The sequence below is a fragment of the Panicum virgatum genome, chromosome 3K (assembly GCF_016808335.1).
Source record: "Panicum virgatum strain AP13 chromosome 3K, P.virgatum_v5, whole genome shotgun sequence".
NCBI classification, from domain to species: Eukaryota; Viridiplantae; Streptophyta; class Magnoliopsida; order Poales; family Poaceae; genus Panicum; species Panicum virgatum.
The window spans coordinates 26,325,118-26,395,045 of record NC_053138.1 but is presented as its reverse complement, the minus strand read 5'-3'; the positions used below and the strand labels follow the sequence as shown (position 1 = coordinate 26,395,045).

General features: G+C 47.5%; 5 protein-coding genes and 1 pseudogene across 7 annotated transcripts; 3 read left to right on the top strand and 3 right to left on the bottom strand.

Annotated features, from left to right (window-relative positions):
* Positions 1 to 18,456: 18,456 nt before the first annotated feature.
* Positions 18,457 to 20,844, top strand: LOC120700769 (annotated as a pseudogene).
* A 1,435-nt stretch (positions 20,845 to 22,279) lies between these two features.
* Positions 22,280 to 32,968, bottom strand: LOC120698695 (uncharacterized protein Cbei_0202-like). Of its 2 annotated transcripts, XM_039982410.1 has the most exons (13): positions 32,538 to 32,968; positions 31,798 to 31,860; positions 30,835 to 31,263; positions 26,541 to 26,612; positions 25,946 to 26,071; positions 25,650 to 25,862; positions 24,868 to 24,915; positions 24,208 to 24,366; positions 23,944 to 24,105; positions 22,980 to 23,073; positions 22,777 to 22,895; positions 22,656 to 22,700; positions 22,280 to 22,572 (listed from the first exon to the last, which is right to left on the bottom strand). In XM_039982410.1, exons 1-13 carry the CDS (start codon positions 32,946 to 32,948, stop codon positions 22,336 to 22,338), a joined length of 2,178 nt encoding a protein of 725 aa, XP_039838344.1. In that variant the 5' UTR covers positions 32,949 to 32,968; the 3' UTR covers positions 22,280 to 22,335. The 2 variants fall into 2 exon arrangements, 1 of the variants encoding a protein (XP_039838344.1); XR_005684987.1 differs by lacking the exons at positions 22,280 to 22,572; positions 22,656 to 22,700 and having other exon boundaries at positions 22,980 to 23,123.
* A 789-nt stretch (positions 32,969 to 33,757) lies between these two features.
* Positions 33,758 to 37,087, bottom strand: LOC120698694 (bZIP transcription factor 39-like). The gene is made up of 2 exons (XM_039982408.1): positions 35,480 to 37,087; positions 33,758 to 34,599 (listed from the first exon to the last, which is right to left on the bottom strand). The coding sequence occupies exons 1-2, from the start codon at positions 36,951 to 36,953 to the stop codon at positions 34,127 to 34,129; spliced, it is 1,947 nt and encodes a 648-aa protein (XP_039838342.1). The 5' UTR covers positions 36,954 to 37,087; the 3' UTR covers positions 33,758 to 34,126.
* A 1,844-nt stretch (positions 37,088 to 38,931) lies between these two features.
* Positions 38,932 to 40,384, bottom strand: LOC120700768. The gene is made up of 5 exons (XM_039984998.1): positions 40,309 to 40,384; positions 40,066 to 40,190; positions 39,321 to 39,375; positions 39,195 to 39,225; positions 38,932 to 39,028 (listed from the first exon to the last, which is right to left on the bottom strand). Exons 1-5 carry the CDS (start codon positions 40,382 to 40,384, stop codon positions 38,992 to 38,994), a joined length of 324 nt encoding a protein of 107 aa, XP_039840932.1. The 3' UTR covers positions 38,932 to 38,991.
* A 5,201-nt stretch (positions 40,385 to 45,585) lies between these two features.
* Positions 45,586 to 49,071, top strand: LOC120698693. 2 transcript variants are annotated; one of them, XR_005684986.1, is made up of 5 exons: positions 45,586 to 45,994; positions 47,380 to 47,980; positions 48,061 to 48,313; positions 48,672 to 48,846; positions 48,878 to 49,071. XR_005684986.1 is itself a non-coding variant. In XM_039982407.1 (4 exons), the coding sequence occupies exons 1-4, from the start codon at positions 45,832 to 45,834 to the stop codon at positions 48,702 to 48,704; spliced, it is 1,050 nt and encodes a 349-aa protein (XP_039838341.1). In that variant the 5' UTR covers positions 45,586 to 45,831; the 3' UTR covers positions 48,705 to 49,071. The 2 variants fall into 2 exon arrangements, 1 of the variants encoding a protein (XP_039838341.1); XM_039982407.1 differs by having other exon boundaries at positions 48,672 to 49,071.
* Positions 49,072 to 57,728: 8,657 nt separating this feature from the next.
* On the top strand, positions 57,729 to 60,434 carry LOC120698692 (transcription factor MYBC1-like). Its single transcript, XM_039982406.1, has one exon. The coding sequence runs from the start codon at positions 58,474 to 58,476 to the stop codon at positions 59,401 to 59,403; it is 930 nt and encodes a 309-aa protein (XP_039838340.1). The 5' UTR covers positions 57,729 to 58,473; the 3' UTR covers positions 59,404 to 60,434.
* Positions 60,435 to 69,928: the final 9,494 nt, after the last annotated feature.

The following is a 69,928-nucleotide window of genomic DNA, read 5'->3' as shown; positions in this document are numbered from 1 at the left end:
CATTGTTCTTGCTTCTATCTTGGTATTACTCGTGCTGAAGCATTTTTTATGGCGAGTAATGCTAGTTATCCTGATGTTTCGCAGCATGTTTTAATAGATTCATTATGTGTTTACTTGTTTATCATCTGTGAACATCATGATATCTCTATACAATCATGTTCTAATCTTATGCTAATTCTCGTTACCTAGAGTTAGGCGTGCGGAGATAATACCTTGCTTTGTTTCGTTTAGTAGATCCGATCTGTTACGGTTTGTTCTTGTTCCATGAGAATTGGCTCAATATCTACTAGATTAGGCCTTACAAACGGATTGGATGTTCTGGTGGTATGTCAGATGCTTTGTTTTGGCCTTAATGGGGATTTGTTCCGGGAATCGGCTCTTCCTAGTTCTTAAGCCTCCATTCTGGTTAGGGTTTAGCCATCTATCATGTTCATTAGGCCCAATTACGTGTAGGATGATCCAATCTAGTAGTGAAGCTTTAACCGTCATGGATTGGATCAACTAGATTTAATTAAAGCAAGTTTTACTGTTATCTGTTTTAACTGTCAATATCCGGATATATATATATATATATATATATATATATATATATATATATATATATATATATATATATATATATATATATATATATATATATATATATGATCTGACAACGGGACTCGATCGGCTCTTTAAAAGACGATGCAAGAGTCGTCCTGGTGAGCCGACCACGACTCGGACTAATATTTACACGTGTCTATGCATGCAGGCAAATCGTCGAAAGCACGTTCGCACCTTCCTGATCGGGTATAGATCAGGTGGCACGCCCTGCATCTCCGAAAGCATCGGCATGTGCCAGGATCTGGGCTGTTGACCGAGGGACCGGTGCCAGCCAGCGCCCCGGCAGCCTCCCGGCTCTTCGTGTTGCCTGTCGCTACTCGCCGGTGGGTTTTGACCGACAACACATTTTGGCACGCCCAGTGGGACATTCATCAGCAACAACGTCCACCGTCGGGATGACTGGACCTCAGAACCAAGCGCCGGTTCCGCCGACCACCAACCCTGTCCCGTATGAAGAGCTGACCCCCCGAACACCAGCAAAAGTATGATGAGGTCAAAGCTCAGTTCGAAGCCGATCTCATCGGCTCTTTCGAGAGGACCCGCAACCACGACATCAGGTGGAAAGGGTTCTCACCCGAAGGCGCTCTTGACAACGTCGACCTGTCCGTTCCGTCAGAGGAGCGCACCAGAGCCCTGCGCCAGGAGATGAACTACATGGTGGCCCACTCTCTTCATCGGCACTCAAAAAGCCTAGTGAACGAGCTCGAGCGTGTGGCACATCGCGTCGTCCAGGAGGTGATCAAGAACCAGTACTTGTTGACGGCCCAAGTTTTTAAATATCCAATTCAGGGTAATTAGCACCAAATCATGCATCATTAAATAGGAAACCTTGAAATAATGCATGTGTATGCATGAATGTTTATGTGTATGTGTGTTTATGTGTATATGAAATTTTGCACATAAAATGACAGGTCAAATGAACCATAGTATTCGAGGTTTTAAACAATTTTTCAAATTTTAAACAAATATGCTTTGAAAATAATTTCTAAAATATAGCTCAAATGAATTTTTGTCCAAACCCAAAGTTGTAGGTTTTCAAAAGACGAACAACTTTTGTGTTCAAAGTTTTTCTAGTCGCCACACAAAAATGGGAGAAAAATTTGAATTTCGAAGCGTATAGGACATTTTCAAATGCACTCAACTTTCACATTTTATCTTTCAAACGAAGTCTCAAATGAAAAAGTGCCTAAAACGAAAGTTGTAGATCTCAAAATTTTAAGCATGTTTGGTATTCAAAAGTTTTTCAGTTAAGGCCGTGAAGAAGAAGAAAAACTGAGTTTACGAACTGGGCTTTGGAACTTCGAGTTATTTACAGGAATGCCATCACCTCCATCCCCTCCTCTGCTCACGCCGTTCGTCGCCGTCTCGTCGCTGCTTAACCATCCAACGAAGCCAAGTTCGTTTTCTCCTCTCTGTTTCGCCTTTTCCAGAGCCGAGGCCCTCCTCCCCTTGCCCAGGCTCGTCGCCGCCGTCGCCATGGCCGCCGCCTCCGCCAAGCACGTCGCGGAGCTCCCCCTTCTGGCCTTCCTCGACCATGATTAACCCCGGGAACGGGTTCCCCTTGACCCCGCGAACCTCTTAAGCCGCCCTCCCCATCCTCAGCCACGCCGGTGTGCCGCCACCGCGGAGCAGAGTTGCCGCCGCCACCATGCTCCTGCGGAACCCCCTCCTCCGCCTTTCCCCGTCCTCAATCGACCCCACCAACAGCTCCCTCATGTCGCGGTGAAGCTCCCCAACTACTCCACGCCGCCTCCCCCTCGCCGGAGTGGCGCAGCCGCGGCACAGGGCCGCCGCCGGCGCCCGGGGGCAGGCCGCCACAGGCCACCCCAGCCCCCACCGAGACCATCTACAGGTGCGGCTCGAACTCCTCTCTATTTCCTCCAACTTTCCCCTTGCCTCCAGGTCCGGACTTTGCCGGAAACGGCGCCTCCCATCCCTCCCCTATGCTGAAACCCGACCAGGGACCTCCTATGAGAAGAAACGAAACTTCGGGGTCTAATCTGTAAAAACACCCTCAAGACAGCAAACTTGTAAATTCCATATAAAATCTTATAAAAATCATAAAAATACAAACTAAATTGTTCTGTAATCCTTAGAACAATAACTACAAGTTTTGTTACATTCACATGTTCAGATTCAGATTCTATTTTTATCCATAAATAAAGTTAGTTTAAATAAGACATAAATGTTCAAGAAGTTCTACTCAGTATCTGTTGATGATTTTTGGCTGGTAAATACTTTGTGCTATCTCTAGTTTGGTGTAAAATTTTGAGCTCCAGTTAACATATGTATCTAGATGAAAACCTAGCCTTTGCTAGATCTAGGATAAATCTTTGTATTTTTTTTCTGATTGTTACACTACAAATATATGGATGAAACTTTTTCTGTGTTCTTATCATACTATTTGAACATAACTATACAGATTTGAACATTTTTATATATGTGTAACTAGCTCTGTGATTTAATCCTTAGAAATGCCACTATATCATGATAAATATTTGTTTCATCTGGAAAAATCTGAAAATTTTACCATTGGTTAGTTTTGAGGAGACAAACTTACCTGCAAACTTTTAGAGCCAAAAACCTTGTAGAACCAGGGATATTAATTGCTCATGATATCATCTTGTCTAGATTGATTATTTTGCACTGGTCTTTATACTACATGTTTTTTGGTGAAAGTAGTACGGAATCATCTCCTAGTTGTGTAGATGCTCCAAAAAAAGTTTAGGGTTCATTACTTAACAGAATCTTAGTAGAATGGTCTGCATAAATTAATCTTGATCTGTGCCACTATAACTTGCTTTATTTTTCATTCCCTGAGTAGTGCTCCTTTAAATTTGAAAAGTGTACAGTAGGCTCATCATCGGGTCATCAACACTCAGTTAAAATTTCATTACCATTACTTGCATGTTTTGATCTATACAATTTATTCTTGTTTGTCTATTGTTTGTTGAAATACTTGTGTTGCATGACTTAGCAAAATTTTGAAAACCACCCTGTTCCTTTCACGAACTAAATCATGTTAAATTACTGCTCTATAAATGACTGCCCAAGAAATGTTAATTAAGAAGTTTCACATCCAACTCGCTTTATGTTGGACTACAACTTTATCGTGAAGGAAAAATAATAACATCTACATTGTTGGGCAACTCGAAACTTTGCATTCATATATATGCATTGTTGCATTTCATTTAGGTACGATAGATGTACCACGTGAAGGATGTGATGTTGGAACCGAGCCAGAAGACGGTGAATGGTGGACACGTCTAGAAGATGGACGGATGGATCCCGATGTGCACGATCGAAGGAAGATGCTCGCCGAGCACTTATCCTCTAACTAACACTAACCTAGTGTTATTCCCAGGCAAGCCCTGGAGCATGTCCTATCTATTTTAAATTTATGCAACTTATTATTGTTTCTATCTACTTGCACATTTAAGTTTACAGGAGTTGCTTGGAACCTTAGCTGCATAATCCTAGGTACCTATACTTGAACACTAGTATGTGTAGGTCGCTAGATGGCTAGGATAATGGTTCGGTAGAATTCGAGTGATTTCCGGTCACTCGCGAGAATTATAGGAGTTGAATGTCTACTACATATTGCAACTATAAGGCTCACGGGCGGGGCTGTGGTACTTGTGATGCCCCGTCTGTTTAGTGAAAATGGATAAGGCCGCAGTGTGTGGTAATGGTGGTTAAGCTTTTGAACGTACTAACCACATGCCGAGAAATATGGTAATCGGTAAGCTTAAGTACCTAATCGGCCCGGCGAGTGGACTTTACTTTCACCCTCTTTGAACGTTGTTCTCATGCGGCCACATGCGGGTGCAAGAAGGCTCACGACCCGACGTACTGTGGCGTGGATTCTTGTAGTCGAGGTGGGTGACCCTGATCCACAACCCGGAAAGAAAGGGGAAAAGTCGTGTGGGTGACTTGGTTCCCATACGTGTGTGTTAGGTCTGCCTGGCTAGGTTAACAAATTCGATTTGAATCGTCCGCTTCTCACGGTTTGGGACTGCTTAATCCTTTTGCCACATAGAGTAAGAAGTGAAAGATGATGATGATGATGAATATGGTTGGTTGGAGGATGAAAGATAATTGTTTCCCACCATGTATGCCATTGGATAGATGCTCACCTAGAATGGTTAATTGAACTAGAACCTGGGAGCTAAAATATGAAATTAAGGATCTACTCTTTACTGCTTTTCGGCAAACAAACCCCTCAAGCCAAAAGCCTTGCATGACTAGATAAAGGGCTAAGTATACCCTTAGTCGGGTAAGCCTTGCTGAGTATTAGTATACTCAGCCTTGCTTGTGGCTTTGTTTTTCAGGTGGTACATTTGAGGATGTGGCTGACGTCATGTACGGGCTTCATCATGATGTATGGTTTCGACGCTAGACTATCGTTCGTTTCTTTGTCAAACTTGAACTCTGTTGTACTTTTATAAATTCAAACTTGTTTGCAATAATAATTCCATTTCATACTCTATATAATAAAATTTGCGGAATGTTGTATTCTCTGAACTGCTTTGTCGATCCTATTTCAAGTGGTTTAATCGGGATTTTACCCGACAGCACTGCCGGATTACTCTGTTTTAAGTGCGTGTTAACCCTAGTTAATGTTTCAGTGATGGTTAGCGCACTTAAGCCGGATTAATTTAGCTGGGGCCGCCACAGTACTCCCCATCGGGACCAATCCTGGGGAGTCATAGGGGAGAGGGCCCCACTTCAGTCTAGGCCACCATTGCCATACTCGCTCACAACTCCAGGGCCACAGAGTTCGCTGATCTACGTTGTCTACAGGATCGGCGGTGATCCCGAGGAGGGCCAGTTCCTGAGCGAGCCGCCTAAGGAGATCCCACACGGCTACACGTGCGTGTACATACCTGACAACATCAACCCAACATGCGCGGGACAGCTGGTGAGTATAGGAGCTTCAAGGATAGATGCGGAGAAACAAGCATGGCTAGTGAAGTACGCCACCGGGCCGAGTTCTGAGCCCTCGGCCCCAGGAGTTCTTAGTGTAGAGCAGATCAGCGCAATACTAAGGGACCAGTTCGGCATTCTACCCAAGAAAAAGGCGATCGGCTATTCCAAGCCGTGCCCAAGCGACTACGACTTGATCCCGTTGCCACCCAAGTATCGGCTCCCGGAGTTCGCCAAGTTCAGCGGGTCAGAACAGGCCAGCTCCATCGAGCATGTGAGCCGATACCTAATGCAGCTCGGGATGATTTCAGTATTGGATCCTCTGAGGGTTCGGTTCTTCTACCAGTCTCTCACGGGCTCGGCCTTTGGATGGTACACATCGTTGGCCCCAGATTCGATCCGCACTTGGAGGCAGCTGGAAGATCAGTTCCACACCCAGTATCACTCAGAGGCTGCTGAAGCCGGAATTGCCGACCTTGCCCAAGTCAAGCAGAAGCGAGGGGAAAGTGTGTCGGAGTACGTGCAGCACTTCAGAGAGGTTAAGAATCGATGCTACTCATCGCGCATCACAGAAAAGGAGGCAGTCGATTTGACAGTTCTGGGGCACGCTAAGCTGATCAAGGATCTGGCTTTTCAGTTGGAATTCACCTCTCTGGCGCACATGGTACAGAAGATCACGACGTATGAACACTATCACCCTGATCTGTACCAGGAAAAATTCAAGCGCCATGTGAACATGGCCCAAGCAAATGATTCTGATGATTCTAGCGGGGAACAAGAAGTGGCTGTGGCAGAATGGACCCGGGGGGCAAACCCCGTCCCGTGCAAGTGGGTCAAACAAAAGGGTCTTGTGAAGGGCTTCGACTTTGATGTGGCCAAGGCGGAGCAGATATTTGATCTACTGCTCAAGGAAAAGCAGTTGAAGCTCCCAGAGAATCACAAGCTGCCAACGACGCAAGAGCTGCAGGGGAGGCCGTACTGCAAGTGGCACCACTCGTTCACCCATCCGACGAATGACTGCAAGGAGCTGCGTCGGCAGATCCAATCGGCTATTGAGCAAGGCCGATTAATTCTGGCCCAACACACGATGAAGGTTGACAGTCAACCGTTCCCACAGGCTAACGTGGTGGAGCTGTCGGATCTTAGACCTAAGGGCCAGAATTTTGCGTTTCAGATTAACATGGCGGGACCCATACGCCACCGTGATGAGCAGAGGTTTAGAGAGGCCGATTCTGGCAAACAGCCCCAGGATGAAGACGAGTCGGAGCAGCAACATATTACTGAAGAACAAGTGCGTCCCATCCGCAATCAACTCCCAGCTTCCAATCGGCTTCTTGAAAAATAAGAGTATCAGTACAAGCTGCATCGCCGGTATGAATTGGAAGAAGAGAAGTACGGGCACCGCTGTAGTGAAAATGGCCTCTCATGCCATATTTCAATATAATGTTTTGGTGATTGATATAGACAACATAACACTTGGACTAATATGATTGTTAAGATGACCATTCTCAGGCTTTTAGGTTCAAGTGATGACAAAGAGAAGATAGGCGTAGCTAGGCCCGAAGGGTCGCACCTACAGTGGTTCCGCACCTCTTCGGTCCAAAGGACAAGAATTGAAGAGACCGTGAAGAAATCCAAGTCGAAAAGATCAAAACGAAGACAATTTGCTATCACCGGTTAAACCGATGATGCGAGCTAGGGTTTGGCACCGGATTAACCGGTGTTGGGTGTTTTACACTCACCGGTGTAATGGACTTGGAGGCCGAAGAAGCAGCAGGAGCTTTACAGGCACCGGTTAAACCGGCGATCAAGGCAAAGTGAACGTCAGTGTAGTTGTCCAGAGAGTTGGTTTTCGGGAACTCTGGAACAGTTACATGCACCGGTTAAACCGGCGATGAAGATACATTCACCGGTTGATTACGTCGGTTGATTAAGGTAGCCGTTGAAGTATAACGGCTAGTTGGAAAAAGGTGCTCACCGGTTAAACCGGTGATGACACAAAGTGGATCATCAGTTTAACCGGTGATAGCGCTTTTTGTCAGCCACTTTTCCAACAGCTCTTTTGGGGTGTGTGGGCTATATATATCCCCCAAGGCCGGTTGCTGCATAATGTTGGACGCCAGAAAAGTTGAAGGAAGTGTTTCCCAAGCAAACTAACATCTCTAACCATCCTAGCAAAGCTTAGTGTCATATCTAGCTTGTGAGAAGGTTTGAGAGAGTGCTTTGTGCACTTGTATAGGGATTAGTTCTTGCGAGAGCTCTCTTGAGCAAAGTCTTGCTGCGGCAAGCAACCATGTACTTGTCGTGTGACCCTCCGACTTGGTGTGGAGCGGCAACGACACTTTGTGCGGGGAAGGAGACCCCTCTTGGTGAGAAGCTCCAATAGTGAAGACGGTACCGTTGGTGACGCTTTGAGAGAGACGGTGGCGGTGGCCTTGTCTTGGTGACTTGGCACCACTTAGCCTTTGCTTGCCGGAAGCCTTGGTGGCGAACGCAAGATGGTGATCAAGCGAAGAGACTCGGCATCACACTTGTTTGTGTTGGACAAGTGGCCGTGGACGTAGGGAGGGACTTGGTGTCCTAACCGAACCACGTTAAATCGTGTGTCTTGGTGTCTTCACGGGAGTTTGCATATTATATCCCTTACCTCTTTACTTACCATATTACGTTTCTGCATTTGCTCTATCTTGCGTGCCTTTACTTTCCTAGTTAGTTTGATTAGGATTGGCTATAGGTTGCAAGTCTTTTAGGGGTAAGTAGAGAGTAGCATAGATAAACCTTAGTCATAACTAGCATGTGTAGGACGTGTTAGGTTTATCTTATGCAAATAGATTGAGCCTAGGATAGAAAGCGATTAGCGACCCAATTCACCCCCTCCCCCTCTAGGGTCGGACACAGCGGTGATCCTTACAACCGCGCGGGGAGAACGCTAGGGAGGCGCCAAGCTGTGCGCGACCACTGGCGTTGCCCGTTCTTCAGGTACTGTTGGAATTCCGGCATCAGCCGATTGCCTACTATCGATGATTGCCTGGAGTGCAGGCCTCGGGGATGCCAGTCAGGCGAGACGTCGGTGTTCCGGCGCTTGGGGCCCAAAGCGCGTCACGACGACCATGTTGAGTGACCATCCAGGGATGATCTTGAGTTCGAAGGAGAGGATAAGTATCATCATCCACGATGGTGTCCTGACGGACTCAGTCGCTCGCAGAAGCGCAAAGTGCAGCGTTACGCAATCTCAAAGAGGCGGAAGCAAGGTACCTCGACGTGCTAAGGAAGGCACGTCCGGATCTCGCGGAGCAAGTCAGGCACCCGCGAAGGGTGGAAAGGCGCCCTCCGAGGAGGGAGTGGCGCCCCATGCAGCCAAAAGCCGATGAGAAGCCATCGGCTGATGTGAATATGGTGTTCGTGCTCCCATCAGAGTTTCGGGTGCCCCAACCGGAGGAGTTGGCCGTCGCACAGCTCGATCTTGGCCCCCAGCCGATCATCTTCGAGAAGCCCAAGGAAAAAAGCTACAAAAACCTGAAGGGGTTATATCTCAAGGGCCTCATTGACGGCAAGCCTGTGAACAGGATGTTGGTCGACACTGGCGCCACAGTTAATTTGATGCCGTATTCAGTGCTGCGCCGATTGGGTCGTTCTGCTGCTGACCTTATCAAGACCAACGAAATGCTCAATGATTTCAACGGGCAGCCATCGGAGGCAAAGGGCGTCCTCAATGTGGAGTTGACAGTTGGCCGCAAGACCGTCCCAACTTCGTTCTTCATCGTCAACAGTAAGAGTACGTACACAGTGCTGCTTGGGAGGGATTGGATTCACGCCAATTGTTTTGTTCCTTCCACAATGCACCAGTGTTTGGTTCAATGGGATGGCGACGAAGTGGAGGTGGCCCGTGCAGATGACTCCAGCAAGGTTTCGCTCGCAGACATGAACGCCTGGGACGCGGAAGGACAAGAGCCGATCTCAGGGATTGTTCTAGAAGACTGTGATCGGATCGAAGCGACAAAAAAAGGATTGAGACTGGTCTTATCCACTGGCCTCACAGAATAAACACATCCTGGCACGCTACGGAATTCAGCAGGTTTAGAGAGGCCGGTCCCAGCGACCGGCCCCAAAAAGTAGATAATTCTCATTTAGAGTTGAAACTGTTACATTATGAACAAACAATAGCCTACTCTGGCAGTAGGTTAGTTGATGAGCATTCAGTTTCGAATGGTAATACAGAAACGGCCAGCCCGTGCGGTCGGCCGAAAATTTTCTTTTGTTATCTCTCCGTATTTGCTGTCGACGTGGCAGGTGACGACGAGTTGCCTGCGTCCCCAGTTGATTTTACAGGCGACGGCAAGTTGGGGTATGGGTTTACATCAGCTGACGAATTGGAGGAAGTTGATATCGGTCCTGGGGATAAGCCGCGACCAACATTTATCAGCAAAAAGTTAGACCCGAGCCTGCGTGAGCCGATGATAGCACTGTTGAGAGAAAACCGGGACTATTTCGCGTGGGATTATACTGAAATGCCCGGTCTCGATAGAAGCATCGTCGAACATCGGCTCCCGCTTAATAAAGGATTTCGGCCTTTTCAACAACGAGCATGACAGATGAAGGCCGAAATCCTAGAGGAGGTTAAGAAAGAGGTGCAAAAGATGTTGGATGCAGGGTTCATCAGGCCATGTCGGTATGCAGAATGGATTTCCAGCGTGGTCCCTGTATAAAAGAAGGATGGCAGATGGCGAGTCTGCGTGGATTTCAGAGACCTCAACAAAGCAACGCCAAAGGATGAATATCCGATGCCCGTCGCGGAAACGTTGATCAACGCAGCTGCCGGTCACAAAATACTGAGCTTTATGGATACTAATGCCAGCTACAACCAGATCTTCATGGCCCAAAGGATATAAGCAAGACCACGTTTAGAGTACCAGGCACGGTCGGCTTGTTCGAGTACTTGGTTATGACCTTTGGATTGAAAAATGCCGGTGCGACGTATCAAGGCGCCATGAATTACATTTTTCATGATCTCATCGGCAAACTGGTAGAAATCTATATTGATGATGTCGTGGTCAAATCCACATCGGCTGGGGGACATCTGGAAGATTTGCGTAAGGTATTGGAGCGGACTCGGAGGTTTGGGCTCAGAATGAACCCGAAGAAATGTGCCTTTTGGTGTATCGGCCGGTCAGTTCTTAGGATTTCTGGTCCATGAGCGAGGGATCGAAATCGGCCTAAAAATTCAAGAAGCTGTAAGGACGATGAGGCCGCCTACTATGAAGAAGGAGTTGCAGAAGCTCATCGACAAAATCAACTTTGTCAGACGATTCATCTCCAATCTGTCTGGACGTGTCGAGCCATTCATGGGTCTCGTGAAAATCAAGTCCGATGATGAATTTCACTGGGGGGTAGAGCAGCAGCAAGATTTCGACGAAATCAAAGAATACTTATCGAAGCCTCCAGTTTTGGTTCCTCCACAGCAAGCCAGGCCCTTCTACGTATATTTATCCATAGGCGACACCTCCATCGCCCAGGTGCTGGTTCAGAAGCATGACGGGCAGGAAAGGGTTGTGTTCTACCTTGGCAGGCGCATGTTGGACGCCGAGACCAGGTACCCTGAGATTGAAAAGCTTTGTCTCTGTTTATTCTTTGCATGTACAAAGCTTCGTCATATTTTTCTCTCGGCGGAAACAATCGTTATATGCAAATCGGATGTCATAAAGCATATGTTGTTGGCTCCTGTTCTGAAAGGCCGACTCGGAAAGTGGATGTTCGCGCTGTCAGAGTTCGATATCCGATATCAACCGGCAAAGGCGGTCAAGGGACAGGCACTAGCGGATCTCATTGCAGACAGGATCAGCACTGATGTGGCTGCACTTTTCATACGTCCATGGGCCAGGTTTTTTGACGGATCCGCGTGTGATGATGGGTGCGGTGTAGGAATTCTTTTGGTATCGCCTCGAGGGGTGACTTACTCCTTTTCCATCAGGGTGACTAATCCATGCACCAATAATTTAGTAGAGTATGAGGCCGTTCGTAAAGGGATGGAATTACTCCTAGAAGCTGGTGCAGAAGCGGTGGAAATATTTGGGGATTCAAAGCTGGTGATTTCTCAGCTCACGGAAGAATATAGATGTGAGAGCGAGGCTCTTTTTCCGATATGGATGCAGTACCGTGAGTTGATGTCACGATTCAGGTACATTAATTTCCACTAGATACGCAGGACTTTGAACAATGAAGCCAATGACTTGACACAAATGGCTTCCGGATACAAGGAAACAGCCGATGGAGTCGATGTAGAGGTTCAGTTTCTAGAACCTGGAGATTGGAGAGCCGATATCTTCATTTATTTGAAGGATTCGGCTCGGGGGGCATCCAGAAGGATAAGATTCAAAGCTATGAAGTATGTTCTGATAGGGGACGATATGTTCTACAGGACTTTGGAAGGACTGCTGCTTAAATGTCTGGGGCCTTCGGTGTTGAATCGGCTCTTGCATGAGGTTCATGAGGGAGCCTGTGGTACTCATCAATCGGCTCATAAGATGAAGTGGCTGATTAGGCGATCGCGATATTACTGGCCTACCATGCTTGAGGACTGCTTTAAATATTATAAGGGGTGTCAGGCATGTCAGAGATTTGGCAAGATTCAGATGGTGCCGACATCAGTAATGAATCCTATCATTAAGCTATGGCCGTTCAGGGGTTGGGCCATGGATATGATTGGTCAGATCAACCCGCCATCCAATAAAGGTCACCAATGGGTGTTGGCTATCATGGATTATTTCATGAAGTGGGTGGAGGCGGTACCCATGAGGTCGGTGGCATCGAAAGATGTGATCAGTTTCGTTAAAGAGCACATCATTCATAGGTTCGGGATTCCCCAGACCATTACGACCGATGAAGGATCGGTCTTTATATCGGAGGAATTTAGGAAGTTCGACGATGACACGGGGTTCAAGCTGATCAAATCATCCCCATATTATGCCCAGGCTAATGGACAGGCTGAAGCATCCAACCAGAGCCTTATCAAGCTGATCAAAAGGAAGATCGATGAATATCCTAGGCGGTGGCACGAGGTGTTTCAGAGGCTTTGTGGGCATATCGTATTTTGTGTCACAGATCCATCAAGACGTCACCATACCATCTGGTCTACGGTCAAGACGCTGTGTTGCCATGGGAGATCACGGCCGGATCGAGGCGTGTTGAGTTCCAGAATGATCTGTCGGCTGAGGAGTATGCAGCCTTGATGAGCGACAATGTGGAGGATCTCACAGAGCTAAGACTTTGGTCACTTGAGAAGATCAAGGAAAACAAGGCTAAAGTCGCTCGTGCATACAACAAAAAGGTCAAGCCAAAAGATTTCCAGGGCGGAGACCTGGTTTGGGAGGCAGTGCTACCATTGGGAACTAAAGAAATGAAGTATGGTAAGTGGTCTCCAACTTGGCGTGGACCGTACAAGGTTGACCAAGTCTTGCCTGGAAATGCGTACATGCTTGAAGAATTGGACGGTGTCAAGTTTCCTGTAGCCGTCAATGGCCAACACCTCAAGAAATATTTCCCGAGCATGTGGGAAGGCGAATAACGAGAGCCGATGAAATCCATCTGGCTGTATTATAAAAGGCCAACACGTTGAGTTGGCCAGTAAAAAAAAAGAGTGAGAGAGGCCAACACGTTGAGTTGGCCAGTAAAAAATAATAATAATAAAGGTGAGAGAGGCCAACACGTTGAGTTAGCCAGTAAAAAAAGAGTGAGAGAGGTCAACACATTGAGTTGACCAGTATATATATATATATATATATATATATATATATATATATATATATATATATATATATATATATATATATATATATATATATATGAGAAGCAAGGCAGCCGATGTATAACCATCGACTTAAGATGTTTTTAATAGGTACGAGTTTCAGATTTAACAAACAATATTAAATGTTCTCTGAATTGTTCTACTAGTTCAGGAACCCTTCTATGGCATGGATGGCTTCTGCGCGTATGGCGTCGGCTCTTGCTATGATCGCTTCGTCGTCCTTGTCATCGCCTGATACTATCTGTTGACTCAAGGTGCTTATCTCTGCGAACTCTGCCCGTATTTGCTCGGTTATTTCTTGGGTTTCTTGCTTGGAGTTTGCAATCGAGGCTTTCTCCTCGTGGATTAGTCTCTGGGTGGTGCGGACCTTTTCTTCGAGTTCCACCAGTTCTTTCTCCAGGAGATTGAGTCGCCTTGTACTCGTGGAGATATCGGCTTTGGCGTCTAGAGTTGCTTTCTTCTGGTTGAGCATCTTGCACTTTTGAGCGATGTCAGCTTTCAGAGGAATTTGAGAATGACGTAGTTTTATTCTCTGTTGTGCTGCTTTCACCTCTGCCCGAAAGAAGGGAAGATGGCCGGCTGGCCAGAGCTTGACCTGAAGTGACTCTAGGATTTGGGATTCTATCTACTCGAGGATCCTCTTTATTTCACTGGAATCATCAACCAGGGTAATGATTGGAGCAGATAGCAGATTTTTGATGTGTTGAAGCTGATCTGCAAGGTCTATCGACTGCTGTGATGGTGGTACTTTCACTCCAGGAGCGATCAGACCCATTGATGCTGGGTCAAAAGAGAGCAAATCTGAAATATTGAAGCTCTGTGGAGATATTAGAGTTAGTTTTGGAACAAGGTGCATCAATGAAGTTATCGGCTGATTTAGAATCGGCTCATGTAGTGTTACCTGTTCTGAGGAAGAAGCAATGGTCGGTCCAGGTGTGATCGGCTCAGTTGGGTTTGAGGCAGCAACAGGGGCATTGGCTATGTCAGCCTGTTCGTCACGCACCTCCATCGGAGCATCGGGAGTCCCGAGTTGAACCTCCATCGGTACATCAGCTGTTGCAGTTCCTTCGCTGCGAATTTCTGCTGAAACGATGATTGATTCTTGTTGTTCTTGGACTTCAGTTGTTCTAGTGTCGGCTTCATGAACGGTGGTTCCCTGTTGTGATGGGCTTCCAGTACTGAAGGTGTCTTCAGCTGCGTCCTGAAAGTAGGATTACAGTCAGCCAGAATATATATGCGTAAGGAAGAAGTTTCGGAGGAATGAATTACCTAGTTGGTGTTTGATTCTGATTTATTCGGGTAAGGTTGTGATGTTTTCTTGATGACTCGTCTTGCGATGGTCTTCCTTTTCTTAGTTGGGACTCGGGGGAGCACTTCCAGAGGTCTGTCTCCGCTTAGAAGCCGACTGGGGTGAGTCTGGCTGAACAGTCATTATTACTTTCTTCATTGGTGGTGATTCCTTGTAAAAACGAACATCAGTTGGAAGGAAGTAGAATGGCTCCCCGTTGCTGGTCATGGGTTCTGGATCATCTTGTTGCTGTAGGCAAGGTGAGCAGGGTTAGCCAAGTAAAGTGGTGGAGGACTTAGAATAAGTGCACGGATTCAGTACCTCTTCCTCGGGGATTGCATATTCAGGATCAATTTGCTGCTGTATAGGGCCTAAAGCTCTTCTGAATACATGAGTTTTCCACATTCCCCACCATGTGTTAAAACCGATTGATGAGGGAGTAAAGGACAGGTCGGCTGGTATTGAAATGTGGAGGTTGTCAAACATGTTGTAGCATCTTGAACGGGTAAGACCATCGGGAAATCGGCTCTACTCTCCACCAAGTGGTGAATATGAAAGTGGGGAGGGACTTGTCCTAAGCCAAATTGCTGAGCTGCTACGACTGGTTGATAGGTTTCATAACCTGGTTTGATGATTCTGTTGGAAGTACTTATGCCAATAGGGAGGAAACCAGGTCGGATCATCAGGGAATATAGATGCCGAGTGCTGTCGTCATCGGCAAAACTGTCCAGCCTGAAGGTAGTTGGGTTCTCAAAGGCTTCAGATTCAATGAATGTAAAGTAGAGGGGATTGTCTAGATATTTGTAGAAGACTCTAAACCAGTTTGCTACATCTGTCGAGTTCAGTTTGCTACCAGGGAGGCTGAATAGGGCTTGGCCATAGCTGGTGCATCTAATTTGTTTGCCATTCTCGCCGGGGAAGGAATTCTTGGCTAGGCTTTAAAAGTTTGGAATTTGATGCTGGAATTAGAGTTGTGCCCATAACTAAATGAACCACCAAGGGCCTCCATTTGATGCGGCAAAAGGATGTTTGACACCTGGAGTTCAGAAATTCAGAAATTTATATATGGTGTCATATTTTAGAGTTTAATTCATTCGGAGGATTAATGAGCTGAGGAGAGTTGAAAGGACGGGTTGAATATTAACTTCAGGCCGAGGATTGCTGTATCTACGATTGGAGATCTCGCTGTTTGAGCTTCAGAGTCCGCCATGGTTCAGATCTGCTAACTTAGGGTTTGGTTGTTTTGCGGGCTCTGGTTCAAGTTTTGGATAATGTGAGTTTTCGCTCGAACTTATGGAGCGGGATTCTCGAATTGCGCTCGGATTTGGAATATCTATTTCGAGTCGGATTCAGAGTGGGCGTGATGTTTTGTTCTTATGCAGGTTACTTCCAGTTTTGAATTTCGTCGGCTCTTGAATATTGGTAAATCCCGATGCGGTGCCATCGGCTTTTGGAGGGTTGTCCGAGCAAGCAATTAAGTGATAAGGAACTTTATTCATTAAAGATAAATTTTTACAAGAGGAAGACGAGTTTGTGGTGAAAGGAGTCGATTCAGGGTGAGATTAAATAGAGAAAAAAATGGAAGATGAATCGGCACTTTCACATTCTACGAGGAGCCGGCTGCAGAGACGTTGCGTCTTCCGTGGTGGTTGTAGTGCGTTTTAATGAGCATCAACAAGAAGATGGGGCAACGAGATGGTTTTGGAATTATCATTGCCAAAACCAGGGGGCATGTGTTATCGCCATAAATTAACAGGGTTAATTAATGGGCTGCAAGTGAGTTGGGCTTAATGCAGAAGTTAAAGGAGGCTTACGAATTGGCTCCTGCGTGGGCGTTCGGGCCACCTGGGCCATGTACCTTTAGGTTTAAGTTCAGTTTTAGTTAGAGATAGAGTCCAATATGGACACGTTAGTTTAGATTGTTTTCCAAGTCTCCGGACTATAAATATATAGCCTATGACATTTGTAAAAGAGGAAAGTCATCACGTTTTGCAACAATACCTCGGTGCACCGCCGCCCCTAATTCTAGAGTTTCATCCAAGTAAGTGTCATGCTGCCCTGATTGCCCCTCGCGATCAGGGCGCCATTGTTCTTGCTTCTATCTTGGTATTACTCGTGCTGAAGTATTTTTTATGGCGAGTAATGCTTGTTATCCTGATGTTTCGCAGCATGTTTTAATAGATTCATTATGCGCTTACTTGTTTATCATCTGTGAACATCATGATATCTCTGTACAATCATGTTCTAATCTTATGCTAATTCTCGTTACCTAGAGTTAGGCGTGCGGAGATAATACCTTGCTTTGTTTCGTTTAGTAGATCCGATCTGTTACGGTTTGTTCTTGTTCCATGAGAATTGGCTCAATATCTACTAGATTAGGCCTTACAAACGGATTGGATGTTTCGGTGGTATGTCAGATGCTTTGTTTTGGCCTTAATGGGGATTTGTTCCGGGAATCGGCTCTTGCTAGTTCTTAGGCCTCCGTTCTGGTTAGGGTTTAGCCATCTATCATGCTCATTAGGCCCAATTACGTGTAGGATGATCCGATCTAGTAGTGAAGCTTTAACCGTCGTGGATTGGATCAACTAGATTTAATTAAAGCAAGTTTTACTGTTATCTGTTTTAACTGTCAATATCCGGATATATATATATATATATATATATATATATATATATATATATCTGATCTGACAACGGGACTCGATCGGCTCTTTAAAAGCTGATGCAAGAGTCGTCCCGGGGAGCCGACCACGACTCGGACTAATATTTACACGTGTCTATGCATGCAGGCAAATCGTCGAAAGCACGTTCGCACCTTTCTGATCGGGTATAGGTCAGGTGGCACGTCCTGCATCTCCGGAAGCACCGGCGTGTGCCAGGATCTGGGCCGTTGACCGAGGGACCGGTGCCAGCCAGCGCCCCGGCAGCCTCCCGGCTCTTCGTGTTGCCTGTCGCTACTCGCCGGTGGGTTTTGACCGACAACACACCTCGCTAGCAGGGATACGAAAATGAGCCAGTTGGTTTTAAAACATATCCAAGGCATATGTTGTTCTGGCAACCAGCAGCAGTATTTTTTTCTCACACCAAATTAGTATTAGCCACCAGCCACCAGTCAGCCAGCAGTATTTTTCTCTCACGACAAATCAGTACCACCAAACAGCCACAGCCAGCCCAATGGAGTTTTCCTTTCCCTTTTTAATCAGTCGGCGAACCTTTGTCGTTGGATCCGGTGGAGAGCTTTGCTCAGGGAGGAGAGGCAAGGGGAGAGCCGTGCATCATGCCGGTTCGGCGCGCACTCATCATCTTGCACAGCGACACTTCTCCGAGTACTAAACAGTCACGCTGGTCGCTTTTTTGTACAGCCCCGGAGAAGATACTCTGACTCTCTTGAGTGCCAAATAAAGTGACACGAACAATACTAGAATTGGCATGGATGTTCAACCCTGCAGGTCTCCGCTTGGTTGTGCAACCGGATGAATGGGCCATCGGCGGGCCATGGATTTTTTTTTTTTTTAGAGGAAGGCGGGCCATGGATGGTGCAACAGAGTGAGAGGCAACTAGAAAGTGCAAGCGTGCACAGGCCGCATCTACCTCACGTAGACACCGCCACCAGTAACGATCACCGGCATGGCCTTGCCATGCCAGGGTCATATTTTACTTGCTGGAAGTACCAGCAGCAGGCAGGCAGGCTGCCACCCGTGGCACGAGATTGGTGTCGGCATTACGCCATTACGCGGCCCTTATTAGCAGCACGAGCATAGGAACTAGAAGACTATACCTGCTTTTTGGGTCAATGCAATACCCAAACCCCAAAACAAGCTAGTTGGGTTGTCTGGGTCAGTGATCGGGTCGACCCAGAACGACCCACCTGCATCCTGAGTGACACCCGATTATGATACTGATTTCTCCAACACTTGGAGTAGGTTGGATCAGCTTAATTTTCCCTAAAAATCAATCGAAGCGATTAAGAAAAACGTATAAGCAGTAATCGAGGACCAAGAAGCGAGCACATGGTGCCCAGAGCTGAAGCAGGGGAGGCGTTAACTGAACTCTGAGACGTCAAAGTTCAACTTCCTCCTGTTCTTCTCTCCCCAATCCGTCTCCGAGTGACCTCTGGATCTCCTGGCTCGCAGCTTCCAGCAATGGCGGAGGAAGACTCGAGCAGTAGGCGATGGCACGGGGAAGGCGACCCGCACGAGCAGAGGAAGCAGCAGGGTGGCTTCAAGACCATGCCCTTCATCCTAGGTGAAGTGTCCATCCTATCCACACCCTACGCACCACCGGTTGTCTAGGTTCTTGCCGATCACATGCTCGGAGCTGAGCTTGACATGTGCGCGCTGCAGCCAACGATTTCTGCGACCGGTTCGCGACGGTCGGGTTCAACGCCAACCTCATCACGTACCTGACGCAGCAGCTGCGCCTGCCGCTCGTCGAGGCCTCCAACACGCTCACCAACTTCCACGTCCTCTCCAACCTTACCCCGCTCGCCGGCGGCCTCATCGCCGACTCCTTCACCGGCCGCTTCTGGACCATCGCGGCGGGGTCGGCCATCTACCAGCTCGGCATGCTCGGCCTGACCGTCTCCGCGCTGCTCCAGTCGCTCCGCCCGCCGCCGCCCTGCGCCGCGGCGGCCGGCGCCGAGGCGGACCGGGCCTGCGCCCGCGCGTCCGCCTGGGCGCTGCTCGTCCTCCGCCTGTCGCTGCTCTGCACGTCCCTCGGCACGGGCGGCACGCGGCCGTGCGTCATGGCGTTCGGCGCCGACCAGTTCGAGCTCGAGCTCGACAGGCCTCGCCGCGGCGAGGCCGGCGCGAGGCGGCCGAGGTGGAGCTTCTTCAACCTCTACTTCTTCGGCGTCGAGCTCGCCAAGCTGATCGCCGTCACCCTGGTGGTGTACGTTCAGGAGAACGTGGGGTGGGGGTGGGGGCTCGGCGTCCCGACCATCGCCATGCTCGCCGCGGTCACCGCGTTCGTGTCGGGATACCCTCTGTACGTCAAGATGGCTCCAGGGGGCAGCCCGCTCGCGCGGCTGGCCCAGGTCGCCGTCGCCGCGTTCCGGAAAAGAAATGTGGCCGTGCCGAGCGACCCCGGACACCTTTACCAAGACAAGGAGCTCGACGCCGGCATCTCCACCGCCGGCCGCCTGCTGCACACGAACCAACTCACGTAAGCCTCCCTAATAATTTGTTTCTACACTAACAATAGATTACTGATTCTATCTTATGTCGTGCGAACGTAAGCTAAAATATAATGCCTCCATGTGTGCCTCTTCCTTTAGCTTTTTTGACCGTGCCGCGACCGTGATGCACGGCGACTTCACCAGCGGCGGCGCCCCGCGGCCATGGCGGCTGTCGACGGTGCACCGGGTGGAGGAGCTCAAGTCGATCGTCCGCATGCTGCCCATCTGGGGCGCCGGGATCCTCCTGGTCACCTCAGCGTCCCACAACCACAGCTTCGCCATCCAGCAAGCGCGCATCATGAACCGGCGCGTCGCGCCGCGCCTCGAGATCCCACCAGCCTCCATGCTCATCTTCTCCAACCTCACGATGCTGGGCACCCTCGCGCTCTACGACCGGGTGCTGGTGCCCGGGCTGCGGCGCCTCACGGGGCGGCCCGCGGGCATCACGCACCTCCAGCGCACGGGCATCGGCCTCGCCATCAGCACGCTGAGCAACGCCGTGGCGGTGGTCGTGGAGGCGAGGAGGAAGCGGGCGGCGGCGAGGCACGGGCGCACGGCCTCCTGGACAGCCCCGGTGCCACGGTGCCGATGAGCGTGCTCTGGATGGCGCCGCAGTACGCCATCCACGGCGTGGCCGACGCGTTCATGGACGTAGGGCGCATGGAGTTCCTGTACCACCAGGCGCCCGAGAGCATGAGGAGCTCCGCCGCGGCGCTCTACTGGCTGACCATGTCGGCCGGGAGCTACATGGGCACGTTGCTCGTGACGACGGTGCACGAGATGACCAAGGGAGGAGGAGAATGGCTTCAGGACAACCTCAACAGAGGGAAGCTGGATCGGTACTACTGGCTGGTGGTGACCCTGCAGGTGGTAAATTTGGTGTATTTCGTCATCTGTGCAAAGCTGTACACCTACAAGAAGTTGGAAATAGTAGACCAGGAGAGCACAGATGACACAGAGGAGAAGCATTTGGAGCTTCAACCGCTGAACGAAAGCGATGAAAAAGACGTCGAGCTTCGGCCTCTGCTGTCTTTCTTCAGTCTTCACTGAATGACATCTTTTATAGAAGATTCAATGAAGGGCTAATGACATAGCGAAATGAGGGGAACTTTGATTCCTTTTATACAGAAAATGTTTTATAACAAAAGGTAAGATGAGTTTAGTTTTTTGTCAGATTATTAGAAGAATTTAAGAGAGGATTAACTCGTAGAGTTGCACGGATGAGAGAGAAAAAAAAGGAGGCACGCCGAAGAATTAAGCATCAAAATTTGAGCCCGTGAGCTAGTCTTGATTGAAGTAGTTCTAAAATCCCAAATTATGGCTCATATTTTCACAAGCATCTTTGATAGGTTATTTCTGCAGACGACTCTACAAGGCAGATAAGTTATACAAGCACCCCGAACGAATCAGTGAATCAAGGCAACTTATTTAGGGCACAAGGGAGACCAGGTGGCCTAAAAGACACTTCCCCATGAATTGTCTACCATGCCTAACCATAACTACCAGTGGATGTAATAATCAGATAGCTACTAGCACCTCCGTTCTCCACTAGTCAATTCCTTTTAAAAAAATTCCACTTGTCAATTCCATCATCGGCATATCCCCAACAATCAGTCAACCTTATTATATGATAGCAATAATTATCAAAAGTATTATAGCATGAAAGTATTTGATGGAAAATCTATTAATATAATTTTTGCATGGTACATCTAAAAAAGACGTGTATATTGGTCAATGGTCAAAATTTAAATCCAAAACTTTCAACATGAATGTTTTAATAATCTGCTATTAGGAAGTGAGAGAGCATCGAACACCATAACTATGGAAACCTGCCTCGAATATGAACAGTCCAGGTATGCCCAAGACCAGGTTGACACCTACCTCGGATAAAACCACAAACCCTGTTGTCACGTCAGCATTATACTACAGGTCTGAACCATTCCCAACGACACAAATAGTATGCTTCAGATTCCATTACTTGCATATTTTACACTCGTATTTCATCAATGGACACAAACATCATATTATATTGGTAAATAAGAACTCCAGATAAAAAAGGGCTCGGATATTTCTATTTATGATCTATACTTAACCAAGAAAACATGATCTGGATGACCAAAGAAGCAATTGGGGCAAGCCCAACCTTCTGAAAGTGTTATAGCACTTGAGCAGAGTGAACAAATAAAACTGAGAAATGTATTGTGGAGGTAAAGATCTATGGCGCCAGTTTCTTTCAAACACAAGCCCTTGAGCAACTTCAATGAAAAGCACTGAATCACGCTAGGTGAATAGTCTCCACAAGATTAAGGTGGCACCTAATTACCCCGCTAGGGAGTTGTATTTGTTACATTGCTTATCTATTCCAGAACATTCACCTGGCTATAATTGCTCTCCTCTTCTACATCAACAGGGCCAAAATTATTTGATGAGTTCACCTATCAAAGCTGTTCCACGTGGCAAAAGTTTCCTCCTTAATACATTAGCATAGTGAGATTTTCTGTTTCTGAAATGTTGTGCCTAAAAAAAACTAGACACCAACATTCAATATTTTACAAAACCTGTTTGGTTTTGTGCTTTGCCAAGGAAAGACTCTATATCACCATGGAATAGAGAAAGCTGTTTGGCTAAAGCAAAACCACAATACATACCATCCACAGCAGCACTTAAGATACCCCCAGCATAGCCAGCACCTTCGCCGATTGGATATAATCCTCGCAATGATGTGCTTTCATATGTCTCTCCATGTCGTGAAATTTGCAAGGGAGAGCTCGTCCTAGTCTGCATGGTAGCAAATAAGCATGAGGTATGGGTTAATGATTAAAAAGTGAGAATTACATAAAAGAGCACAACAACTTGCATACCTCCACACCATGAAGTAGGGCTTCACTAGAAACGAAGCCTGGCATCTGAAAACATAGCATTGCGAATGAATCAAGGCACGTGGAGCTTAAAATCATTAGAAATAAAACCCAAATTTCATACCTCTCTGTCAATCATAATTATTGACTGTTGTAGAGCTTCAGTTATGTAAGGAGTGAATAGCTCATGAAGTTTGGATGGACGAACTCCTAACCTGTAGCTTGATGGTGGGAGAGTTGTAACTGTTAACAGATAACCAAGTTAGTGAAAGAAGAAAACTGATTACTTACTAGTTTCTACATCAGAAATATTAGCAACGCCAGTACCTGACAATCTGTTGCTGATAAAATCTGTGACACGCTGTGCTGGGACAACAAAATTCCCTCCACCCATCACAGCTGCTCTTCTTTCGAATTCTCTCTGTTTTCAATGTGTAAAATTTTTTTTTGTGAGCTTGGGAGAATTTTCCACTGTAATGCAGTAACAATGAAGGAAATAAGTTGTGCAAAAAGTAAGACAGGCAATGCCACATTTACGAGTACCTGCATTATATTCTAGTTCATAGGTGCACGCCCATGGTAAGTTTTAAGATACATGGCAGCGATTGAAGCTTAAATTATTTTGCATTAATTACAGTTGAGCTGAATGCACAAACCAGTCCATCTAATTGCTTAAGATGATGACAGGATTATTTTGCATTATTTGTATAAAATTTTTTGTTGAATAATTGAGTCTATATTTTAAACAATATATGGAAACAGCCCCCTGGATATAATTCCAGAACAGAAAATTAACTAATCTAACAGATAGAACTGCATGCCCGATAGGGATAGATTATAATCGTGCCATTCATTCATTCCTACCCCAATTGGATATGAAACTGCTACAAGCCCAACACTATTCAGTGACCAGGAAGATTGCCTGCACCATGCATATCTAGTTGCGGACGTTTCCTTTATATCTTAAGGTCAAATTCTACTGATATGTTTCCATGTTGAAAAACAGAAATAACTGATTAAAACATGAGTACATAGCAAAATAGAAAAAGGCCATTGTTGTAGGGTAAGTTAAGCTTGGAGATTATATGGTATTAAAAAAACAAAAAAGAAAGAAAACTCTTGTGACATACTCGCATTCCTGTCATAGTTGAAACACACAACCCTCCAAACCTCTTTGACTGATTTAGCATGTTTACTTACGGGGCATGCAGGATTTGAAAACTTAGACATTACGCAAGTTAATTATTTGAGTGGTTCTGTTTTTATCACAGAGAATTCCTGCAACAAGTACCTGGAATTCAACGCCTGCAAGAGGACCATGGGATTGAAATGGTTTGAAATCATGAGATGATACAGTAACAACAAGAGCTGAGTTTGCCCACTTTGATGCACGCCGTGAGAATGACATGCCATTGATGCACAATTCTGATGGATCCGTGCTGGTTAGAACAACCTGCGTGCATGTTTCAAATTGTATAAGGCAATAGAATTCTAATACACAATATGTCACGCGGGAGGTGGGGGTGCATTGATTAAAAGAAGAGGTGTGACTTACCTGTCCACCGGGGCACATGCAAAACGAGTAACAACTGCGACTCTGTTCGGCAATGTCAAGCTCCTCTGCACCTTTTTCGCCAACAGATTTCACAATTTTGTAATCTGCCACAGGTATCCGCCCACGTCCTTTCTGTACTTCAGCAGCCAGTTCAGAGTACTGTGATTTGTGACAGTAGCAATATCATGCAACATATCAGCAGTTGTCAGCAATTCATGGAAATGTATTAAGATACTGCAGCTTTCAATCCACACATGCCATACCAACCAGATAAATAATTGACAATTTAAATCATGACTTAATAAATCCACAATGTGTTGTCTAATTATTGCAAATGATGAATTCATTCCTTAAGTACACCACATGGTCCTTAGTCTGTAGTAGTATAGGGGAAAAGGAATGAGTCCAAGCTGCTATCTGTATTGCATAAATGGGTGGAAGACCTTGGAACAAGAGACAGTTTCTCTATTGTTTCACTGATTACAAACAGACTGCTCAGATGCATGCCACGCATAATCAGCTTTACTCTTTCCCTTTTGTAAATAGCCGTCTATGAGTTCATGGATTGGTGCAACACTAAAGAAAATCAAATATAATTAACTTTCCCCAGACTGGTATCATCTGGAAAGAAGATGATCAGAATAAAGAAATAAGTCTTACTTGGATACTGTTTATCAGTTCCTGGGGATGCTCAATTCTTAAGCCGACCTGTAAGGAGAGAACCATTGATTTTTAGTTACATGAACTAAATCGGAAAGTCGGAAAGTAATTATAATTTAGTAGTTGCAAAGATACAGTGAGCAACAGTTAGACATAATATCTCAAGGGGAACTATGCTAAACCACCTATGTCCCAGAGTTTGGTCAAATAAAATGAAATATAGGCATTTCCAAGGAAGCTGCAAAAAACTGTATTATTATTATCCTTGCCCTTGAAGTCATATTGAGGTATGCTGGAGAGTAAAATAGGGTAGCAGGATACTGTTAAAATAGAAAAGATTCATAAACTATGGTGAAAGGTTCAAGGGCTCGTTAGTTTGTATCCACAGCACCAACAGGATGTCTATCTAAGTCATATGGTTCATTTGATTTGATTGACCAAGTAAACAAAACTGGTATAATATTAATATTTCTATTCCGTCCAAAGAGTAAACAGACCTCCAATATCGAACCAAAGCTTGGGAATCTGTGCACTTCCTTCACAACAAGGACAGGTTATGAATTTGATGTGTGCTACACAATTTTCAATTTGACTGTTCGCAATATCCACATCCCAGGGCACAATGTATGGTCTGGATATGGATGCAAGTACCATCCAGGCAAGTTTTGCATTTGAAAAACATGGTTTCATATTTTTCATTATAATTGGCTGCATGTGACTAGACACAACCAATATAGGCAATATCAACCTGGAACATGCTTTTAATAGCATAGAGAACTTACAGAAAAACTTTTGGGGCTCATGTCTACGTTATGCTGTTGAAGCATATTATATGTGTCACGAGCTGAGTGACCAACTGCCAATACAACTGCATCAAATGATAGTTTCTGGCTGCCAGAACCTGGCCGTAGTTCTGCATCAGAGACCATGATTCCTTTTACCTGCCCATCTTCCACCATAAGATCATCTACTCTAGCATTAAATCTTATGGTAACCTGTAGGCAAATGGAACATGATACATCAATACATGACATCTTGCAGAATTAAAAAAAAAAGAAGCTTAACAAAGACAACTTACACCCAATTGTCTTAAGTGGTGCCTGAAGTTTCGCAGAAGAGGAACAAGTTTATCAGTACCCAAGTGAGGTTTCCCATCAACTAAAATGTTTGGAGGGGCTCCAAACTGAACAAATGTTTTCATAACCTGCAATCCAAGACCCATGGTTACTATATTAAACACACAAAATAGACACCTTTGAACAAGGATATTGCTTAAAAGAACTCTTATAATTTAGATGGCAATGTCTACAAACAGTACAAAATGCCTGATAAATCAGTTCCAAGGGACATGAAATAGAATTCGAAACTTAAATTCTCAGCTCTAATTCCTTCAGTCAAGACTCAAGAGCCGCATCTCTGAAGAAAATAAATTGCAGTGTTCACATTATAAAAGGTATTATAGATGTGTCAGTAATTAAAAAAAAATCCGGTTTGATAATTTTCTGTTGCTATACAGTCATGAGCTCTTGAACAACTGGAACATGACAGTGAACTTTTACATCAAACAATATCTGAGGTTAAGGTAGAACAGGAAGATTCATGCCTGGACACAATGAAAACACAATGTGCTAATGAGAAAATGGATACGATAGATAAAGCAGGAAGATTCTCACAGCCTGAACACCATCAGTGTTTCTTCCTATCCTGGTCACGAGCTTCCCATCACTCCATGTACCTGCACCACCCTGCTATGATTAAGAACAGCAGATCAAGAATCGATGGCCTTAAGTTTTGAAGGAACATGAGCACAGGATTGATTAATTGATCATTCCTTCCAGTTGCCAAAGGGGTAACTGGCACTCCAAAACCATTCTTTGGAGCTGTCTGATGCAATAAATTCTTAACTGTAATGATCATTAGACTAAGAAGCCTATTAAAAATTCAGATAATGCATTCTTAATGAAACACTGCTAAAAAATGCAGAAAATGCATAAAAAGGAAGATCTCGATTAATCATGAAAAGTTCACAATCTGCTCATATTTTTCAGTATGTGTAAGCTTTTAACTGTATTTAAATAATTTTGTGATATAATATGTGTATGAAAATGGAACCACAAAATGGAAAGGTTATTACAGATTATTTTCTTCATAATTCATTCACTTTACGAGAAACATACTTAAAAGATCCCTATGCAGATAAAGTCTAAATGTGTCTTCCTACAATTTTTCACATTATGACTAGGATAAACAACTCATTTTCAATATACCAAATGAACAAATTACCTAGTCCAATATTGCAAAACACAGTGTCGTGGTGCTGCAAACCACAGCCGGGTGGCGGAAGGCACCCGCCCTAGCCCAGAGGGTGTGTACTCGGGGGTTAGCTAGTCTTAGATCAATCTTCCTCAAGAACACGATGAACACAGCAGGATTTAGAGTGGTTCGGGCCGCCGGAGCGTAATACCCTACGTCCACTGTGTGTTGTATTGCCTTCCCACGAGAGTGAGAAGTTCGCTAGAGCTTGAGTCTGGATTGTGGAGATGATGTGTGAACCTCCTGTGTTCTAGCGGGCGTGCTCTCCCTTTTATATGTCCAAGGGGAGCACGTACACTGAGCGGGGCCCCGACATGTGGACCCGGCGATGTATTATAAACTACACTTTGGCCTTCAATGGCTCAGATCCGGAGATCTTGTCGTCGGCTTCTGTGCGTAGCTTCTGACCAGGGATGGTCTTGAGTTGTCCTGTCAGAGTAGAGTCTAGCCTTTGCAGTCGCGCGTCGAGGTCACGATGAAGCGCCGAACTACTGACTCAGTCTACTGTAGCAGCGTGCACTGTTGCTTCAGTCGGTAGCTGGTCATCATGACTCGTCGCTCATGCGCGCAGCGCTGAGTCTTTAATGCTTGTCTCGGTATCTGGCGATCCACAGTGTGGACTGACAAAAGCTGCCCCGTGCCCAGAGGCAGCAGATCCCGCCTCAACCACTCGCACTTAATGCGGGTGGGTGAGGGAGCTTCCAGCGGAAGGCTGGCGCCCGCGCCCGCGTCTGCGTGACACGTGGCGGCTCCGGACCCCACCCGAGCAGCTTGCTGAGCCGAGAGCTCACGGGGGTCCGGGTAGGCACGTGGAGGTCCCGGACCCGCCTGCGGGGGTCCGGGTCCGCGGCCACAGGTGCTGAGCATTTCCACCTCTGGGACACGTGGTGACACCGGACCCGTCCCCAAACGGGAAGCGGGTCCGGGACCGTTGGTCCGGTGAGATGGAGTCGGAACCCAGGAGTCCGGCTGCTCAGCTCCTTAGGGCGTAGTTACGGATAACTACGCGAGTCTTGGCACAGTAGGAGTGGGTACCCCAGTTGTAGGGTACCGACAGTGGCCCCCGGGCCCGCCTCGGGAGAGGCAACGAACCCGCAGGTGGGGCCACTACTGTGAGCAACTTGGCTGCTTCTGGCACCCAGCGGTGCGCGCCGCAAGGGTCTTGCCCTGCATCGTCCATCCCTTGGGTCACCTGCTGCATCATCACGTTTGGACCTGCACATGACTCAAGGTAGATGCTTAGTAGCGTGCCCACGGGTCCCAAATCCTGTTGGCTGTAATCCTTTGAGATGGATAGCTAGGTTCAGTGAACGAAGCTCAAGGGGCCGGCCTTTAGGTTAAGAGAAAGTCCGGACCTCCAGGTTCCCAGTCCTAGGTACTACGGCACTCATTCACAGGAGGTGGTGCGTGCAGGCTTAGGGTACGGAACCAGGCTAAGCGGCTACACGGCTCCGGACCTCCCCGGAGAATGAGTGCGCTTCCCTGAACCTGCAGGTTCCCAGGGGTCCGAACCCCTCTCTTCCATGAGGGGTCTCGAGCTAAGTCACTAACTAGCCAACTCAATTCGGACCACAATCACCGCACAAGAGTAAGAAGCCACGTGGGGGTTAGCGCAAACAGAATGCGTAGATCGAAATTGGAATGTAACATCCTTAGAGGCGAACTGAGAATAAACTTTTCCTTTATAACTAGATGTACATGAGATGTGCGATGTAAGCCAGAACACGGGTTTATGAGGCCGGAGCTGTCCGGACCTCCGGGCCCCCAGTCTTAGGTACTACGGTACTCACCCTAGGGAGGTAGAGCATGCAGGCTTAGGGTACGGAACCAGGCTAAGCGGCTACACGGCTCCGGACCTCCCCGGAGGGTGAATACGCTTCCCTGAACCTGGTTCGCAGAGGTCCGGACCCCTCCACGGGGGAGGCTCACCGGACTGGACCACACGGAAGTACTACATAGTTACAAAGGAAAAGATTTTATTCCCTGCTGGGCCTCTAAGAGTAGGACTTACAGAGATGTAGAGTCGGGGGTACGACCGGAGTCGGCTTTCCGCCGGAGAGAGCCACTAGAGCCGGCTTTCCGCCGGAGCGGGCTTGGTGCGACCGGAGTCGGCTTTCCGCCGGAGCGGCTTGGTGCGACCGGAGTCGGCTTTCCGCCGGAGCAGGCTTGGTGCGACCGGAGTCGGCAGTCCGCCGGAGCGGGCTTGGTGCGACCGGAGTCGGCTTTCCGCCGGAGCGGGCTTCCTCTCATGAGTGAGGTATGCTGTGAGCTGGGATTTGTCGCTCCGCCGCTCGCAGCTTGTGAGGGGGCCCTTGACGGGTGCCCTGACTCTTGCCGGCGGGCGGCGCGCGCCGCCGCCAACGGTGGCTGCTCCACAGGCACAGTTGCCCCTGGAGCAGGAACGCGAGAGGCATGTGGCGTGGAGGACGCCACCCCCTCCGTCATCTCCACGTCGTCCACGCGAACCATGGGGACGAAGAAGATGATGAAATGCGATCAGCTAGCGCCCCTACCTGGCGCGCCAAATGTCGTGGTGCTGCAAACCACAGCCGGGTGGCGGAAGGCACCCGCCCTAGCCCAGAGGGTGTGTACTCGGGGGTTAGCTAGTCTTAGATCAATCTTCCTCAAGAACACGATGAACACAGCAGGATTTAGAGTGGTTCGGGCCGCCGGAGCGTAATACCCTACGTCCACTGTGTGTTGTATTGCCTTCCCACGAGAGTGAGAAGTTCGCTAGAGCTTGAGTCTGGATTGTGGAGATGATGTGTGAACCTCCTGTGTTCTAGCGGGCGTGCTCTCCCTTTTATATGTCCAAGGGGAGCACGTACACTGAGCGGGGCCCCGACATGTGGACCCGGCGATGTATTATAAACTACACTTTGGCCTTCAATGGCTCAGATCCGGAGATCTTGTCGTCGGCTTCTGTGCGTAGCTTCTGACCAGGGATGGTCTTGAGTTGTCCTGTCAGAGTAGAGTCTAGCCTTTGCAGTCGCGCGTCGAGGTCACGATGAAGCGCCGAACTACTGACTCAGTCTACTGTAGCAGCGTGCACTGTTGCTTCAGTCGGTAGCTGGTCATCATGACTCGTCGCTCATGCGCGCAGCGCTGAGTCTTTAATGCTTGTCTCGGTATCTGGCGATCCACAGTGTGGACTGACAAAAGCTGCCCCGTGCCCAGAGGCAGCAGATCCCGCCTCAACCACTCGCACTTAATGCGGGTGGGTGAGGGAGCTTCCAGCGGAAGGCTGGCGCCCGCACCCGCGTCTGCGTGACACGTGGCGGCTCCGGACCCCACCCGAGCAGCTTGCTGAGCCGAGAGCTCACGGGGGTCCGGGTAGGCACGTGGAGGTCCCGGACCCGCCTGCGGGGGTCCGGGTCCGCGGCCACAGGTGCTGAGCATTTCCACCTCTGGGACACGTGGTGACACCGGACCCGTCCCCAAACGGGAAGCGGGTCCGGGACCGTTGGTCCGGTGAGATGGAGTCGGAACCCAGGAGTCCGGCTGCTCAGCTCCTTAGGGCGTAGTTACGGATAACTACGCGAGTCTTGGCACAGTAGGAGTGGGTACCCCAGTTGTAGGGTACCGACACATAGGTATCTGACATTGCTGATCATGTTGTGATGTCGTAGTTCAAAATAGGAATCAATAAAATACCTCGCCGAAGCAAAAGTTGCTCTCTGATTGTAGGATTCGTCTAACTGCAAGGGCCCCAATGTCACGCCCTCTTTGTTCAACAGGCTGACCACGCTCCAATAAGGTAACTTCCGCACCAAGCTCACCTAGCACAAGGGAAGCAAACAAGCCAGATGGTCCACTTCCTATAACTGCCACTCTTGGCTTCTTATCTTGAGGACAGATCGAACCATTATGAGTATCCTTGATTCCAAGTTCATTATCATAACCTTTGCTGCTAGCATTGAGCATGCTGACCAAATCAGATGCTAACTTCTCTTTAGGCATGTATTCTACAGCTCCAAGTTTGGGCTCCAACCGAGCAATAAAATCCCATGCCCTTGGCTCCATATCAAGAAGCTTCTTAACATCCATATCAACAGTATAAGTGAACTGAGGTTCTTTCAAAACCTGTAGATGTAAAACATGTTTTTCATTCAATGGTATGTATAAATATCTCCATTTCTCGTACTAGTAGAAGTAAATATAGTTACAAAAACCATGCAGATGAATCCGTCCTTGTAAGACCGAGTGTGTATCCAAATATATCTAGGATAACTACACTGGCAAACCAGTTCATTGGAGAGCAGATTTCACAAAATATCACCGCTATGGCAGAATCTCATATATTCTCTAACACTATAATATCATCACTACTGCACTCCACAATTTATATTATGGGGCTGTCCAGAATGGTTGGGATATAATAAAAAAATATAAAAGGTTGCCCTCTAGTATGAGTTTGGAGCATGGAACCCTAAACAAAATGCTAACAACTTAAACTCTGGAGAGGTTTGGTGAAGCTTACTATATTGTTTCAATGTTTCTTAACATCATGTATATTTTGCCCAATGTAATACAATTCATCTGAATCATTTTAGCAGTTTCAACATCAATCATGTCCAATATTTAATAAGATACAGATGGTATCAATCCATGAAGAACCTTCCGTGCATCGAATGACTTGCGGATAACAGTGAAGGCCTCATCAGGGAGCATAGAAGCAACCTGCAGCACAGCTGAACCAATTAGAGACATGTAATCATAGGAAAAGTCTCAACCACAATAACAGCATAAACGATTAATGAAGTTCTATGAAATAATGAGAGAGAAGAGGAGATCCAAGCAAGCGCCATTTTGATTATAAGATGCACAGTGCAACAGTACAACACGCATCCTGCCAGTTAAGTAGTTAAATTGCAGATTCAGAATGCAGCACGGCAATGTTTGTTGTTGTCTCAAAACATGCAGATGTTAACTCGATGGCAAAGCCTACCTTAGGCCGCCCCCACCTCAATACCCACACAACAATAAATAAATTCAAACCATGTAAAAAAAGGAGGTTCAGTAACACAGGTATGGTGCAACTGACTACGAGGAGTAAAGATCAGGCTAAACTGACACCAGGCCTTTTCCGAAAACCCAAAACGAAACAAATTGCTTATCACGAAAAACTGCATTTACTCGAAACCAGAGGTTACCAACAACTTCAGGGAACAGGGATTGTGCTGATGCCAAGATAGGTGAGGATCATGTTAACTAAATGGCACTACCAGGTTAAGGTACGATTCAACGCACCAGACCTCTGTTTCACCGCCCTTGGCGATTCAGATAAAAACCTCGCAATTGCACGGCATTTCAAATTACATTATCCATCGATTTCGACCGGTGATCGATTAGCATACCGGGAACTTGATGGCTTTGGCGATGGCCTGGAGAAGCGGCAGGGAGATGCCGGTGAAGTCCTTGCCGGGGTCGTCTCGGGCGGGGACGGCGAGCTTGGAGAGCCGCCAGTACCCGGACTCCCGCCCCTCGCTGCCCTCCACCGGGGCGGCCTGGCGGAGTAGCTCCTTATGGCGCCGGTCCAGCCGCTTCTTCTCCGACGGGTACCGCCGCTTCCCCGTGCGCTTCGCGCAGCGCACCGCGGCGCCGCACCCGCACCGGCGCGTTCGCGGGAAGGAGCTGGTCGCGGCGTGGCGGAGGCCGCGGCTAGGGCTCGCGCGCAGCGGATGGGGTGGCGGGAGGGAGAAGGGTGAGAGCCTGGGGCCCGAGACGGAGGCGGAGGCCGCGGTGGCGGTGGCGAACGCCAGCGCCATGGCGAGTGATGGGGGGGGGGGGGGGGGTTGGAGAAAGGGAGAGCGCGTGCGACCCTTCGGATAGATAAGAGTGGGTTTTAGACGAGGGGTTTATTGGGGGATCGTTTTGTACGAATCGATGAGTTTGATCGCCTAATGGTTATTTTTCTCAAAATTATTCAAAGCAAGTGAGAATACAAAATGTGTCCTTCAAGAGGAGATTGGGAATCTGAATCAAATCATTGATCTTATTTATTGTGTTTTTCTGTTAAAGGAGTCGGCCATGCTTGCTTCCGCAGTTCAGCGAGAGCTTATGGCCCAACACACATTCTCCCTTCTAAATTGTGCAGTGCATTGTGGACGCTCTTGAAAACAAGAAATAGCATGGTCCTCAATAGTAAAAGTGTAGCCCCAGCGTCAGATGCAATCACATACAAGATGATGGCTCTCTTCAAGTTTCGGGAAGTCACTATTCAAGGACGACGTTACAAATGTCGAGCAAATCTACAATAAAGTGATAAACAGATGGTGGGTTGAGAGCATCCTGGTACACATTTTGTTTGCTCTGTCTCTGCGCGTGTTGTACTTCTGTTGGAGGCATCGAGTGTCCTTGGACTGAGTCGAGAATAGGGGGTGTTTGCGCTCGCGGCGTCGAGTTTCCCTTGGCCTATCTCGGATTGTAATCGCCTCTTTTAAACTTTCAATAAAAGGATGGGATTGTAGGTTTCTGTTAAGCTTTCAATAGGAAAACAAGGCAGTGGGCAGTGACCTTTGAAGCTTTGATCCAAAAAGAACAGATCGGAGAAATCGATGGGCGCATTATCCACATGGAAATAGGAAGCATATTCTATATATTAACTTATCAGTAAAAAACTGTTTGGGTTACATAGCTCCGTTCGAGTTCCTGTATCCCCTCGTCAACTGTTACATTTTCCAGCTCCGCAGGTTCTACACTCAAGACACAGGAGGTTAGTACCAAGAACTCAACTACATAGCAGGACAAACCGCATCAGTTAAAGTCAAACTTGAAGAACAACATTTCACCAGTCTCCACTACAAACCTTCGACAAACTCCAGTTACCTCAGGCCGAGTGCACACGAAGTCTCTGAAAGTCTATTTCCACTGTTAGCAAGCAGCAGCACAAGATTTTGAACTATCTAGCTGCTGAGTTACTACAACACTGCACTGACACCATGGTTTAGTTCACAAGGTGAGGGCTGACACTCTTGAAAGGAAGTGTGCAGGAGTAAGTCACATATCTGACACCGTCAAGGAGAACAACAACAAATATCCTGGAGAGGGGTTTGGGCGACACTCTTGGATCACCATCCCCATTGCCAGCCTCCCTGGGATCAGCTAGCACAGAAACGACAACTGAAGATGCTGGCTTGCTATCAGGTACCTTGCTGCTTTCAGAAGTGCTGTTAAAAGCCTGAGGCTCTGTGTTGTTCACCGTTTTTCCAGTGAGTGGAATCGCCTCATTGTACATGATCCTCCTGTTTTTCAGCTTGCCACCATATGCAGGAGCAGGTTTTGGAATTTTCTGGGTAGCATTGACACTCGAGGAGTTGACAGTGGGAGAAGCAGGTATAATGCCACCAGATTTGGCAGAAGCTGCGGAAATGTTGAACTGGAATACCTCGCTACACATTCCTGAGTTCAAAATTGGTCCTGAAAATAGTTACATAAAAATCACAGGGTAAGACACTATGGATAAGCACTCAAGGAGTATCAATTCTCAATCAGTGGGAGATTCTGACAAGAAATGCCTGACGAAAGATCCGGGATGCCTACCAAATATTACTACAAAATGGACACAAATTTCATCTTTGAGAGAGTACCGATTTGTTGCCTCTTTGCTTCTGCAATCGATTTTGCGAGCATAGGCTGCAAATTTAGTTTTGTACTGTTTGCCACCTCAGAAATGGGTGGAGAACAAAAGCGTGGATCAACATATAAAGATCACCCTATCCAAGTTCAAATTCCCCTACTGCCATTGTAGAGATCAACACATACATGACCGCAGAATAAATTAAGCATTAACAGCACCTGAATTCTTATGGGTCGATATGGCATGTCTATCACAATTATAGATACTTCCCCCATGAACGGGAACAATACAACTGCTATTTACTAAGCTAGCACTTTGGTGATTGCTATAAGGAAGAGGCCTTGAGTATGGACATAATTCCCTTTTCCCTACGAGCTACGATGTCATATTACCAGCTGGCAACTTTAAATAACTTCATTCCCAATCTAACCAGTTCGCTGCTTCCATGCTTTTCTACAGGTCACTTGATTGTACTTACCATTTAGACTAGTATTTTTCACTTAGTGAAGTCTTAAATTTTATGTTGTACATCTGAAGATGATTGGATTGTTATTCAAATATATTGTCGCATACCCTTTATAACAATACAAGAATCATTTACAATTACCGCATTACATAAAAGGATGTATGAACCCTACAGATGACGACAAATGAAATTCATGAATGCCGTACTATAAATAAACAGATATTGCTAAACTAATTAAACATTAATGTGCTTACCTTCCATTCCTTCACGGAACCACTGTGGCAGTGATGCATCTGGCGGGAACGTTTCCTTTGAATCCGTATCCTTTCCAGTTGGTGACAGATAGCGAGCTATAGCAACACTAGTCTCCTTGTGGTCTTTAACTGACTGACCAGTTGAGGCCCTATGTGCCACTGCTTTCTCACTTGCAAGAACAGAATGGATAATCAAATTACCATTGATCTTAACATGTTTTCCATTCCTCGGCACATATAACAAAGCAGGCAAGATTTCACTTGAGTTATGTGCAGGATGATGCTTCTGCCCTGCTCCATCAGCATTCCCAGCCATTCCAGGATCAGCATCAATCATGCCGCTACTGTTTAAACCGCCTTTAGGTCCTTTCCCATGGTTAGTGACACTAAACACCCTAGCATCAGAGCGGCCAAAATTTCCAAATATCACATCGTTGCTCCTGCCACTCATTCCGAAACTATGATTGAACCCCGGAACAAAAGCACCAAAGACAAGCGCAACAAACAGCAAACCAAGAAGACTAACACTCGCCACCTTCTTGGTCTTGGCCTTACTCTTGCTCTCCGCAGCCTTCTTGACCTCTGGTTTTTTGGATACCTTTGCTGCAGCCGCTGTCTGCTGCGGCTTCAAGCGGGGGATAGGCACCAGTGGGACATGGGAGCCATGAGGCCGCATTGCATACCCAGGAACCCACGGGAAATGAATGCCCGGCAGCGGCGGTGGATACACCCCAGGAGGTGGGCCACTCACACCACCGCCACCGAGCTGCTGCCGAAGCGTGGCGTTCTCGGCCACAATGAAGGAGATCTTAGAATTGAGGTCGTTTATCACCGAGTGCATCGACTTCACCTTCTCCTCCAGCTCCTCGAAGTACCGCTTCTTCCTCTGCCGAGACAGCTGCGCGCTCTCGCGGTTCCGCATCAGACGCGCAGTCCGGCGCTTGTCCTCTTCCTCGCCGCCCGCGCCCCTCTCGTCGGAGTCCTCCGCGGCGGCCCGCGACGCCGAAGCCGACGCAGACGCGGACGGGGAAAGCTCGCCGTCGCCGGATCGGCGGCACTTGGCCCCGTCCGAGCTCGCTCCAGCGCTCGCCTGCTTCCGCTTGAGGCTCCAGTTCGGGGCGGCGCCGCTCCTTCCCTCGTCCGAGTCCTCGTGCTTCACCTCGCGGTCGCCGGCGCTGGCCACGGCGGAATTGGCGGCGGAGGTGACCGGGGAGGCGGAGGTGGACGCGGCGGGGCCGGATCCGGCCGCGGAGCCCTCGCCGGAGTCGTCGCCTTCGCCGCCGCGGTCGGGGGAGCGGAGGAGGAAGTCGTCGACGGAGAAATCGGCCGGCAGGTCGAAGTCGAGCCCGTCGTCGCCGGCGAATCCGCCGAGCGGGAGGTCGCCGCCGGCGAGGGGGAGGTCCGGGTCGAAGAGGTGCGCCGGGTAGTGGCGGAGGTCGAACGGGGAGGGGTCGAGGAGTGCCGGCTCCGCCATGGCTGGTGCCGCGCCCCGAGGAACAAGACGGGGGGAGAGGTGGGGTGGGGTTCCCTCTAGGGTTTTGGCATCGTCGAGGTGGAGGGAGGCACGGGAGGAAGGAGCGGACAATTTTGGAATGGAAGTCACGAGAGCGAGTGCGGACGGAGTCCGGGGGTTGACGAGCTCGTGCCCGGGACGTGCCGGTCCTCCCTACCGCGTAGCTTCCCGGAACTTATCCTTCCGTCCCGATTACATGTGGGTCCGGGTCTACCTGGGGCCCGCAGGTCATCCGCTCGTCTAGCATACGTGGTCGGCGTGACTGCGTCGATACCGACCAGATCTGGGCTCGGCACTGTTGGCGTGCTAAAAGCGCCGGGGCATGAGTAACGGGGAAGCTAAGACTGTGTGCGCTGGCGTGTGGGGCCGCGGACCCGCTAGTTTTAGGTGCAGAGGCCGCGGGTAAAGATCAAACCGGTTAGAAAAGTTACAGGGACCTGTTCGGGAAGGTTCTTTTTTTTTTTGAACAACTGTTCGGGAAGGTTCTGGTGATGGTCTGGTGGGTAGGTGAGTGGTGCAGCGAATGTGACGATTTCGGATAGGAATTTTTACTATTTTTCTGGTAAGCTTCCCATGTGGATCCTCTGGTATTACTCCATTTGCCGATTTGCGTAACTTGGAGATGGATTTCGGTAGCCTAATTGAGTAGCAGGTGGCCGCCGGTTGTCTGCTCTGGAGTTGGATATCTAGGAGTAGTACGTCTGGAATTTTTTTTCCAGTTATAGGTAGTTTTCAGCATACTGATTCGCAAAATATGATCGTTCCCTTCTGCTTGCCGCCCTCTAATAAATTATCATAAATCAAGCATGCATCCAATATATACTATTACCGCCATCCTAAATTATTCATCATTTTAGTTTTTCTAAATACATAGATTTTTAGCCGCAAAAAAAATAAATACATAAATTTTGCTATACACATGGATCTAACATTTTCCGATAAGTAATTGTACTTAGTTTCTCTGATAAGTAATTGTACTTAGTTTCTACTCTGAAGTCTGGAAGCCTGTTCAATTCTCCAATTTATGGCAGATCAGGCCTATCAAAAGTATAACCAAGTGCAGGCAAATACTTTGAAATTGCACGGTGCTAACTGCCACTGAGTAGTAATTATTAGTGACTGCAAAGGGCTTATATGCAAAAACGCGCACTTCACTTCCTCTGTGTGGGGGTGGAAAGTATGCACATGGGAGCTTCACCTTCCTGTCTTGGATGAGTTTTGAGGGCAGCATCGTCGAGGCGTGCTTTACTGCTTTCATCATTTTTCGCCTGAGCACGTGATCTTTCCCTCGCGTACAAGCAAGAAAAAGAGCACGGACACTCCACAAGCGAAAAAACTCAAAGGGTGCGGAAAGGTCCGGAGGGGGGAATAACATTCTGCATTCAACTCCAGTACTACCATTTCTGGCCATGCAAACGCACAGTTCTGATGCTCGTCGAGCAACCCAAAGAGGGGGGGGGGGGGGGGGGGGGGGTTGGCGCCTATGAAATGCTTTCTACGTGTCGAAGACTCGTGGCTAGAAGAGAGAAACACGCGTGCGTCACCGTGCCAATGGGCTGGAATCCACGCTATACCCAACCCAGCACATATGCAACATCAGATGATTATTTAACCCACCCCAACCTGTTAGTTGATATGCAAAATCCAAACCACACCAATCCATGACTTCCTTTCACCCCATATCTAACCAAACCAATGCTTTATCCATGGGTTCCACCCATTAAAAAAACATGGATTATCCACATGCCCCCACATGCCCCGCACACAGCATATCCACACAGGTTTTGGCGGGGGGTGATATCACGTTGAATTGGGAGTGAATCCAAATAAAAAATCACAACGTATGCACACAGGTTTTGGCGGTGAGTGAATTGTGCCATATGGCCATACATATGCTTACATGTGCCACTAGATACAACATAAATAAGACTCCGGCAGGTAAAGCTGCCGCTGCTGGTCACTCTTATTGGGAAGGTAAATGCAGGTTTATACACTTTTTTTACTGCTGAGCCTCCGGTTCTTTGTTCTCCATATACCTGTCAAATTCAGTTTTGCCATTTGAGTTGCATATAGTTATTCGGCCAGTATGGCCCAAGGGACATAAGGATCCCTCATTATATATATAGCCAACTTCACCAAATATGATGTTGCAATGTGGATGACTGAAAAAGAAAAATGAATTCAGCGCTGCAGTAAGCTTACCTCATAAAGAGTCTTGAATAGACGCACATGGCTGCACCAAATGAAACTGTTTGATCAATATCCATCGAGTCATAGACAGATGATTGCTGTAGTTAAAAATGTCTCAAGTATTTTTATTTCATTTACCTGCTGTCATATTGCCAGATATCATTTCAGGAGGTTTGTTCATGTCAACCGAACCCTGCAACAAATATAGCTTATCAGAGAATTGGATGATGCATGTGTAAGAAAAAAACAGGTAAAGCTGCATTGTAGTCAGGCAGGGTATTGAGGATAAACATTAGAAAGATATCGGTACAGAACTTGATATGGCAAGAAACTTTAAGGAGGCTCGCGAATGCCAGAACAAATTAAGGCATGGGTACTATCGATATTGGTGGCCTGACCTATCGATATTGGTGGCCTGACCTATAGCTAACATGTAAAGCTGAAGGTCGACATTCCATCTATACATACAGAATCTGCACAGCTATTCAGTTCTCACTTACAATTAATATGAAAGCCAGGCACTATCTAATCACTCACAACACAAGATTACAAACGGGACCTTAGATAAAACTAAGTATACATGTGCCTTTTGATTTATTTACAAGCTAAAGTCAAATATCTCCTTGGAATTAAGGTAGTACCATGCACGGCAAGGAAATTGAAAATATTTCAGCATGTTCGGCTGAAGAATCTCTAATTGTCAGTTTCTAAATGAAAGAGTTGATAGTTAGAGGGAAAGTCTATAACCTATTTATTGCACATAATCCAAAAGATTCAGGTACGAAGTATGAAATTTGGATTCAGGTATAAAATTAATTAAAACAAATTTCACAAGATGGCTAAACCAGTCATGCCATGAGAGACAGAAAGACAGAACATATACCCTGTTCCAGGGAGATGCAAATGGAGTTATAGTTATAACATACCTAATTCCATCGGTTAAGCCCCCACCGGTCCAGCTGATTCCACCTGTGGCACATTTTGCCCTGCACCAACCCAGCAACTTCACTTAAGATCTCTGCATCCAAAAAAGAGAGGAACTTGCCTTAAGAACAACAACTTCTCATCTCTGCATATTTCAAATAAGAATTTGGTGATTATTGAAGGTAAAAGAAACAGTGGGTACCTTCATCGTCCTTATCCTTATCTTTATCTTGGACTATAGTGAGCCAATCTTTCGCACTAACTAAAGCCTCCAACATCTATGGCGTTAGCGAGCCTCTTGTGTCCCCTAGAATCCTATTGCCACAACTAAAAGCCAATTCAGATGATACGGTGCTGAGTGGGATAGCAAGAAAGTCCCTAACCATCTTTGATAAGACAGGAAACTGATCAGCACGAGCCAAATGTGCCTGTGTAAATATGATTAGTCAATTGTGCCTAATTTGTCGTGGGGGAGGGCAACTATCCCAATGTCTGCAGCAGCTCCCATTTCATTTTTCCTTAGAATAAACTGGAGCCAAGTTTCTTCTTGGAGAGTAGAAGAATCTGCTGCCTTTAGAACCTAACTCTTTTGTTGATAAAGCTAAACTTAATTCAATGTTTGATCAGAAGAGGCGAGTATCTTTTTCTTTTAACTTGTTTTGTAAAGATTTTGCATTATCGGAGCAAATGTGGAAGGCTGAACTGACTTGCACATGAGCTTGGATCTGATCAGCCTGACAAAATAGACAGCTCCCTTTCAAAATTTGATGATGGTCCTTTCTTCCTAGATCAATTCAGTCTGGTAAATTTGCAGAACTATTTTTGGCCACTCCTTCTAGCTGTTTGAATAAGAAAATCAAAGTACTAATGGTGTTTGAGATTTTGGGACAGATGGACATTGCATATGTACCATTCATCGACGGATTTCAGATATTTCATTAACTTATTTTAACAGGGTGTCCTGACACCAGAACAATGTACTGCAGAAACTGAACAAGATGGAAGCATATATGCAGACAAAGCAGGACCCTGAAGTGCTGCTTGCTCTCACAAAGAAGAAGTTTGGGGTATGAATTAACTGAACAAGATGGACGCATAAGAAGTTTGGACCCTAACCCTTCTCGCACGAGCACCCAAATCGGAGGAACCACCACCAGCCATGGGCAGCGGCAACGGCCAGAAGTCCAAGATGGCCCGCGAGAGGAATGCCGAGAAGAATAAGGCGTCCAAGGGTACGTACGCCCGCCCTACTACCAGATCCCCTCCCTTACGCTTCCTCCCATCCATCGATTCGTCTTGTTTCGGGGGCTTCTGCTCGATTCCTTGCAGGCAGCCAGCTCAAGGCCAACAAGAAGGCCATGAACAACTAGAGGGAGGGCCGTACTCACCGGCGGAGGCGTGGCAGCGGCGAGAACCGGCGACCGCGAGGTTTGACGGAGGTGGCGGGAACCGGCGATGCGTGGCGACGGCGGCTCCGCGTCCACAAGCATGGTGGCGGCCAGCGGGTGCTGGGAGGCGTGGCGGCGGCGGCGGCCAATGGAGGCGTGGCTGCGGCGGGCCGGCGAGGCGTGGCGGAAGCGGGTCGGCGAGGCTTGCCGACGGCGACGGTGGCCGGTGGAGGCGTGGCGCCGGCGAGGCACCCGCGACCGCCTGGCGTCGTGGCGGCCGAGGGTGGTGGAGTCGCAGACTCGCAGGATTGGGTTTGGCCGTCCGGGGCAGGTCGTAGGATAGGGTTTACCGTGGATGTCTAACCGTTTCCAATTCATAGGCTCGATCCATTTAGAACCAAATCATTTAGGCCCAATCCAAATCAGGCCGAACTATTCATTCCAGCATCCAACTCAAACCAAACCAATTAATATGATGAGTCCATTTAAACCCAACCAAAACAATCCCAAAGCAAATCCAATCCACTAAAATCACTCTGGCCCGAACCATTTGCAGGTTGACGCGTGCGATGCATTTTGCTGGCCGTGTTTAGTTCTATTGGAGTAAATTTTTTGAAAGAAAATTTTAGTATTTCGGAGTACTAAATAAAATTTATTTATAAAAGTTTTTGGACAAATGGGTTGTAAATCGCCATATGAATCCAATAAGCCCATTTAATAACATTTACTGTAGCATAACTGTTGCAAATCATGGATTAAGCAAGTTCATTAGATTTGTCTCGCGATTTACAACTCACCTATGTAAAAAGTTTTGTAAACAAATTTTGTTTAATACTTCTTGCATGTGTCCAAACATTCGATGCTAATCATTTATCCTCGTATTTGTTATGAACATAATTTAATAGTATAGTTTCATTGTAATTTGGTAGTGGTCGGAAGAATTTGGACCAGCCAGGGCTAAGAATCTGTTATCCTCATTGTAAGATTATCTCTTTTATTTTTTTTATTTTTTAAATTCCGAATTTAGCTAGTTACTCATTGTATTTGGCAACGACTTTTAATTATTAACCGTATTTGATATGAACTCTATGAGCTAGTTTAGACTGTTACATCTTCACAAAACTCAATGTTGTTCATCCTTCTCTTTTTTAGATTAATGTAGGAATTTCTAGACCATTTCAGCAACACGTGGTGATTTTTTTCTCAACACTCTCTTATTAATATAATAATAGATTTAGATGTAGATCACCAACATCAACACAGGGCCTAAAATGGTCTTTGCTTGAGTACAAGCGTCGACATCCCATTTTGCGATAGAGGAGAAATAAAAAGGAGCTTTAGCATCTTCAAAAGTCTTTCTAAATTCCACTACCTAAATTATCATTTGGAGAGCTTTCTGCATAAAACCACTTTCTACATATTTTCACTCTCCAGCAACTTTTCTATATCTTGTGTACACTCTTAAAAGCTATTTTTTCTATCTTTTGCTAGCGAGAAATGTGGAATGAATGATTGCTACATTTGGATAATTACTTAGAGAATCTAGTGTTTGAGGATATTTTTATATCAAAATCTCTATTCCTAACAATTTTGAAAAGATATAGAAAGTCTCTCGGAGTTGCTCCATGTCTCAACCATAGTCACAAAGATTCGGGGTCGATGGGGTCGAGGGACGGGGTCGAGGAATGAGATACGGTCCTCGTGAGAGATTTTTACAAGGCGGGAATGAAAATGACCCCGCGTTTCCGGGACGGGATCAGTGTTTCCGGGTCAAAGAACGATACTCTCGACTCCGAATTCTGTGACTATGGTCTCAACTTATTAGAGTGTAAAAGATCCACTTACACACGGGATAGGTTCGCAATCGCTTGTCATTATGGCTGAACCAGTTGGAATTCGTGACATCGTAAAGTAAAGTTCGTTCTCTCCGACGGTCCGAATACCTCCACATAAACAAAGTTCCATCGTAGCTCTAAAAATCACATTTGTACTATTTTATAGATGATACAAGTGGACCTCTAATACGAGTATGTAAACATACTCATTGATGTCCACGGTTAGTCCACTTAACAAAAATAATATTTAGCTACGTGCGCAAGCAATTGCCCTGCCACCGCACCATAGTGAGGTTAACAGTCACTACCAATCGTCAATCAAGACAACAAAACAGTCAACAGCCAGCCTGCTTAACAAAAGCAACATTAGCCAACCTTCCACAGTCGCAGTGAGGTCAACCGTTTGCTATGCGAGCAGCAAAACTTGGAAGTAGCATAAAGCATTTGCACTTTGTACTATATTCTTTGAGCTTTGCCGAGGTTACGTATGGCACTTCGTTATTTTTTTTGCAAATCCCAAACTTTATGTTGAATTTAGGATGTCATGGAGCCTTGCTAAACATGTTTTCATGCTATCTTTGAAAATATATACTTCTATGAATTTAGATTTGCGGTATTAGAAAAATTCAAGTGTCCAACGATATACCATAAAACCGGTGACAAAAAAAACCCTCGGTAGTAGTCCAAGCACCCCAGCCACCAAACGGCCCGGCCGGCGGCGCCTGTGGATCCGAAACCGTTGGCCCAGGAATAGATTTGGGGGAACGTGCGCCATCGTCCTGTCGTGAGCTGACCGCCTCGCTAGACGACGGCACGAAGCTTGCCGAATCGCTTGCCTTGGCTCAAGCGAACATGTTTTCTGAGACAAGTTAAAAATCGTTGCCAAGGTAAAGAATCGCCTCTTGTCTCAGACTTGAGGCCACCTTGTGGTCTTGTGAGGAGAAGAAAGGATCGATGCTAGAAGCATGTAACTTTTTTTTGGTAAAAAAAGTAATATGCAGTATCGCAGTCTCTGGAAGTAATTAGCTGCCCATCAACACTTTTACAATCGTACTTAGATCTATAGTAGAGAATCCCCTGCACAGAATATATCTAATTTTGACCAAAAATATATAGGAAGAACACGTCAACATCTGCAATACCAAATAAAGTATCACCAATGTATATTACATTGTATATCTTTAAAAGTAGTTTCATGCTGTAGATATTTGTGCACTTCCCTATAAATAAACTTGATCAAAATTAGAAAGAACTTGCTAAGAACAAGACTAGAATGACTTATAGTTTGAAATAGAGAGAGTACATGGTAATCTACGAGTGCCTAATTCATCTTTCAATTGCTAATACCATGACAAACAATTCTTACGGATGTATGTGTTGAAGATAAAAGGTAGTAGCATGATTGAAGACAAAAAAAACAATGACTTGCAAGCTAGCCTGAAAAAGTAATAACCCATAAAACAAACGAAGGTAAGGTAGGGGCGTAGGGCATATGTATACAATGTGTTGAGGTATCGTATCTAAATAAAACATTATATTGGATTGGATTCTTCTGCCTATCAGTCGACTACCATTACAAAAATCAAGAGCTGTAAGTAGTTTAAGTTGCCTTCCATGCAGAAACCTCACCATCATTTTGTGAGAATAATTAATTAAAGCTCATGCACTATCAGTGTCCCGGAGCATCCAGCTTTTGTTAGCATGGAAAATATTCAGAGAGTTGAACTATGCGGTTCATCAGGGCTTAGCATGGCCCAATAGTTTTGTTAACTCTTTCACCTACAACTTGTTCTTTCGCAAAAAAAAAACAAAAAAAACTAGAGCTTGTTCTTTTTAACTAGATATTATATAGCTAGGTATTTGCGTCTCCTTTCATCCTTTGACATACCGGTGGACATGATACTGCCACGTTGCCTTTCCCACACCGCTGATCGGCGGGCGCTCGTGTTCAACAGCTCATCAGAAACAGCGCTAACGTGTTCAGACTTGTGTGTGAATCGGAAAATCCCACGGCCCGCGCCGCGTACAAAAACAAAAGCCGCCGCATTTCTTCGAGAGCCATTCTGGGCCGCCTGATCTCGCGCGAACGCCTGGGATCGCGACCGCCCCCCTCCCGCCGCCGATTCCGATTCCAATCCCAACTCCAGCCGCGAGCCGAGCCCCGATCGATCCGTCGCCTCATCCGACCCGCACCGCAGATCCATCCCTTTGGTTTGGTTTGGTTTGGTTGCACTTGCACGCGGGCGGCGTTAAAAAATCCGGAGCCGTGCTGGCGCTGGGAACCCCCCCTCCCCTCTCCTCTTCTCGGGCAGACGGGCACCGCTCGGCCTCCCCCTCCGCGCAGGCGCAGCCGCAGCAGCAGCCAGCCGCTTCGGGATCGGGACGCGGGGAGGGGAAAGGCGAGTCGTCGGCCGTCGTCCACGGCAGCCTCCCTCCCTCTCCTCTCCGCCGCGCCCCCCGCGTACCCTAGGCCGGCCCGCGCGCGCCCCCTACCGCCGCACGATGAGCTCCTCCACCCCAGCCGCAGCAGCGTCGCCGCCGCCCGCAGCCGCGGCCGACGAGGGCGCGCGGGCGGTGGAGGCGGTGCCCGTCGACGAGAGGGTCGCCTCCCACGTGGACCCGTTCCTCGTCGAGGCGCTCGACAACCCTCGCCACCGCCTCATGGGTACGTGCCCACCCCGCCGCCTCGTGTATCCACTCGCCGTCTCGCTCGCGATTTCGGTGTCGTAGGGGGTCACGCGTACGCGGATGTGACTGTCGCGGCGGGTCCGCGTGGGCGGGATTTCGGCCCGGATTCGCGCGTCCTGTCCCTAGGGTTTGTGCCTGCTGCGTTCCAAAGCGCGTAATTGGGGATTATCGTCGGTTTCGGTTTTATTTGCCTCGGTAGGAGCGATATAGCGCGGTTAGTGAGGGAATTGTTACGAATTACGATGTCTGATTTACCCGTCCTTCAAGCTCGTTGTATTGTGCTGGCTTACATAGTTGTTGCTACTTGCTTGGATGCTGATTATGCTTTGCTTTTGCTGCTAATCCTGTGGTAATTTTTGCTCTAGTTTAACTGTTGTATCGGTTCCGTGTATCTGAAAATTGCTGGTAATGATGAGTGGAAGCATGATCATTGTTGTGGTAGGGCTTTTAACTGCGCTAGATGGAGCTCATTTTATGATGCTAGCAGTGTACTGATGTAGGGGGAGGGATCTTTCTATGAACGGAAATGGTTACGGACAACAATTTGCTTCCCAACCACATACAACTAAGCACATCACCTTGGATTTCCTACTTGCCTTGGGCTATGTGATGTGCTGATGAACTGTGATCGGTCGCTCAGTGCAGTTGCACGCAGGTTGTACTGATCTGTGATCCGTCGTATGCATAGCATTCCTTATCTACTGGCTAATTTATCGTGTTTACCCGTGTCCCTATCTAACTCACCACCCCTATACCCTGCATTATCTCCCACCACACCGTAGCAATATGTCTAACTAAGCTTTTGCCTTTTTTCTGTTTCTTTCGTGCCTTGAAACTGCTTTGCTGTGAAGTTTGTGCTTTTGTGTACCTATCTAAACTCCTAAGTGTCCTGTTTCTGACTGCACCTTTTATATACAGATCAAGCCATAGTAAAGCATCTTATGCAATAAACACTAGATATACCTGAATCTGCACCGTGGAAATTGGGTTTTGATTCCTTTTTATTTTTCATATTGTTAAATTGTTATTCACTTCATCTGTTTATTATTTCTTTAAACTTCATCTGTAAGGCAGAAATGGAATGACATTGTGCACGTCTGAAAATATCCTATCAAGGTAAACTATATGAGGAGCGTATTAAGATAAATAGCTGAATTTGGAGATTGCTGTTGTGGCATAGAACTTCTAATTTTAATTTGGTTATTGAACGTTTGAAAGTATTTGTTCTGTTTTGAAGATAATTGCTGGTTGATAGAAGATTAATCCTATTAGCTGGTTTCTTCTACAAATTTTTTCACTAGGTAACTATGCATATTTAGTCTTCTATTTCTACATAATCATTCCGATTCTTTCTTATTACAGTTTTACGGATGGAACTGGATGTACAGAAATTTATGCAGAACCCTCAGCTGCAAGAATTTGATTTCCAGAACTTTCCTACTTCATACCTTCGCTGTGCTGCTCATCGTGTCGCACAACATTATGGCCTAGAGACTACAGTAGCAGATAGTTTAGTAGATGGTTCAGTTACCAAGATAGTTGCAAGAAAAACACCAGAAAGCAGATACCCTCCTATTGCTTTATCAGAAGTTCCCAGCAAACAAGCAAGAAATGACCATGAAGCAGCAGAGAAGCTTAAGTTTGTCATCTATCAAAGGCCCAAAGCATTCCAAAATGGCACAGCTGATGCTGGAAACAAGAATGCTGCACCTAAAACTGTTGAAGAGAGGATAGAGGAATATAATAAAGCGCGAGCACGCATCTTCAGTGGTTCCATTTCTGCAGATACTGATGCTGCAACTGCTTTGGGAACTCTTTCCACTGGCAGAGATGAGCCAGTGAATGTTGAGCCTTCTGCTGATGAGATCAAAGTCAGCACAATGAACAACCGTTCTAGGGTCGCAGTTTTCAAGGATACTGAAAAAGATCGTAGTGACCCTGACTATGATCGAAATTACAAGAGGTCAGCATATCCATTAGTTAATTCTTGTTCCCACAAATTTATGTTGATGATGGGATGGAGTAACATATATCCTTTTGCAGGTATGTTAGTTGCCCAGTGCCTGACTTCAACCTGAGCCCAGGTTCCTACAACTTCGTTGTGCCTCAGTTTATGCAGTATGGTGTTAGTTATGTGCAATCTCCTGGCATGTCCACGAACCAGCCTACTGTGTTCTTTGGCCAACCTGATCTATCGATGGGGTCATCTTCTGGAGCCGCTGTTTACCCACACTGGCCAACCCCAGCAATGATGTATCCCCATTGCTATGACAATGCTGGACCCATGATTTCTCAGGTGTGCATATCACTCAGTTTTCAGACTGTACATCATGTGCAAGGTTCAGTGAATTGTCAGTGCACTGTGCACCTTAAGATGTAGTCCCTGTGATTGCAAACACTTAGTAAGCCCAACGCAAGGTTGCCCATTTAGACTTGGATAGCCAGCAAACATATTTTGTGCTCACGTGCATTTCCTTTTATGGTGTTCTGGTTTTGGGGCCATAACTTGAAGTGTCTATCCTTGCATTGTCGAAATTGACCTTTACTTACCATAATATACATTCTTTTATTCCAAACAAGTGGAAAACTGCCAGTTAAATTCATTTGGGGTCATCTTCCGTAGAAATGACCAGAATATTTTGTTGTTCTTGCAGGTTCCACTGTACCAATCCTTCAACCATGGTTAAGAGATTCTTTTTTTCTGGGAAGTGGGAACTACTCTCTGTTGAACTTGCACTATGTTGTGTTGTCAAGTGGAGTCTACTTCAGATTCGAGCTATTTCTATTACAAAACTTCAGTGTAACGTAGTTTGTATAAGGAGTCTTAATTCGTTCAAACTATTATTTTTTTTTTGAGGTATCGTTCAAACTATTATTGTGAACTACTCTGGAACTGATGGTGCAGTGGTGCTTGTCTAACGTCCAGCGCTCGTCTGCTCAACTCGGGTTTAGGGCCCCTAGAACACTGTTGAGTGGATAAACGTGAACTGTGGTGGTGTCTGGTGGTGGTACTAGTCTGAGGCTGGTCATTGCCAGCGATCATTGGTTTCCTAATCTGCTATTCTCTGTTCGGCAGTCCCGTTTATTTGGTTGACCATTAATAGTAGTTCATAGAGTACACGGTAGACCAAGGGCCTGTTTGGATGGGGTAAAGTTGAATGCTAAATTTTAGCACTTACTAGCACTCATATCTCTACTAAAATTTTTAGATCTTGGCTAAAGTTTAGCCTACCCTAGTGCTAAAGTTTAGCACTTTCATCCACTAGTACTTGAATCCAAAAGAGATCTAATGAAGTTTAAGATTGAAATCTGTATTTACTCGAAGACAAAAGCTAAATAATTGGTTGGGTAGGGATGCAAGTAGGTATCTAACGGTATTTTTAGCAACTAGTATGGAGTATCCAATGGTGTTTTTTTAAGCAACTAGTATGTGTATCCAATGTTATTTTTAGCAATCAGAACATGTTGCAAGGGGTGAACGAGCCGTAGCTCGGTTGGCAAGCTCGCCATTCGAGCGCTGCTTGAGCGTGGGTTGCTCACCCGGAACAGTGGTTCCTTTAATAAAGTCTGCAGGAGCTACCTGGATTGCGACGCTCCTGGGAGTCATTTGGTGATTAAAAAAGAATGTGATTTAGATCTGAGGTAGTTGTAAGTTTGTTTATGTATGTGTGGTTTGTGTAGTTGTAGGTTTGTTTATGCATATGTGGTGTGAGTGAGAGCCTTGCGACACACCCGTCGTCTATGGAGCCGGTTTGTGTAGTTGTAGGTTTGTTTATGCATATGTGGTGTGAGTGAGAGGCTTGCGACACACCCGTCGTCTATGGAGCCATTCGGTAATCTCAAAGTCAAAGAGGATATGATTTAGATCGAGTGTAGTTGTAAGTTTGTTTATATATGTGTGGTGTGTGTAGTTGTAGGTTTGTTTATATATATATATATATATATATATATATATATATATATATATATATATATATATATATATATATATGTGTGTGTGTGTGGTGTGAGTGAGGCGTGCATGTGTAGGATTGTGCATGTGAACAGATGTTGTAGCTATACCCGGACGAGAGGCTTAAAAAAACATGTTGCAAGGGCCCTATCTTTGCCATATCCTCCGTAAACTGGTAGGTCTATATAGTTAAAAGAAAAAAAAAACCACATCAGTAGATCGGTTTACCATGGACGCATGTCGAGGACGAAATACTAGGAAGATTGGCGCGCTTCGCCGCGCCGGTGTTGCTTGTGAGTTATGAGCGCTGGTGTGTATTTTGTGCGGCAGTCCATGCAAAAAAAAGCAACGTCTTTCTTAACGGCCGGCAAACTATACACACAGGTATCATGTAACACCCAAGCATAGAAGTCAGGAATTGGCCACGGCATGCAATCATTCATTATAAAGATAGAACAATTACAATTGTTAGCACAAATAATTGCATATGCAGTGGGGCTGAGGCTCTGAGCAGCTTGCGCAAGATAGTGGCCATTCGTTGTCCGCCACCCCCTTAAATTGATACCTGAAAATGAATTAGTACTCAATTTCTTGAAGATCCGACACATTATTATCTCCTGACATCAATGCTTTTTGCAAGGAAGTTAAGGAGACAAAATGATATGAAAAACTATGGAATTGTGTGAGATATGTAATTGTTCAAATAAAAAGAACCAAGATTACTACCTTAATTCATAGTACCAAAAAAACATGCAAGAAATAAAATCCAACAATGAGAAAAAAAAGAAACCTTTCACCCGAAGGACCAAACCTTTAGAATCAAAGGCAAAACTAATACGATATACCAATTTCATGATTGCACCTAAAATTTCAGAAAAAAAAGGAACTTGTTCATGGTTCTCACTCTTTGGAATTGAAATTCATGGGGGTAAAGTCTGTAAAGGAAGATTAGTAGATGAAATCAATAACCCCTTAATTTAGTACTCAATAAGAATAAAAGCACATCGCTACATATGGTTGATGCCTTGTTGGTGCAACGAAATGATATCATGCAAGACAAATAAATAACAGGAATAGACCAAAATGTTAACAAAAAAGAGATTACAAGAAGAGATTAGAGTTAAAAAATATAAAAATTATTTGATATGAGAAAAATATATTGCAATCTTAATCATTTAATTTGATCTTAACAATATAAAAAAATCGTGCATCATTAAATAATGCGTTTCACCTCTCATAAACCTTGGACCTACAGACATTCGTAAATTCACACACACAAAATGCCTAGCTAGTTTTACTGTCCAGTAAATATATCGACACAAAATTAAGGTTGTGTCACTTGTTATCGTTCACAACTTATTTGGTTTATGCCATTGAAGAGTAAACGCAATTTAATCAAGATACGAACATCTGCCTTTGTGATTCAGATATCCTGAATCTTTTTCTTCCGAAAAAATGCAGATATCCTGAATTCATACCAGTACATTTAGTATCCTGGGTCCTACCCGTACGTTTTATCATGCATAAATGATGATAGCATGGGATCAGTCTCAGGAAAACCAAGATTCAAACCGAAGAAACCCAGATTTAAAATCAGATGACGACTTTCAACTCGGCACTTATATTCTGCCAGCCGTCACTGTTCACTATTACTCGATCCTAACCACCACTGTTTGGAAGTGTGGGAAAACTGAGCATCAGAAAAGCATGGCTGTCACCCAGTCCATGAAAGCGCTTTCAGCCTCTTGCGACGATGGTGACCAGCAGTATTAAACAAATGCCAACCAGACACGCAGACTGGGCGTGGCTGGCTTAACCTGATGGCTAGGCGATGCTTAGCTTCCAGTCAACTTTTTATCCTGTTCTCATCTAGAGGGATGAGAGCTGATGATGCATCAGCCTTTGGATTAAACTACAAGGGATTACCAAGGGAATGTCACTTTTTCACGTCGCAAAGCAAGCATGTCTGCACTTGTTTATTCGCTGCAAGAACACAAGTGAAAGCTACAGTTTACTTTGACCGGACCCAGGCTCGATCGTGCGTGAAAGTGAAGCTTTGGGCCTAACTCCAGGGAATTTTGCAAAGCTTTCTGTGAGTTGGATTCTCCAGACGAATCTCCAGATGCTGTGCCCACCAATTACTTACTATCATAGAGCATGCAGACAGAATTTTAATTTTTATACAGGCGTCTACTGACTAGTGCTACTGTCTCTGATCTAGGCCCTGCATCAAATTGCAAGAATCCAAGGTTAGACACTGCTAAAAGCTGGACCAAGAAATTATAAACTATCATGCTTGCTTTTAATTTTGATAATCCAATTCGAACTAATTAAGCAGGAATTAGCCTGAACTAGCATGCCCTGTCTGAAAAGTTGTTTAACTGCAACCATATTCAGACAGCAGAACTGATCAAAGGTGGAGTAGGTACGTATGGCGAGGGTTAGAGGATTCAGTTGTGCCACATCAATTCCTTGTACGAGCAGCCAAACGAGCAAATCTGTGGTGTCAAACCGTCCTGTCCCTCTCAGCGAATAAAATGGAAAGAATCTGAAGGTCGCTATCCCGGGGACAAAAATCGCTGTCGCTATGCAATCTCCAGCCGAGCTGATACCTCCAAATCTTCCCCAAGTCCCAGTTTGTTTATTGCTAGTGCCAAAGCAAAGCTGTGTCATGCCATATCATTGTTCGTCGATCTACCACCGCATTTCCGAACATGAGCGCCGCCGTACCTGCAGAGGGTTAGAAAATAGCAAATCTTGGTTGATGCGTGCCTAAAATTATTATACTAGTTCATTAGGCGGTGATGATAAGGAGGAACAACGGATCAATGACTTTGGTGAATGGTGATAGAAAAAGAAGAAAAAGGAGCAATGACTCGTGGTTTTAAAATTTGTTTTGGGATAAAGAGGAAGAACTCGGCTGATGGCAGATTGTTTAATCAAGACGATAGAGATTCGCAGTCGACCGAAATTGTTTTTCCGGGCATGATGTGCTGCATATGTGGGGAAAAAGATACTTAATTCTCCAATCATTACTGAAACTTTAGTATCTTAACTAATTTTCCAAGATTGACACTGTAGCTCCGAATTGGAACCTATTGGATCGCTTTGACTCCGCTAGTTTTTTCTTTGCCGAAAATTCGCTGTTCTTTTCCTACAAGGAATTCATTATTGTAGCCTACGCTATTGAGGAGTCAGATTTCCCTTGGAATTCATTATTGTGCTGAGCCGAACAGAACAAAGACTGACAAGCGGGTCCCACACACAAGAGGCCAGTGCTAGCCAAGCTCTTAGGGCGTTCGCAATAGTTAGCTATTTAGCTAGCTAGATCTGAAGTAGCAATAAAAAAGTAGGAGTGAGAGTAGTCACTAGCGACAGGGGTGAGTCCAAGATTTGGGTATTCAACATTTTTGAAGGATGAAATTTTTTTGGCCGCCGCTGCCCACTGCGCTACGCTGTCCTAGCAACGCAGGATGCTCAGGTCTCATCGGCCAAAAGTGGAAAGAATGCGGCCACACGGGAAAGGGGAAGTGGAATTGGGATGGATTGGTGCCGGTTGGGGGTTGCTATTGGGCCTAGAAGAGTTGAAGTGAGCCATTTGAGCACAAGAGGCAATATGAGATCGAAAAGTCTGTTTTGTGATATTAGATCATCTCCAAGAGACACCCTAAATCATCTCTCTCCACACCCTATTAAAATACTTGCTATTTTAGAATCGGATTTTAGACCCTCAACCTTCAAATTCATGGGTCATATTTACCTAATATGTCAAGGTTCAAACAATAAAATATCCGGTACAAAGGAAGTACCATGGCGACAGAAGAATACAAGGAGAAGTAATATTTATGATGATCCTCTACTTAAAGGATATAGAGAGTTGGAGACTAGAATTTAAGAATTCTTTTAAAATGCTCTTATTTTCTATTTTTAATACATATACATGTTATATATACTATGTATATAAATTTTGTTGCAAAAAATTTTGGGTATAATTTTGGGTATTCAGTTGAATACCCTTGAATCAATACCAGGCCCGCCCCTAATTAGCAACGAGCAAATAGCTGATCTATTTTACGTAGCTAAAGAACATGTGAGTGAGGAGTGTGCGGGTCCAATGATATAAAATATTTTTTTCTTTTATCTCTCACCTCCATATCAGCAGACTATGTAATTAGTACTAATTATTATTATTGCGGTCGCCCTTATTGTGCTCTGTATCCTATCCTCCACCAAAATCTCTTATTATCCGAGCCCCTGCGCCGCGTGTGGGTCGTCCATGTGTCGTCCCTCGCCGCCCTCGACGTCCCCGTCGTCGTCGAGCGAGCCATCAGGTGTTCAAGTGGCTCCCGACTTTTCCTGAGAGAGCCCAAACGCCATGCATGCCACTTGCGGAAGCAACAACATTCCAATGGTGGTCCTGTCCGTCCGTCCGCTCACATATTCCGTGTGATTGATTGGAGATGCGCGCTACGGGGACATCTCCGATGGTGCGGACGAGATAGCACGGCTTCTTAACGGAACCTATAATTGGTGCCCATATCGTCCTAGATGGAATGGACTGACCGGTGGAACCAGCGGTGGAGCTGGAATTAAAATCTATATATGGCGGAGACGCGGAGCGGCTGAGGGCGAGAAACCGCAGAGGTAGCCGAGGGCAACAAACCGACGGGCGACGACGTCTTCGGACGTCAATTTTCGACGATTCAGCTTCAGAAAATGGGCTGGTCATGGGCTAACGGCACAAAAGTAAAGTATCTCTAGCAAATTATTTATCTCTTATTTTCTATATATTTTCTCTCTTCATTACCAATAATAGCAGGTTAATCAAATGGGATTGATTTTTTGTTCAACGGATAAAAATGCAGAGTGGAGGGAGGAATCCTCTACATTTGAGCAAGAAGGAGGTGTGTTTTGGCGATAAAAAAAATTTAGGTACTGGCGATTGAATTGGTAATCTGATGGAGCATTTCTCATTACCAAAAATACATATTTTTTTGTGTTGGGGAGAGATGAGTAATCTACTGGAGATACTTTAAATGTTTTACCTTCTTCTTCCTCCAGTTTCCAGCTGAACAAACATTTGTTTTCATGGTGGCCGAACTTCACAAGAACTCGCACTAGGGTGGTCGGAGGCCACCAGGTATGCAGGTATGGTGGCCGCAATGGCTCGCCATACTTGTGGCTCCGCCACACTAGGTGGAACGGTATATATCAGCCAGATTAACCTGCTACACGTACAATCAACACTGTCATTACCAGGGGGAAAAAAGAGCTCACAAGAAAACAAACTATTTTAGACCGTTCGGGGCCCACAAGCCCGTGACAAGCTACATGCAGTCTTTTTTCTCCCCTTGCCAGTTGTAACAGCAAAGCGCCAATTCGAGGCCACTGAGTGCTGTGTTAGTGTTGAGGACCAGCAGCATGCTTTGTACTTGGGGCCAGGTCCTAACGCGTGCTCTGCCTTTCGTGATGGGTCGGCGACTAGCGCAGCAGGCGCACGAGAGTGGAGCGCCAACTGGGCTGCACAGGCAAGCGCGCACACGGGGACACGGCCGTTCTATCAGATCACGAGCCGCCGCCCCGTCCCCCCCCCCCCCCCCCCCCGGCTTTCGTTCCCCACGGGCCACGGCGGCGATCTCGGGGATCAAGGGGGATTTAACCTTCGAATCCACATCATGTTTTGGGTTCCCCCAGCAGGCGAGGCGACGACGATGATTGGGAGCTGAATTGGGTTTGCTGCCTTTTCCCCGCGACCGCGAGAGCATGCCTGCCTGCCGCTGCCGGAGGCCGCCCTTCTCTTTTTCGCCAGGGGCCAAACGTTCTTGTGAAAAGGAGTGGCCGCGTAGGCCTGAGGAAAAGAGGAGGGGAGCCTTTGCCTACGGGGACTAGGAAAAGGTGGCCTGCATATTCTGTGGGTTACCGTGCGTTCGTGCCGTGGTACTCTCTTCGAGGTCCCCAACGAGCTGAGATTCGGGGCACCGCGTGCGGCGAGGCGCGCAGCACGTATTCATCGGAGGATGATCTTGATCTCTGCGGGTGGGTGACGTCTCTACTGTGTACTCGCCTACTGCAGTACTAGTACTTGGGAGTACAGATCGTGGGCGGCGCCATTTGTCATCAACTCGCCATTCCCGTGTTCTCGTAGTACCGCATCTGTAGCTGAGATCGACGAGAAAGCATGGTTGTTGTGGCGATGCATGGCATGGAAATTAAACAGGTAAAATTCCTTACTCATAGGATGTGAAAAAGTTAGTAACTCAAACTTGGTCGTCCACAAGTACAGCAACCACCATTTCGTTTCACCAAAATTGAGAAAACAAATTCGAACATCTTTAAAGGGGGTATTCCATCCGTGTCATGGAAACTTCTAGCCACCTTAACATCTTACAATCACTTGCCTTGCTCATAGTTTCCATGGCATCATTATTATTGTGATGCCATCCTTAATGTATATCTCGATTTCTTATAAATAAATCCATATAAGGCGATTTCAGAATACGCTACTTAGGTCAAAGTTTGGTACAGCTTATCCGGAAACGGTTCCAGATTCTATGGAGTCTTCTATACTATAGTATTAATTAACTGCTCATGAAAGCCGTTCTCTTCAAAATGAACTGAACGGTTTCACCGATTATTGAGAGCCAAAGAACAGAGCCCTTAATAGTTGTAGCATGTTGAACATGTTCTTACCAACATGTAGTACACTCAAAGGTGGAGCTGCCTGCAGCCACCAGGGTGGTCGGACCGATAAAATTTGGTAAATGGAAAATCATTGTTTAGCACTATTTATCTGTGTAGTCGACCCTAGCATTTAATGCGACCGACTCTAGTGGCTTTTTCGTCTGGCTTCGCCCCTGTGTAAACCATTTCCATATCAATCCCTCTCACAATTCCTCTCTTATATAACCTTAATGGCGCAATAACACCCCTAATCAATCCATGCGCCACCACCGATCTGGGCATCTCTGGCCCTCCAACCGTCCAACGGATAATTCTTCCTGTTGGTGGTGCTAGTCAACCAGTGACCACACGGACATTATGAATCAGCAGCAAGCAAGAACAGGAGTCCTACGAGAGCAGAGAACCGTTCCCAAAAGTATAAAAGCCATGCAAACAAAAAAGGCAACGCTTTCTCAATTATTCACCCCCTCCTTTCCTCCTTTTGCATATCTATCCACATGCGCATCCTTTTCCGCCATCTTTTTATACAACAACCCTTGCAAGTTGCGTGAAATTCCTGCCGGATGCCCGACTTGACTCGCGGTTTAAACCGCTAGTGCCCCCTCTTTGAAATTCGTATTCGCAAAATTTGTATGAAACTTCATTCTCAGTTCCAAACAAGCACAGGACTACTACCACTGAATCAAGCTAGTAATTGGGCGGTTAGACAGATCAAATCTCCCCCTTTCTCTGTCACTCCTCTTTGTTCGTTGGAATGTAGCAGCAGCAGCGCTCCATCAGATACGCGCATCAATGCGCGCACTTGCCAGATCCACGATCCCAACCAGCCCAACCAAACTAGTCTAGTCTAGATTTCCAGCAGAGAGAGAGAGAAGCGAGGTCAGTGTGATCCGCGGCGACATGCCCACATGAGGACAAACCAAACTCCAGCTAAGATATCATCATCATCGCCATCGGCCCCCGTCTCCCTCCCTGATTCTCATCTCACCCCCACTGGATCCCACCCCTCCTCTGCCCCGCCGCAGCTACGGCCCCCCACTGCTCCAGGGCCCGCCCCCATCTCTCTCGCCCGCTCGTACTGAGAGATCAATCAATCTAGGAGTAATCGCTGCAAGATCTCATCTCTCTTTCTTTTTTTCTCCTGCTCCAGGCTCCTGGGTCATTCTAACCGAGCTGGTTAGCCGAATTCACGCGTTCCAGACTTCCATCCAGTACGTGCTCCGGAGTTTTAGGGAAAAAATGATTCTTGGAATTTTTTTTCACTTCCTCTGTCACGGGATGGAGATGGGGAGAAAGGGTGGGATACTGGGATGGAAAAGGGAATAAATAGACGATGAATTCGGAATTGGCAAGGCAACGAGCGAACAAGCAAACGAAGGAACCAAAGATGGCACAAAAATAGCTTTACGGGGCGGCGCGGGGGCGGCGCACTAAACTAGTCCAGGCAGCGCACCACCCCCAAAACTCCCTCGCCAGATTCTCCCTCACTCATCATCGGCACCCGAGCTGCGGCACCAGCAGCAGCAGCTAGAGAGAGAGAGGGGGGGGGGGGGCGGAGAGGATATCATGGCACAGCTGCAGTAGCAGCAGCAGGGGGGAAAGGCCGAAACACACACACACAAGAGAGAGAGAAGCGTGGGAAAGCTTGGAAGAAGAGAGATCCACCTCGAAGTAACCCCTCCTCCCTCCCTCCCTCCTGGCTGGCTTGCTTCTGCTGGAGACCTGGAGTGGAGTCGGGTCGAGTCTACTGGTGTGCTGCTGCCGCCGCAAGAATTGCTCTGCTCCGGCGGCGAGGTGAGGGGAGCAGGGGAGGAGCCGCGGCCATGAGGGAGGAGGAGGAGCCCAGCTGGTTCGCGCGCTGCGAGGAGCAGCTGCCGCGGCCGGACGAGCTGATGCCGCTCTCGCAGACGCTCATCACGCCCGATCTCGCCGTCGCCTTCGACATCCAGACGCCCGGCGGCGGCGGGGCGGGGGGCGGCGCGGGGGGAGGCGGGGCCGGCGGCGGCGCGGGCGGCCTGGACATGAACGGCGGCGGCGGCGCGTCGTCGGCCGCGGGCTCCAGCGGCGGCGGCGGCGGGGGCGGCGCCGGCGACGAGCCGGCCCGGACGCTCAAGCGCCCGCGCCTCGTGTGGACGCCGCAGCTGCACAAGCGCTTCGTCGACGCCGTCGCCCACCTCGGCATCAAGAACGCCGTGCCCAAGACCATAATGCAGCTCATGAGCGTCGACGGCCTCACGCGCGAGAACGTCGCCTCCCACCTCCAGAAGTACCGCCTCTACCTCAAGCGCATGCAGGGGCTCGGCGGCGGCGGCGGCGGCGGCGCGGGGGGCAGCCACTCCTCCGGCTCCGTCACCGACCCCGCCACCGAGCACCTCTTCGCCACGGGGCCCGTCCCCTTCCTCCCGCCCGGCCACCGCGCGCCCCCCGCCGCCGCCGCCGCCGACCCGTACCCGCCCTTCGCGCCCATGGGCTCCGCGCACCACCACCACCACGCGCCGCAGATCGGCCACTTCCACCACCCCGCCGCCCGGCCGCTCGGCCACTACGGCCCCACCGGCGCCGGCTTCGACCACGGCTTCCTCAGCCGCACGGTCGGCGCCGGCGCGCCGCCCGTCGGCCCGCCCGGGATGCACCACCACCGCATGATGGCGCCCGCCCCCTTCGCCGACGACATGGACCTCGGATCCCGAGGCGGCCCCGGCGCCGGCGGCCGCCGCGAGCTGACGCTGTTCCCGACTTCCGGGGACCACTGAGGCCGCCGACGGGCATCGGGCTGCGGGCGGGCGGCCGCCTCCGCCCTCGGGTACATAAAATTCGTTCGCTTCCTGCTCCCCCCTCTGCTGCGCAACCGCCGCTGCTTCCCACAGATCGGCATAGAAATCGAGCAAGGCTCAAACCACATCTCATAGAGTCCAAGAATTCTTGGGAATTAGCAATCCACCCACCCACCCACCCATGATCCGTGTGTTCCTCCCCTGTAGCATCTCGCCGCCCCCCGCCATCGTTGCTGTTGATGTTCCTGTATTGCTGCTATGTGTCATGTTCTCCCCCCCCCCCCCCCCCCCCCCTCTTCCATTGTTCTTGTTGCTGATGACATAAAGTTAGCCTTAGAGATGATATTCAGAGGGTACAACAAAATTGTGTCTACCTACAATCTAGAATTTTTCTCGCCTTCACCGTCGAAGAACAGCTCAATCCTCGCGATTGCGCCGAGGATCCGGGGTCCAACTGCCCTGTTCTTCAGTGACGCAAACAGCCATTGCTTCAGAGGCAGCGGACCCCATCGAAGAAGTGATGCAGCAATTATGGCATCACTAGAGTTCCATATGGATACAGGCAGGCAGGGTTGAATAAGCAAAGCAATCACACGGAGGCACACCCTGAAGATGAATAAGCTTGAGGATTGGATACCGGTACGACAAAATTCGATCTTGTTGTGGGAGTCGAATCATCTGCGAGGGCCACCAAATAGAGAGATTCAGAGCATAAGAATCTGCTGCTCTGCCAGTTTTCTTCCTCGCGCGCCTCTGACGGAGGCAAGAGTATGATATACTTACTATATGTAGCATGGGTTGCGATAGTGTTGTCACATTCTCTGCTTTCCCTGCCTCCCGAGAACATTGGAGCAGCTCAAATTGGAGTTTGTTGTAGCAAATTGTAGCGATCAGTGAGTCATCTGTATATCTGCGCAGCTTAAAGCTAAGAGCTTCTTTGCAGCCCCGATTGAGAGAAGAGACTACCTTGATGAATCATGCTAGCACAGCGGATGCCTATGTTCTCTGCTCGACTCAAAGTCTTCGTGCTTTCATCTGCATCATGCGCCTGTTCTTTTTTTTTTTGTTCCTCCCCTAACAGATGTCGCTGTTCCGAAAGAGAGTTCACCCCCCTGCTTTGATTGATCCTCTTTGATGGGATGCTGAGGAGAGCCTGATGTCCGACGTGCCCGGCCAAATCTGGATTAGTTTATCGCCAGTGGTGGTTGGCCTGGCCTGGCCTGGCCCTGCGGTTTTGTTTAGTACTCGTATACTAGTTTCCAACACTTGCCCAACAACAGATTAAGGGGTGTTTAGATTGAGGGACTTCAAAAAAGTCCTAGGGACTTTTTAGTATTTAGAAGTATTAAATAAATATTAATTATAAAACTAACTGCAGAACTCTGGGGCTAAACTGCGAGACGAATCTAATGATGTATCTTAATCTATGATTAGCGAATGGTTACTGTAGCATCACTGTAGCCAATTATCGATTAATTAGGCTCATTAGATTCGTCTCGCGAAAAAACACTCAGCTGTCAAAAAACATTTATAAACAGATTTTATTTAATAATATAAAATAGTAAGATTCCTTTTGATGTGATAGGGACTTTTGGAAAAAGTCCTGAGCCAAACAGGCCCTAAGATAGTACTCTCACTTTGCCTCACAGCCGCCCATCTGATCTGATCTGAGGAGATCACACGCGCTCGCTGCTGGCACTAGTCAAGTAGGCATAGGCTCTACGGCGATGGCCACCTCATCCGTGGGCGCACTGCAGGCCGCGTTGACGAGTCCAAGGATATCAGGGTCTCCTCCCCGACTCCTAGGCGGAACCGGATCGACGGATGTGAACAGTAAAAACGAGACTGGTGCTACAGTACTCCGAAGTAGTAATGCATCACCTGACGTATTTAGTAAATAGTAACAAACAGTGCTCGGGGTACTATTTATATCGGTGCTGTTCATTACTGTAGCACACGGTCTCATCCGTCCGCTCCAGATCGGCCAGTTCTCGTTCATTCCACCTCTCTCTCTGCAGTACTTTTCAAGTACTGCAGAGGATCTCGTTTCCTCCTAGGCTAGGCAGGAGGCTTTGTTTGGGAATGGGGAGAGAGGTTCGCCATTGGCATTTACTTCCTTGGACAGGGACATGTTGGCGTGACGAGGCATTTACGGCGATGTGACCACGAGAGCGACGACCGGGGGGGGGGGGGGGGGGGGTGCGCGGGCGCGGCCGGGGCGACGGAGGCCGGGGCGACAGCGAGGTGTGTGGGTTTTGGTCAGTTCAGCCACCCCTGTCCTGTCGCCTCAACCCTCCTCTCCGGCTCTCCCGGTCTCCCCGGCCTCGGGACGCGCCGGCAGCGGCATGGCCGCACGCACGCGTGGAGCAGCGACGGCAACATGGCTCGTCAGGCGTTTGGCTTCGCGCGCCCATGGAGACCTATTCTTTTTTTTTTTAAACCTCTCATCTGAATATATGCAAATGTAGTATCTGTTCGTACATGCATGGACAACAACACAACACACACCACACATGAACTAAACAAACCTACACCTACACAAAGACCAGAACCGCGTCCTTTTTGAGATCACCGGATAAATCCGTAGACGACGGGCACGTCGCAATACCTTTGTGGCTCCACGCGTGAGAGGCATCGACAGATAAAAAGACAACCAAAGAGGCCGTTGAAACTCCGACGAAAGAACTCACAGACCCGACGCCGGCACCGGAGTACGCACCGAGGAAGGAGGGAGAAGTCTGGAGTACCGAATTTCACACAGATGGAGCCGTCTCCCCCGACCAAGCGCCATCTGGAACAGAAGAAACCCCACAAGCTCGTCGCCGGCACAGGCACCAACACCGACGAAGACGAGGAAGAGCCGGGGGAAATTATTGCAAAGGGAAGCCGTTGCCCCCGCCAAGCAGCAGCCCGCCGGAACAATGACGAGACGCGGATCCGTAGCCGCGGAGAAGCTCCGCCGCAGCAGCCACCACGGGCAGCACCCGTCGCGCCACCCGGCCCCGCGAGCCGCCGCACCGCGCCAAGCCGCCGGACCGCAGCACCCGGCCCTAGAGGCCAGCGGCAGCACCGCTCCGCCACCACCGCCATTGCCAGCAGCACCAAAAGCTCAGCCTGCGCGCCGCCAGAGACGAAGCCGAACTGGCCATCATCGCCGGGGAAGAAGCAGGCAAGGACAAAAGCGAGGCACTGAAGATCTTGCGCCATCCTACCGACGGCCGACCTCCAGCCACTTATTCGCCGGCCATGGATCAGGGGACCAACCCATCCCGGCAATAGGAGCTCCACCGCCGGGGACGGCAAGCTAAACCTAGGCCTATCTCCATAAATAGGTAGCCTATCTACACCCGCACAGTGAATGCTCACCTCCCCCTCCGGCGCCAAACCGGCCGCCGGAGCGGAAGGGAGCCGGAGGATTCGCCGCCGGGAAGCCGAGTCGCCGCCGAGTCGCCCTCTTACTCCCTGTCTCAACTGTAGCAAGGGATGAGGACGAGAGAGCCTTGCCCACCCTGAGCCTGTGTTCAGTTCTCTCCATGGAGACCTATTCTGACCTTGCACGAGCTCGTGCGGCCATGGGCGATTTCCAGTTCTCCACGGCGTGCCTTGCCCATCTCTCTCTCTCCGTACGTCTGTCTCTGAACCTGTGGTCTGATGAGTTTGAACCAGCCGAGTTACTGTTCCATGCAATGGTGCGATGCGAGCAGCAGCATGATGTTGGTGGCGCTGCTGTAGGCACGGAACTGGGCATTAACTGAGGTGCACAAAATTAGTTAGGGAGACACGCGAGCAGTACGTACATTCCGTCGTTGGTAGTACCCCGGTCTGTCTGGCTGTGGCCTCTTGTGGTCTTTGGTTCGGCACGATGAAACGGACCGCTCGGCGCGACCAGAAACAGGCCGCTCCAAAGAAAACGGGAGAAGCCGATCACGGTGAACACCACCAGGAACGTTCCAAAATGGATCTCAGATACTGGCCATCCACATGTCAATCGCCACTGCAAGAAAAAGAAAAGAAATTCTCTTTTTTTTTAAAAAAAGAACTGACACGTGTCTCGTGCGTGTACTGCAACGTTACCAAAGTTCCTAGGACCATGAAAGGAAAAAAAAAGAACAAAAGGAAATGAAAATAGGCGGCGCATGTGTGTGCTGCGTGCAATCCGTGTGTGCCCCGGGAGGGACTGGCAGCTGCACGAACCGGGATGCATTATTGCCGGGGCGGGGCCGCAAAAGGCCACTTGGTACTTGGCTAGTTGGCTTGTTTGTTTTCTCTCCGCCGCGCTCATGTGCTCTCTCCCCTCCCCTGCAGGTCAGACGACGATCAGGATCAGAGATTCAGACGCGACCCCGGCCAGGCCAGTTTGCTCCCACGCCCAGTTCTGGCGGAGGGGAAAAAGGCACACCCGCCGCAGCGGGCAGCAGCGAGGAGCCGAGGACAAACAAAAGCTACGTAGGATCTAGCGACCGGCGCCGGGCACAGCGCGCCATCTCGCCACCTCGCGCCTGCGCTGCGCCGAGCAGGCGCGCGCGCCCACTGCTCGCTGATCCGGGCGGCGCCAGGGGAATGTGCCGCCAAAAGCTACCGACCGGCCGATCCGGCCGCGGCTGTGGGTGGCTCCGGCGGCCGGCGCCTTTTCGCTCATCGCGTCAGAGCGGGGGCGGCGAGAGCTACCGGCATCCCGGCGGCCGGCCCCTCCCCCCACCCTGACCCCCGGCATCTGATGCGCCCGACGCTGACGTGCTCCAGATCAGATTCACCACATCATCTAGTGTAGGGTGGGTGGGGTTCGGAGGCAATCATTTCCCGTCCGTCCACGGATCATCACGAGATCTGCCAACAAACAAGCAATTAGCCAGCTACAACGTGCACGAGTTTCTGAGGAATTATCCCCTTTGTTCTCCTTCACCAAAGACGCGGAAGGGTGCCGTCGGATTGCCGAGCATCTTGAATGGATCCCTGGACCGTCCGAGTTTAGAAACCCCGAATATCATTCATGTGCATCAGCGGGGAGGCTCCTCGTGGAGGTGGAGGTCCCTCAGGATGGGAATGGGCCGGCCCGGACCTGACCTTGGACCTGACCCTATGGCCTCAAAGTCAATTTGTGAGGCCACGGGCGGACCCAATCTATCAATCGTAGGTGGCCTCGTTGACCCAACGGGTATTATGGGTTGACCCGTACATAATAATATATCTATATCTATACCTATTAGATTAGATTATTACTAAAGCGAGTAAGGTTTTCATCTAAATTTTTGATTTGGTCCGTCTTATGTGTCTTTTTTTTAAGCAGAAGCGTTCCAGCTTTTATAGAAAACATATAAAAGGTATCGGGTACAAGACACGAGCATACTGGGGATACCAGTTTAGCCAAAGACAGCTCCAAGAAAAAACACCCTCCGACAGAAAGCTAGGAGAAACTGAGGACACACACTAAGCTAAGATTAAACACCAGATTGGAGCTCTCCTCCCCTAGAGACAAAAAGCGACAGAAAAGAGCGCAAAACATCACATGAAGTCGTCAGCCGGCGGTCTCCTCTTTAATTGCTCCTGGAACATCTCTATCCACTGCGTCACCTGCTCGCCCCATTTGCTTAGCTTGTACTGTTCACCATCCCGCATCAGTGGCTTCCATCTCTGCGAAAATCCCATACATTGAAACATCAGCTCGACTGGACGCCTTGGGAATTTCCCTTCAATTGCTCGTTTGTTGCGGGAGACCCACAGTGTCCAAAGAACTACTGCAAGTAAGAACAATTTAGTGTTGTAATCATTACACCCAAAAGGTAGCCATGTATCATGAAAATCCTGCCACCCCCTAGGAGCCCGGTTCCAGCCCAGCGCTTCTTTGAAACTAACCCAAATAAACCGGGCAATGTTGCATTAAAAAAAAATATGTTATGCTGTTTTCAGGGCCCCACAAGTGCTGCAGTGCGGGCTCCCCTTCCATTTTCTTTTTTTAAGGGCCACCCATGTCTGCAGCTTGTTATGTGAAATCCGCCATAGAAATACTTTCAGTTTCATGGGAATTCTGCTCTTCCACACCCTGCGTAGCCGTTTGTTGACAACCCCCCCCCCCCCGTGAGAGAGTCATCTATACATGGATTTGGTAGTGTATACACCAGATTTTTCCATGCCCCAGGTGACCAAGTCCTGGTTATTATTCAAATGTGTGTCCTCGAGCAAGTCCATGAGAATCCCCCACGTCTCAAGATCATGATGTCGAGGGTTCTTCTGAAATTTAGATTCTAGTCGCCATTTGCATAGAATTGGCAGACTCTGTCGTTCTTGTTGTTGCTCAGATCATACAATCTCGGGAAAGCAATCCTTAGTGGAGTATGGCCTAACCAAACATCGTCCCAAAATCTGGTTAGCGCACCGTTGTTTACTGAGAAAGTGCCCCCCCAGCTAAACTTGTGTTTGATCTTGTTAATCCCTCTCCAGAACTGCGAGCCTCTCCCCCCCTTGCAGCTTAGAAGCGGTTTGAGCTTGAGGTATTTGGCTTTTAGCAATTGGCAGCACAAGTCGTCATCTTTACTGACATATATTCTCCAAACCCATTTCAGCAGGAGTGCCTCATTAAACATTAGTATTTATGATACCTGTCCCTCCGAAGTCTTTTGGTAAGCAAACATTCTCCCATTTCATCATATGATATTTAAAATTCTCCCCATCTCCCCCTAGAAGAATTTGCTTCTAATGTTATCCATGTGTTTATGAACTCCTTCTTGTAACATGAACACCCCCATAGTGTAGGTTGGCATACTGCTGAGAGAGGAATTTGTTAGAATCAGTCTCCCTCCCGAGGATAGATGTTTGCTCTTCCATGGTTGCAGTTTCTTCCTCATTTTCTCTATTATGTTACTGAAACCTCCCACACCCACATTTTTGCTGCTTATAGGGAAACCGAGGTATCTCATGGGCATCTTCCCAATGTTACAATTAAGCATATTAGCTGTGGCCTGTTGATCTCCCTCATCCATTCCGAAGGTGATCAGCTCACTTTTGTGGTAGTTGATCTTAAGACCCGACATCCATTCGAAGCAATAGAGTAGGAACTTCAGGTTCCTAACTAAGCTTAGGTCTCCCTACATCATGAGCACCGTGTCATCAGCATATTGTAAATGAGTGATCCGCCCCCGGAAGCAAATGGGGCACAACCCCTTTCACAAGTCCTTGTTCCTTGGCCTTAGTCATGATATGAGCTAATGCGTCAGCAGCCAGGTTGAACAGAATAGGAGATAAAGGGTCACCTTGTCTGAGCCCACGGTGTGTCCTGAAGTATGGTCCGTTCTCCCCATTTATGTTTATGCAAACTCCCCCCCCCCTTAACCGTTTGCATAATCCATCCTCGAAGCTGATCCTTGAATCCTTTCATTTTCAGCACCTCCTCAACAAAATCTCAAGAAATGCTATCGTAGGCTTTCTCAAAGTCTATTTTGAAAATTAGCCCCCTCATATTTTTTGTTTGCAATTCATGTACAATCTCGTGTAACATGACCGCGCCATCCATGATATAACGTCCTTTGATGAAAGTTGTCTGACACGTGGAGATAATTTTATCTGCCACTGTAGTGAGTCTGGCCATGAGTAGTTTCGTAAAAATTTTGAAGCTCACATTTAGGAGGCAGATCGGACGAAACAACTTCACGTTGTTAGCATTTTCTACTTTGGGAATCAGAGTAATCACCCCCATAGTTTAGCCTGGCTATGTCTAGTGTTCCCAAATAGAAATAATTAATCATCTCCATCAATTCTTCTTTGATACTCTCCCAGCATTGCTTATAGAAGGTCACCCGAATTCGTCTGGGCCTGGTGCAGTGTCTTCTTTCATATCGAAAATGACTTTCCTCACTTCCTCTTCGCTAAAGGGTTTTGTGAGCTCAATGTTGTCTGCCTCTGATAGTCTACCATCAGTCCTCCAGGCGTCCCCCCCAAAAGTGACTGTCCTAATAGGCATCTTCCCAAAGAGATGTTTGTATTATGAATATATGACCGATTGGATCCCCCCTGGATCAGTGATTACCTCTCCGTCATGTTCTAGTGATAGGATGGTCTTTTTCCTCCTCCTTCCATTTGCCACCAAATGGAAGAAACCGGAGTTAGAATCCCCCACCAGAACCCATTTCTCACTCCCTCTTTGTTGCCAGCAAAGCTCTTATGCTTCCATTAGCTTGTCAAGCTCTAGTTCCAGGCAATCTCTCTGCCGGATTTCCTCCTCCCCGAGCTCGGTTTTTTCATTCCGATGGTCGATGCCCTTGATCTTAGAGATAATCTCAAGTTTCTTTCTCTTATAGGCCCCATGAACATTGCCACCCCAACCTTTTAGAAATTGTTGAAGCTGGCATAATCCGCTGTGCCATTTGTCTAGAGAGTAAGCTGCCGCCGGCCACTTGTGTTTATAGGCTTTCCATTTGGCATCTACCATGTTCAAGAAACCTTCTTCGGCCAGCCATTGTTTCTCAAAGAAGAATTGTTTATTCCTTTGAGGTTGTCGCCCCCCAAGACTTAGTACAAGTGGATTGTGTTCTGAACCCAGCCTTGTGAGAGAGGTCAGGGTTGCTAAGGGAAATTTCTCCTCCCACTCGGTACTGACAAGGACTCTGTCTATGTTGCTTTGTATAGGTATGTCTTGTTTATTAGTCCAGGTGTATTTGCCTCCCCCTCGGTGTAGCTCTCTAAGCTCAAACTTCTCAATAAAGTTATTGAACAGGTCCATCAGTCTGTTGTCACAGACCCCGGAGCTCTTGTCTTCGCTACATCTGATTAAGTTGAAGTCACCCCCAAAAGAAAAGGTAGAGAAGCATTCTCACATCTGCTAGTAAGACAGTCCAGGAACTCCGGGGAGTGAGTATGGTCCGCTGGACCGTAAACTGTGATAAAATCCCATATGATATTTAGGAGCCTGTGCCTTAGTGTGGCTCCCACATAGAACTCTGAAGTCTCCCAGTTTTCCACTTGTAAGACGTCTTCTTTTACTCCCAGCAGAATCCCTCCGGAGTGACCATATGCCGGGGTCCAATGCCAGCTAAATCCCCCTTTTGGTAACAAACTTTCCAGCTCCCTGTTCGTGAAATCCTTTTTAATTGTTTCCTGAATCCCCACAATGTCAGCATGCTCACTTTGTATTAATTCTCTGAGTTGTCTGACACGAGATTTTCCCCCCAACCCTCTTATATTCCAAATGATTGCTTTCATTGGATACTTATGCACTTGAGTTCTCTACTCAGCTTGCTCCCCCTTTCTTTGTTCCCAATTCTGCAGCTTTTCGCCCCCCCCCCCTTTTGGCTTGCCTCATGCTGGGTGTTGGTTGCAGTCAAGTCTGAATTTTTTTTTGGCATATCTTCTCCCCCCGGTTCCAGCTCACTCTGCTCCAAGTTAGTTTGTTGTTTCAACAGCACCCCCTAGTTGATTCAAGCCCAGATTTTTAGCCTAAGGTCCTTTCAAAGGGGGCTGAGTTTCACCATTGAAGTCATCACCCCCATATAAGATTCCATTTTCTTTCAGCCTTTGTGAATTATTCACTATTTCTAGGCTTAATTCCCCCCCTCCAAGTTGTGATCCTCTTTCAATCTCTTAGCTAAATTAAAGTTGTAGGCAGCCTCTGCAAGGGAAGCTCTAGAAATTTCCTCTAATTGCATAGCATTAATGGTAACATCAGTTTTAGTTTTATTCTCCCCCAAGGTGATATCACAACTTAAGGCAATGTTAACTAGATCTTCTTCTTCACTAGAATTAAGAATAGTAAAGCCACGAGAAGTGGATTGGGTGTTACCTGAAATAGCAGTGAAACCACACCCACCCGAGCAGGTTGAAGGGACCCTCACGCTTTTCCTTGTTGCAACCGCAGGTAGCTTCCTGGTCTTGCATTTACTTTTCTTGGCTGAGTAAACCTCCCACCCTTCCTGATTATCCTGCTTCAACCTCACTAGGTCTTCTTCCATTGTGTGTGAGTATTCCATTACTTCTCCCCCCTAGAGATTCTTGGGAATCCTGAATATGATCTGAATCAATAGCAGCTCCCTGGCTTTCCATTGCAATTGCTTGCTGCCTCAGTTTCAGTATTGGCCATTTTTCTTGTGGTAGTATCATGTGCCCCCCCATTTTCCGTGTGAACCAAGAAGTGGTTTTGAGGAATGATCTCTCTCACTTCATTGTCAAGTTCCACACCAGATTGGTTAGACTCTTGCGAAAACAGCTCCTGATCCGCATGTAAGTTCTTAAAGGAGTCAGATTTGGGGTCGTAGATAGCTAGTGGGTGAATTTCCAGCACCTCCCCCTCCTAGCTTCTCACCAGATTGTGGACCCTCCTCCTGCACTTTCCCTCCTACAGATTTTACTTGGTTGTTGCTTGCTGGCCTCCCAGATTTCGAGCCACTGGAGTGTTTGGTACCCATAGGTTCCTGCAGTCTGCGACGTATCTCCCCCCTCATAGTCTGAGAGATCGTCCGCATCGTCATCTTCCGTGTCTTCATCATCATCGGGTTTTCCTTGTGTTGGAGGTGGGGGA

Excerpts from the sequence above, each read along its gene's own strand:
- LOC120698692 (XM_039982406.1), top strand. The coding sequence starts at position 58,474 with ATGAGGGAGGAGGAGGAGCCCAGCTGGTTCGCGCGCTGCGAGGAGCAG.
- LOC120698694 (XM_039982408.1), bottom strand. The coding sequence starts at position 36,953 with ATGGCGGAGCCGGCACTCCTCGACCCCTCCCCGTTCGACCTCCGCCAC. Across the intron at positions 34,600-35,479 it reads GTTCCGTGAAGGAATGGAAG|GACCAATTTTGAACTCAGGA; the intron begins GTAAGCACATTA and ends AACTATTTTCAG.
- LOC120700768 (XM_039984998.1), bottom strand. The coding sequence starts at position 40,384 with ATGTTGGAGGCTTTAGTTAGTGCGAAAGATTGGCTCACTATAGTCCAA. Across the intron at positions 39,376-40,065 it reads TTGCATCTCCCTGGAACAGG|GGTTCGGTTGACATGAACAA; the intron begins GTATATGTTCTG and ends TATTTGTTGCAG. Across the intron at positions 39,029-39,194 it reads TATTCAAGACTCTTTATGAG|GTATATGGAGAACAAAGAAC; the intron begins GTAAGCTTACTG and ends TGAATTTGACAG.
- LOC120698695 (XM_039982410.1), bottom strand. The coding sequence starts at position 32,948 with ATGGCGCTGGCGTTCGCCACCGCCACCGCGGCCTCCGCCTCCGTCTCG. Across the intron at positions 31,861-32,537 it reads CCAAAGCCATCAAGTTCCCG|GTTGCTTCTATGCTCCCTGA; the intron begins GTATGCTAATCG and ends GCTGTGCTGCAG. Across the intron at positions 26,613-30,834 it reads GCAACTTTTGCTTCGGCGAG|GGTGGTGCAGGTACATGGAG; the intron begins GTATTTTATTGA and ends TAATCATAGCAG.
- LOC120698693 (XM_039982407.1), top strand. The coding sequence starts at position 45,832 with ATGAGCTCCTCCACCCCAGCCGCAGCAGCGTCGCCGCCGCCCGCAGCC. Across the intron at positions 47,981-48,060 it reads TATGATCGAAATTACAAGAG|GTATGTTAGTTGCCCAGTGC; the intron begins GTCAGCATATCC and ends ATCCTTTTGCAG. Across the intron at positions 48,314-48,671 it reads CTGGACCCATGATTTCTCAG|GTTCCACTGTACCAATCCTT; the intron begins GTGTGCATATCA and ends TTGTTCTTGCAG.